At 32.3% G+C, this 72,089-nt stretch overlaps 2 protein-coding genes and 1 long non-coding RNA gene across 3 annotated transcripts; 2 read left to right on the forward strand and 1 right to left on the reverse strand.

The window, feature by feature from the left end:
• Positions 1-1,357: 1,357 nt before the first annotated feature.
• On the forward strand, positions 1,358-8,247 carry LOC127707903 (alpha-(1,3)-fucosyltransferase 10-like). Its single transcript, XM_052212662.1, has 6 exons — positions 1,358-1,485; positions 1,720-1,783; positions 2,536-2,657; positions 4,121-4,524; positions 6,561-6,735; positions 7,672-8,247. Exons 1-6 carry the CDS (start codon positions 1,405-1,407, stop codon positions 8,152-8,154), a joined length of 1,329 nt encoding a protein of 442 aa, XP_052068622.1. The 5' UTR covers positions 1,358-1,404; the 3' UTR covers positions 8,155-8,247.
• Positions 8,248-23,211: 14,964 nt separating this feature from the next.
• LOC127707901 (alpha-(1,3)-fucosyltransferase 11-like) lies at positions 23,212-38,046 on the forward strand. Its single transcript, XM_052212660.1, has 6 exons — positions 23,212-24,041; positions 27,926-28,011; positions 30,087-30,664; positions 32,035-32,447; positions 34,507-34,687; positions 37,230-38,046. Exons 1-6 carry the CDS (start codon positions 24,034-24,036, stop codon positions 37,752-37,754), a joined length of 1,791 nt encoding a protein of 596 aa, XP_052068620.1. The 5' UTR covers positions 23,212-24,033; the 3' UTR covers positions 37,755-38,046.
• A 7,158-nt stretch (positions 38,047-45,204) lies between these two features.
• On the reverse strand, positions 45,205-47,544 carry LOC127707907 (uncharacterized). Its single transcript, XR_007985083.1, has 2 exons — positions 46,762-47,544; positions 45,205-46,191 (listed from the first exon to the last, which is right to left on the reverse strand). It is a non-coding gene; the product is annotated as an uncharacterized LOC127707907 (long non-coding RNA).
• Between the last annotated feature and the right edge of the window lie 24,545 nt (positions 47,545-72,089).

Genomic DNA, 72,089 nt, shown 5'->3' on the forward strand with positions numbered 1-72,089 from the left:
TTAAGCGTTAAAGTCGACGAGAGCGTAGACAACCTTTCCGTTCGTCTTAAGCGTATTGACCTAGTGCTAGTAAATGCTAGAAAGTAACACTTAATAAATTACTTGCGTCAAAAGAGCTATTTTGAATTAAACTTCGCTCAAATTGAAAACCAGTTGGAACCCTAGTTTAAAACAATTTCTTAATTTATCAAAGGATAATTACTAAAGATAATAACATTAACGTTACCGATTTTACTGCACCATATGCGCATTTAGCCAATAAATGTCTCTTCAGTGATGCTCGAGGCCTACATATTGTATTGAAAATCAGAAACCTATTACAATCGACGAAGAGCTGATCAAACCAAAACGGACCTAAAGTACAGCCAAATCTGGAAAAGAAATCAGAGTTTAGCACGAGGGAGATATGTTCCTCTTTAAGTACGTACGTATGTCCCAAAATTGGTTTCCGTTCTCTATCTTAAATTTGCGGTCAACAAGATGTTATGACATGTATACTCAATGCTTGTTACCACTTAACACACATCGAGTTTGAATTTGGGTGGCGTCACTTTCATCGTTCTTGAGCTATGACCCTTTATAAATAGAAATAATGCTGAAATTGCCGTTTCAACACTCTAAATTTACTATGCCTCAACTAAATGTTCTAGAACGTATACAAACTGCTTATTAACATCAAACTCAGATCAAAGTTGAATTTTGGTGGCGTCGCTTTCGCCGTTCTCCGTTCTCTAGTTATGTCCCACTATAAATAAAAAAAAAATGCTGAATTTGCCGTATATTTTATAAGCGGGGCATCAGTGTCCCATGAACACATTCTTCTTTTATTTTAAAATGAAATTATGATAGCAAGTATCACTCAAACAAACTGCTTAACTATTTTCGGAAAAAAATACTTTAGAAAGTCAGTATAATAAAAACTCGGAATTATCAGGTTTCATTTTTGAGAATGAGAAATAGGAAATAACTTAATGTTTTTGGTATGCAATTAGAGGTATACATTTTTTGTCATATTTTCAAATGATCGGGTTGCAAGTCAATTGAAACAAATACCTATAGGAAATTTAATGAATTCAAAGCTCGGTTATATAATATCACAGTGTATGATACATTCATGTATTTGTGCGATTTGAAATTTGAAATGTTGGGTTTTTTTTTTAAACATCTCTTTTTTAACATTATTTCAAATAAAATGTACTTCAAAAGTATTCATAATAATGTGTATATTATGCGCTGTCTTAAACTCTAATGTGTCTGAGGTTATGAATAAAATCTAAACATGGAACATTGAACATGTTATCAGATTATAGCGGTTTGTTTATTTTGGATTTAGATCATTGATTTTCTGAAGTTTTATAATTAACAATACGTATGCGTCAGTTTACTTTTACAAAATTACTATAAATGGGAAGAAAATTTTATATTGTCATATTTATACTATTATTAATTTCAATGTTTATGGGTTATTTATACGTTTCTGTCTTGGTGAGTATTCATAGGCATTTTTTCTCAATTTTAAGATCATTGTTATTTACTGTTTGAATATTTTTTTAGTTTTATTGTTCCTTTTATTCTCTATTTGATAACATTTATGATATAAGTCCTATACAAAATATAAAAAAAAGATCCTTTTTATGAAAATCATGAAATGCAAATATTGTGTGCCACATCTCCGTATTTCTACATGTATCAATAATACGTAAATCAAATGTTTTACAGCCTTCTGAATTGAAACTTAGACTTGGCTTTCACGTTGAAGAACAGTTAAATCCAGAAGGGGAAGGTATGTTTGATCAGACCGAAATTGTGTTTTAATACATATCTTTTTATCTTGAATTATGCAAAATGTCAAGTGAATACATATTCATACATAGCCGTTTACATATTTGCCGGTTATCCTGCCATCTGTCAAGTGTGCCAATATATAAAATGCCATATATTTTAATAGAGAATAGTAAATGAGTCGACCACATCCATCAAACAGAGATACCAATATAATCCAGAGAGTTCTGATCTAGGGGCTATATTGGTTGATGACTGATACGGTGTTTGATATTTTGAAAAACCATATCATACAAACTTTAATATAACATAAAACCGATGTTTTCGTGTGACATGACGTTATTTACAGATTTTGTAGTTTGATCAATATCATTACGGACTGCTGAACGATTGTAATTGATTGAATTACATATTACTACTAAGTATGATATTTAGCTTTATATTACATACTTCCGATGTACAAAAGCACCCAGAGTGATAATCCGTATTAGCTCGATTAATTGGGGTCAGACCTGGCCGATAAGGCCTTGGTACTTCCGAACCGTACTTGAAAACCTTTATTTTCTTTGTTCGTTTGGTCATTTATCATCGGTTTTACAACTTTGAAAGAAATAGACTCTTATACTGTCCATTTTTGTTGTTGCTTAGTATGTATTGTATAGGGAACATACCAATACTTTAACTTAAAAAATGTGCTCTCAATAACAAAATAACACATTATCATGTACATTGATGATTATTATTCTTTTGTAGAACCAATAATTGTATGGTGGAGTTTCTTTTCAAAACACAATACAAGTTTTTATGCAAGCTGTGGAGATGTTAAATGCTTTATAACAAATAAAAAAGAGTACCAAAACAATGATAGAACTAAGGTAGGAAAAGGTTTTTTGTTTTGTTTAAAAAACCTGAGAAAATAGAATTAGTTTAAACAATGTTTTTTTTATTTTTCAAAAGTGCACAAATTACTATTATACAATAGAAATACAGGTTTCGGAAACAATACGAACTTATATAAATCCATCTCCCTTAACAAAATGACAACATTGGGAGCATAGTGTAAAGAGACCACTATAATATAATTTTCTATTTACATTACATGTTTATTCTGTGGTTTGCTCAGAAGTCAGTTTGATCGAAAGATGTGATTAACTTTTTTCTATTTGTGGTCTTACATGTAGCTGTGAATATGATATGTATATGTTTCACAAAATAAAGTTTAATTACAATGTTTCAAAATCTAAAACGGCATAAAAATAAAAAGATTTAAGAACCAAATCTCCCTGTTTCCAAAATAAAACTTTGTACATCTTTAGAAATATTTTCTTCACTGATAGAATTTATACTATTATAATATATTAATACTTTCAGGATATATGAATAATCCACGCATCTCCAACGGCATAATGATCACACATAATTATTAGTTCTCGTTTTTTTCCTTATTTTGTATTCCATGTATCTACATAATGAAACTTCAGTTTGAGGAAAATATTGTGATATGGCTTTCACCTCTACTGCGCCAAATGCTATCGTTAAAGAGATAAAGGTAACAGGGAACAAACAAAGCTGTAAACCGGGACGAAAAACAGTTTGCAAAACACTACACAGACTATAAAGACGCCACAACAAGATCGAGCGGTGAACCGGAAATGTCAACAGTTTCTGGCAAAACCTGTCGCGTAAATCAGATTTAATTACGTCGCTGATTCGAATTCGAACTAAAAAAGCAGAAAAAGATGAAGGGTCAGTGTGCTTGTTTTCGAGATATAAGCCATTGAAAATTTGGCGGGAAATAATTCTCTATAGAAATTTCATACATTTAATATTGGCACCTTTTTTCTTTCAAAAACGATGAAAAAATAACAAGGATTTTATAAGATTTTCAAAGATGACATTTTGAACTATATGTAATCAAATTATGGAGAGAAAAGTAGGGGTACGTGGACAAAATTTTTAATGGCACTACATGGATAAAACCAGAGGATTCCGAATATCTGGCAAAAATTCAAAAACAAGAGGAGAGAACATCCTCAATAAAATATCGGTCAACTGAATTCCCTTACACAACAATTTACTGAATGCGACACCTTGAGAAAAAAAAAAAACACGGCTCAAAAATATTTACCTCCATTACATTTTTTGAAGCCAATTGGTATTTGATCCAATAATTTTAATGAAAAACTGCATATCATTACAAAGCGTGTTTTTTTTTGTTTAAGTGTATACTAAATTGTCTTGGAAAGTTTTTGAGTTTGATTTTGATGCTGTAATAATGATTCATAAAGATAGACGACAACGCGAAGTATTATTATTTGCTTATTTCCACTCATTTCAGGCTTTCATGTTCGATGGCACATTTCTTAAACCGAGCGATTTTCCATTGCCGCGTGAACCAGATCATTTATGGGGTCTATTTCAAGAAGAATCCCCTAAGAATAAGTACTTACTTTCACATTCTGAAGTCATGGAACTATTCAACATTACCAGTACATTTAAGAGAGACTCAACTTTTCCGATATTACTTCGTGATGTACAAAGTATTGAATGGTTAGAAAGTAGTAAATATTTAGTATCAACGCCCAAGAAAAACAAATACTTAACAAAACTGTCACCAGTAGTTTATGTTCACAGTGACTGTAATCCACCATCTGGAAGGGATGATTTTGTCGAAGAGTTGATGAAATATATTAAAGTAGACTCTTATGGAAAATGTCTGCACAACAAGGACTTACCGAAAAGGTAAAGTTCAAACAGAAATGTCTCTATCTAGTTATGTTCTATTTACGTTTGCTTGCCAAATGAACTTAAATTTCTATTATGTCTATTCGCCTCCCCCTTCTTTGTTGATAGTCTACGGTTACCTGTAAGTCTTTGAACCAATGTCTATTGATTTTTTGGTAGATATTTGTCTCATTTGCAATCATGCCACATCTCCTTGAATATATATAAAATTTATACGAAGATGACTTTAAATCGTATGACGTATTGACAGATATTTCGGTACAACAATGGCCCCTTTCAAAGTGATAAAACAATGACTTCTTTTGGTGGTTAAAGAGATCAGTTGACACTTCCTAACACAGGTTAACGTGTGTATTGTTCTATAATCTTGCACCTTATCCAACAATAATAATTTTTGCGCGCAAATATATGGTAATGCGCGCAAATGTAATGCACCGATAAAAAGAAATGTAACAAAATGTGCATTACTAGGCAGGAAAAAGTAGTTTTCTGGTCCATTCTAAAAAGGTAAAACAATAAGAATCTCTGAAGCTATCAAATCAAATAGTTTTTAATATAATTTGGATCTATTATTCTTCAGTAATGCACTACAAGATTAACTTTATTCTCGGATGAATATGTATATTTGGCATCTCACTATTGTTTTTTTCATAGTTCTACATATTGGTTGTTTTCTAAAGACTCTTAAATAATCTTTCTAGCTGACCTGTGTTAGTTTCCATCTTTACCCACATTACAAACTGTTCGTGTTTTAAGTTTTGAGGCTCCAAGCTGCTCTGTGTATTTTTCGTATTGAATGTGCTTTATGAATATTTATGCAAAAGATCGTATGTATTATATACCTATAACTTCTTGCCAAGTAAAATTAATCATGATTCATAAAACTAGCAGCCTGTTGTTCAGTGGTTGTCGTTTGTTGGTGTGGTTCATAAGTGTTTCTCGTCTTTTATATAGATTAGACCGTTGGTTTTCCTGTTTGAATTGTTTTACACTAGTCATTTTGGGGCCTTTTATAGCTTGCTGTTCGGTGTGAGCCAAGGCTCCGTGTTGAAGGCCGTTGTTTGACCTATAATTGTTAACTTTTTACATCGCGATGACCATGAGGTCATTTCGATGTATTGCTATCGCCTAAATTTCCATTATGCAAATTAGTTTTGGGTTTTCAACCGATCTATAAAAATTATAGATCCGCGGTCATTATCTAGTGCAAAATAACATTACTTATCGCTTGTTTCAAATTCATTTTTTCAATGGATACTCCTATAAATATTTTTTATTAAAACACAAATTAATAATATGAAAATGTGTTGTCGTTAGTTATATATATAAAAGTAAAAAATCATTGATGATATTTATGCACACGTACCGAAAAATTGTGTTAAAGCTTACGGAAGGATATCTCAAGAACGTTTTGCGACACTCCCGGCAAGGACCGATAACTCTGTTATTGTTTTGCGGGAAAATATGAATGGCTTCTAATATCCAACCTTTTAGAAAAATCGATTTTTTTACAGAAGAGTGTCCACCATGCACTTGTACTGCACTATAATTAGAATAGTAGAATAAAATGATATACAAATAGATGAAAATTATATATACATGCAACCGTAATATTAATATAATATATAACAACAAACCAGTGTATACTCTGGGACTATTATTATATTAGTATAATGGTCCCAGGTATACTGATTTGTATTACTACAATATAATAGGTATTACAGTGCGGTTGAATTTCCTGTCATTTATTCATCGTCCATGCACGAACTTGTATCAGAAAAAAATATATCTCTGTAAATTAACCTCAGTTTCAGGTATAGAGATGTGATCTATTTCTGTGACATGTGCTTTTGACCATCCACAAGAACCTGCGGTCATCCGATGTTCAGTACTTCAGTACTTTGATTATACATTGTGACTTGGATGGAGAGTTGTCTCATTGGCACTCATACCGTATCTTCTTATTTATATTTAGTTGAAAACAACTGCTGACAATGTATTTGAAAAATAACATTCTTCATGAACATTTTCAGTCTTACAGATCCGCTTTCTGGAATGTTTGATTCAAAGTTCTACAAGTTAATGGCTAAATACAAGTTCACCCTTTCAATGGAGAATTCTATATGTGATGATTACGTTACAGAGAAGTTATGGAGAACTTTACACCTCGGTTCGGTTCCTATTGTTTTAGGTTCTCCTAAAGTACAGGTATGTAAGGAACGTGTGTTTAAAGCCATTAAAGATCTGAGAGTAGTCAAATGCGAAACTTTTTACATTTAGAAATAAGCTGTATGAAATTCATTTGTACGAGGCCTGTTTCTTAGCGAGTCCAAAATCAATTGTGTTAGAATATCTTGCAATTTGATCGTAACGCTTAAACATTTAGTTTTTTATTCCCAAAAGGATTCCTTGTTTTTTTGTAGAAATCGAACACGGACCCACAAAAAACTTTGCTCTTGGTTAACACTGTCCAGGCGCATTGTATTTGCAAAAGGCGGTATTTCATTTGCGCCAAAAAAATTAAATATTTTGCACCATTTTTACAGGTAACATAAATGACGATTGGAATTTCTTTGATTATAGGTTGTATCCTAAATACGAGGCTAGCATAACAATATTTACCTAGGTATTCTAATGAATTTACACTCATTTCTCATACCGTATGAATTATTACGCATATTTTTGAGAAGTGTTATTTCCTAGGTGATTTGCCTCTACCAAGTTAGGAATATGACAGTTGTTTTCCATTCGTTCCCCTTTGGTTTATAAATTCAAACGTTTGATTTTGTCAGTGTTTAAGGACTTCCCCTTTTCGAATTTACCTTGGAGCTCGGTATTTTTTTAGTCCTTTTTTATACTTTTGTATGTGCTCCCTATGTCATTTAGTTATTATTGTTTGTGCTTATGTTTTATAATAAAAATAAAACTGTAGCAGGAATTGTTTTTTTAAAAATAACGGAAAAAGTATTATTTTTATGATGAACTCGGGAACAGTTCATTTGCACTTATAAAGATTCCTTCTGTTTCTAAATTATAACAAAACGAGTCTTCTGATCTGATTAATAAATTTATAATGTAATTGCTTTACAAGTATAAGAATAGTTTTAGAATGTTTTACAAATGGGTTAAAATTCTATTTTCTAGGACTTTCTTCCGTCAAACCATTCAGCTATAATAATAAAGGATATAAGCTCACCTAAGAAAATAGCTGATTTTATACAGCTCTTGAACAGGAATGATGACATGTATAATGATTATACAAAGTGGAAGAAGACGGGAGTCACCAATACATATTTAAAACATGTACTTCAAAAACGAGATTCCATGGAACCCCATTTGCGCTTCCAGTGTAATATTTGTAAAATTCTACATGAAAACAAAAGGAGAAAGGCATCAGGACTACCTATATTTAGTTACAGAGCAAATCAAAGTCATTACGGGTGCCCTGGTCCTGTGAATTTTGATCCAAAAATAAAGCCGAAACCTTTCGAAGGTGTATATAGACATTTATATTACCAGTCCGTCTATGAGGCCAAGGCTGTATCCCATTTTGCAAAGCTGAATAGGAAAGTGACTTCAAATGAATTCAACGAATACTTATCTACAATTCATAACAACGTATTGTAAAAGTAAGCATATAAAGAATAGTACCCTATCTCATATAAAAAATGTTACCATGATATAAACTGTCTAAGTTAGAAAATAAAAGTTTATTTTATATTTTTTATTTTTTCTACTTTTTGCCAGCTTGCAATGAGACAGCAACCAAACATCAAAATTAAGATTAATAGTTCCTGTTTAAAACTGTTGTGAATGCATCACACTTCTCGAGATTAAAAAAAGAACCAAGTTCAGCATCAGTTTCAAGAACAATAATAGTTATCAAACATTTCGTCTTTTTTCGATGGAAAAGTTCATTTCAAGCTTATATTTACCATTTTCAGTATTGTGACTTTTTTCCCCATCAAATTTGTGACTTTTGACTTTCTGTCCGTTTACCTAATTTTTTACCAGGCTTAAGTTATTGTTGAAAACTTTCCAGAAACCTCAAAATATATCTGAACATTCAAAAAGTTTTGAATACCATTTATTTGTATAATGGTCAAAAGTTCTAGTATTTTTTATGTACATAATGCATTGTGAACATAATCATGTACATAAATAATCATTTAACCGAAAACTTAATTTATTACATGATATTTTTTTAATCGGACCAGAAATGATTTCCTTAGATCATTTTAATTTTAGATGGTGCCATTAAAACAAAATACATATATAGATTGGCGATATCTGGCCACAGCTTTTATTCATAATATAGATTCATATAATATATATATCTATATAGAAAGATAGATGTATATGTAGATAGATGAATGGTTGATTACCTGAATATAATATGGCAACCTTGCAGATAGATTCTAGATATATAAAAATGTAAAGATGCACCGTGGGATACACGGGTGGGTGCTTTAAATTTAGAATGGAGGCTTGTTTAGGGGGGGGGGGTATCAATATCCCATATCCTATTAAGTTTTTGTCCCAATATCCCATATCCCTATAATGTTTACCCCTAATATCCCAATAATTTTTTTTACAAATATCCCGTATCCCTAAAACTATTTTGAAATATCCCAAAAAATCATTAATTTATTCCCAAACCCATTTTTGTATACAACATTCGTAAATACATGTTGTGCGATGTAGTATGGATGTCAAGGATGTGGACTTTTTCACAGAGAAAAGTTAATCATTCAGAATTATCCAGAGACCTTTAAATTTTAATCTACATGTCTCTGGAATAACCAATATATAACTAAGCGTTTGTAACAAATAAAAAGTTACTGTGGAGATAAGCGTGAGCCACCAAATGTGACAAGCAAAAAATCCAATTCTACAATAATAAAAAAAGAACGGAATGAATATAATATGCAGCAAAGACATGCAAAAAAGCATGTAGTTAATCTATTAAAACGAAAATTTTCAAATCAGGAATATATCCTGTTGGCGAAAGGCTTGAAATTTATACCAACGCCGTCAAGCAAAAATGCAAAAATGTCTATACTAAAAGACTACAGTGAATTTGCTAGACAACTGCGATGTCGATATATGTTCAGTCATGAAGAAAAAAATTTGTAAGGGTTCCGCGGAACCCAGTGTCTCGCCTACTTTTGCTGTTAATCGCAGGCTCAACAAAAATGAGGAAAACAAATAATAAAAATATTCCTCTCGATACTATCTTTTGATTGTAAGAAGCTTCTGTCCAAGTTTGGTAAAAATCCAGGATAGTTTATGAATCTAATAAATGTTTTAAAAACTTTAACTGCAGACTGTATGTAATGTTAACTGGAAGAAAAAGTAAGTCCATTTATAAGTAAAATACAGAAACACCGGCACAAAATTTTAACAAAATTTCCTTCTAGACACTAGCTTTTGACCATAAACACGCTTCTGTCCAAGTTTGGTACAAATCTAGGATAGTTTAAGAAAGTTATTAAAATTTCAAAAACTTGAACCACAGAGTGAATATTTGTGGACGCCGCCGCCGCCGACGACGCCGACGACGGAATGTAGGATCGCTATGTCTCGCTTTTTCGACAAAAGTCAAAGGCTCGACAAAAATGACCTTCATCCATTTCATAGCAATACAGGATATCAAACTGCTTCTACGTGCCATACGTCGGAAAATTATATCGATTTAACAAAGCTTGAACTATCTTTTCTAATAAATAAAAAAAAACAATCTTACTAAGGGCGAAAGAATAGCAAGTACGCCATTTGAAAAATGATGAAACAATAGTAATAAAAAAAGGCACATAACAATTCAAATTGTGTTATTTCAGACAGGCTAGACTAAGTACTCAACATTACTGCCAATTAGATTCATTTAAAGGGGCATTGGTTGTCAAATTCATGTTCATCGATTTGACTCAAATTCTCATATTTGATGTATAGCATACTAAAACATATATCCAAATTATAAAAAGTATAAAATAAACAATTTACAAGGCATGGGCTCGATAATATGTTTCATGGTTTCTTGTGTATTTTAGTCTAGACGCCATCTAATTAACTATCGAGTTGACCTCCGAAGACTACCAACGGTCATATAAGCGATTTATAAACATAAATATAGATATAAATAGATAGCAAACTTGTGCAATAGGATTTTTCTAGGTCTGTTTAATTTTATATTATAGGTTAAAAATATAGGGACGATGGATTCATAATATATGATGGAACATCAAATGAAATTGCAGATTCTTTTCGTCTAGCAAATAATTATAACCCCTTATTGAAGTCCACCTATGAAATCTCAAACGACAAAATGTCGTTCTTAGATGTTCATGTAATTAAAGGTCAAAAATTTACAACACATGGCATTCTTGACCTTGAAATACATTTTAAAGAAACAAATTCTTATCTCTATCTGCATAGAAATAGCTCTCACTCACAGCATGTATTCCGAGGATTTATGAAAGGTGAAGCAATACGGCAAATTAGAAACACAAATGACCATAACAATTAAATAAACAATCTAACTAATTTCAAAGGGAAATTATTAGATAGGGGTTATGATAACGTCGAAATAGATCGATAGTATTACTGATGCTTTATCAATTGACCGTACTGAATTATTACAGCAAAATAAATCGAAGGAAAAAGAAAATATTCCGTTAGTTTTGATAACTAAATATAACCCATATATGAAATTGATAATGATGCTATATGGCAAAGCATTATAGAAAAGATTAAAAACTGTGTCCACGTGTGGAAAAGCAGGAAACTTTCATTTAGTGGTAAAACCTTAATAGTAAAAAATTTCATATTGTCCATGTGCAGTTATGAAATTGAAATGCGGGGAATTCTTGAAAAATATTCAAAAGAAATAAGCAATATCATTTGGAATTTTATATGGGATGGGAAAGTTAACCAAATAGAAAGACAGGTTTGTTGTCTTGATATAACAAAGGGTGGAATGGGCATGATTAGTATAGAATTATTCATTAGAAGTAAGCAAATAAAGTCTCTTTATCGCATTCTTCATGAACCATTAGAAAGCTGGAATGCGATTGGCAAGTATTGGCTTCGACAATTTGACAATAAGTATAATGATCAATATTTGTTATGTAAATGTTCAAATATTAATGGACTAAATCTTAAAAATATTCCTTTATTTTATCAGAAAATGGTCTATACATGGTCTAATTTTCTAAAAATTGGAGATAATCCCAAAACAAAGCACGAGGTACTTAATATGAGACTATTTGGTAATTCAAAAATTTTATTCCAAAATAAGCCATTGTTTTTTTCTTCCTTTCTAAAAAGTAACATGAAATATATCAAAGACATATGGAATGAAGAAACCAACGAATTTTACAGTTGTTGTTCTATATTTGAAAAACTTGTGGATAAAAGAAACTGTATATCGGAATTTTCAAGAGTTAAAAGTTCAATACCAATCGACTTCTTACAAATTTTAGAAATTGATAATGAAATTAATGTAAAAACAAACATAGAATTGAAACTTTCTGATGAAATGTTCATATTAGATGGAAATGACAAAAAAATCAAACCTAAAGAATTGAAACTCAAATATATTCTAGACACGATTAATCAGAAAATATATCCAAAATGTCAAAACAAATGGCAAGAAATTTTTGGGCACGAAATTAATTGGAAAATAGTATGGGACAATCTGAAAAAAGTTAATATCACCAATAAAATAAAAGAATTTCAATGGAAATGCATTCACAATATCATATAAACGGAAAGTAGACTTAAAAAAATGCAATTGTCAAACGGAAAATGTCATATTTACCAAACGGTCAATAATACTGAAAATTTGCAACATTTATTTTTCGATTGGAATACAACCAAAATAATCATTAGTAAAATCAAAGATATTTTCACATTTTGGAATGTTCAATTAGATGATGAAAATTTAAAACATTTTATGCTTTTGGGAGATAGCAGTGGTCAATCGAACCACACTTTACTTGTAAATCTCTTTTTTATTTTGACAAAATGGTCCTTGTGGAAAATAAGAAACAAAATCAAATATGATGGGATAAAAATGTCATCTACAGATATTTTGAATCTTTGGAAATCATACATGATAACCCATCTGAAATCTGTACCCTGTTATTTATCTAATAATACAATAGACAAAGAAAAAATAAACACATTGATTAATTTTATATGATGTTACAAACCTTGTAGGAGATAACAGTCACGATGTTATGTGGTCTGCCTTTTATGTCTCTTTAATTTGTATTAGGTAATCCATGGTTTAGAGGTGCACTCGATTATGTTATAATGTTATATTATTTATTACTAGTATTACATTCTAGAAAGATGTTCTTTTTCATTCATTGTCATATAATAGAATAATAAGTATTATTATGCATGTACTACTTTTTCTGGTAATACAGTGCACTTTTTTCAGCCTCCTGCTTCCCGGACAGTTGGTTTTAAATGTAAACGGGAATCCCCAGTTTGCATCCTGGGCAACTGAGGAAAATGTAAACAGGAAATTTTTTGGAATAAACAAGTATCTATTTAAAAAAAAAAAAAAAAAAAAAAAAATATAACCCATATATATATATATACGTAAAATAAAGAAACGGGCATTTATTACAGTTTGACGAAGATTGTGTATAAATATTCAATGCTGCACCAATAGTTGTGTATAGCAAACATAAAAGTGTTGGAGATATGCTTAGTAGATCAAAGTTGAAGACTTTAACATAAAATTGACAGTAGGACCCCTGATGATGGCAGATCTGTCATAATAACTAGACCTATTGATGAGGAATTAAAATATAAATATATCAATATATACATGAATAATTTTCATATTTGATTATATTAAAATAATGCATCTAAAATGACCATCCCAAGCCAGAGCCTCTAATCCCAAGCTTTAACTGCCGAAACACTAAAATAGTGATCAATAGTACGTGTTGGGTCCTATCATGCAATTTGGGATGCTGAACTTTAATTTTCACATTTTTTTTTCATTTTTCATTTTCAAAATTCAATATCCCTAAAAATGCACCAATATCCCATATCCCATTTATTTTTAGGACAAATATCCCATATCCCTAAAATTAAAATGGCAAATATCCCGTATCCCAATATACCCTATACAAGCCTCAGAATGCACCGTGGGATACACGGGTGCAAATATCCAAAAACCTAAAATGTTATAGTTAAAATTAAGATTATATGCAGCGAATTCTGCCATTTACTGGGAATCAATTTATGATGCTTAAAGTTCAAATCAAGTCACTAGTCTGAACGGCAAACAAGTCAAGATCATCACAGTCGAATCCGGATTACCACTACCACAGATAGAAACCCGAAAAATAAATCCAAAAGAGCAGTATCTCGCACAAAAAAGGAGTGGGAGCGCGGGTTTTCAATTACCGCTAACGAAATAAACAGCTTGCTCGCTTGGAATTTCTGCAAAGGACCAAATTACGTCACAGAATATGACGTCACTCATGTTGGGTAAAGCTAAAACATGAAACGCTATCCGACAGAGGCCCCAGCGATAACTGAATTTAAGTCTATTAACTTAAATTCCATTATCTCAGATGGTGCCATTAAAACAAAATACATATATGGATTGGCGACATCTGGCCACAGCTTTTATTCATAATATAGATTCATATAATATATAGATCATAGATAGATATATGTACATATATATGTAGATAGATGAATGGTTGGTTACCTGAATATAATATGGCAACCTTGCAGATAGGTTCTAGATATATGAAAATGTAAAGATGCACCGTGGGATATACGGGTGCTTTAAATGTAGAATGCACCGTGGGATACACAGGTGTAAATATCCAAAAACCTAAAATGTCATAGTTAAAATTAAGATTATATGCAGCGAATTCTGCCACATTGACGAAGGAAAACAGAGACTCTGCCAACCGCCATAAAAAGGGCGGTTCGCTGCAAAGCTGTGAACCAGATAATTATGCTATATAATCTCTTTGTTTTTATGCAAACAACTGTTCGAAAAATATTAACATACACAGGTAAAAATAGTAACCAAAACTACAACAAGCCACAATATAGATGATTGTATCTGTATTTGTATATCATATAATATATAATTAACACGGAAAAGTGGAAGCACAGTCTTTCTTTAGAATAAAATGTTCCATTGCCCCTTGCAAAACGTTCAACCACAATTCATTTCCTAAGGGTGACAAGTGAACACCATCCGGTTGAAAAAATTTCTGATCTGCTCGAATATCTGGGTATTTTATGTAGTAACCCCCACAGCTAATTATAAAGGCAGCAATAGAGTTGTCAATTCTATAGCGACACAGGTCCATTGCTTTGCGGTCATCTGAATGACGCCATTTCAACCTGGTCAAAATTTGAGACCATACTAACTTAGAGTTGGGGAACTCCTTCATAATCCATCTGATCACGTTCTTTATCTCATTACGCAAAAAAAAAAACCACTCTAGAACTACCTATGTCATTACCCGCTACGTGTTATATTAAGAAATGTGGTGGATCCTCATATTTTTTCATTGTTCTGAGTTGACTGTTGACTTTTAACATGCTTCACTATCATGCCACCCTTGCCCTGCCACCACAAAGAGGCACTCAAACGACCTAGACCTAAGTTAATCACACCTGGACGATCACGAGTGCCACAAAAGCGTGCTTTACTATAGAGGATCCAACTATCCAAACATTTACAGGATCTCCTACAATACCTATATAGCAATTAGCTACATGAAAGTATAAGTTACATATATAACACAAATACAATCAACAACTTAAGGCATAATAAATGAAACTAAATTCTTATGTAACCCTTGTAAGCATTGGAACTCCAGCGACCAACCTCATTATTTCACAATCGGATACCACTTCCATTGACAAGGTAGTTGCTGCCCCAATACGAAACGAATGAGAACTATATCTGGTTTGATCAATACCAGACAAATTAATAGCCTTTATTAATAAAGACACGAACTGATACCTAGATAAAGGACTACCGTCAAAATGACAAAAGAGAGGACCCAAAATTGTGGGTCTCAACTTAATAAACCCACTGACCAATTTAACAGGACAAATCATCAAATCTGACTGATGATTAATCCAAATGTGTGAACCTTTGCCCAACTGGTCTGTTTTGGACGAAGGAATGCACACCTGAAGCAAACCACTTAAAATCTGTATGTCTGATATCTGTAATGTATGGCTCTGTAAACTATTGGTAACAACCAATTCTCCTACCCTAAATAATCCATGAAAAGCAAGTGAAAAGGCAGCTTTAAACAAACTTAATTCATACTGAGTTTTACAAACACAAGATAAGGAAAAAATGATAGATTTCAGCATGACTCTGGTTATTGGTAAACGTAAATCGTTTTTCTTAGGCCTTGTGCGTTTAATACCTTCTAAAAGCTTCCGAACCACAAACTTTTGTGACACATCCTCATAATTGTTAACCTTACTAAAAAATCCCAGCCCAGTAACGTAACAATTAATTGTTGAATGGGATAATTTTTTCTTGAACAAGTAAGCAATAAAACTTAACAACTCACAGAGAGGAATAGGCCATGTATTCATTAAACCATAGAGAGATCTAAACTCGTAAAAAAAAAGACTGCCCTCTTTTGGTATATCTGTAATATACTGGGTGCTACGGAACTTTCGATCAAACTGGTTACTAAAGGTCTGAAATAACAGTCATAAATTCCAGTGGAATTGGAGCAGGGTAAATATCTGCTGTTGGGGCCAAACATCTGAAACGATCCATCTGAAAACGAGAAATGGCATCAGCTATTTTATTTTCAGAACCCTTAATATGCACAGCAGTAAACTGAACGTTATTAAGCATGGTTAACAACACCAGGGGACGAATAAGTTTCATTATTTGCTTGTCCTTAGAAGTTCTCTTGTTAACTATAGAGAGACAAATCAAAGTCAGCAGGATTTACTATTAAATTCCGAAAAGCCGACTTAACATCAATTCTAGCCAGTTCTGATGAAGAACCGCATTGATAATTTTTTTCTAAAATAGTGTCTAAAGAAGTGTAATTCACCTTGCAATATACATGATCAATATATGAATTAACACTTTCACCTGGTGGGAACAATAAATTTGTTATTAGTCTCCAACTACTGTCTGATTTAGGCACAAGACCTATAGGATTTATACGGAGGGTTGAAATGGGCATAACTTTGAAAGGCCCTAACAGTCTGCCACGATTTACCTCGTCTTGCAACTTGTGTAAAACTTCATCACTATTTTGTTCAGCTGAAATTAAATTTTTTGAAAAAGAATGAATGCGAGGGCCTGTATACTGGAGTCTGAATCCATGTAAAAACTCAAAAAGAATTTCAGCAGCAACCACTTTGTTCGGGTAACTTACCAAACATGACAATTCTTATGGGAGTATGCCCCTTGTCCCATAAATGCATTAGCAGGTCTCTGTCTTGGGTTTGAACCAGGTTGCCTAAATGAGAAATTATATCTGCTTTGAGGTCTAGGTGACCTGAATCTTGGATTAGCATAAGAAGGTCTTTGATTATGCAATGCAAATGTCTGCCCATTAGGGCAGGTTATAATAGGATGACCTGCATTGCAACGAATGCAAACATGCTTATAAAAACAAGCTTGTTTGAAACAACTACCCTCATAATTAAAAGCATAACATTTCAAATTAGACCCAGTGTTCATGTTAACTGAAGTACTACCAGTACTATAATTTTTGTTCTCCGTACTATCATTAATATATATCAACCATAATTCGGAATCAACTGTAGCCCAGGAACCACTAGGGTCAAAAGCTTTACGCAAACGAAATTGTTCGTCATAATGCTTTCAGCCTAAATTATTACAACGCTTGACACCTTAGCGTATAATACTCATGTATTTGAGCAACTCCTGAAATCTTCCAGGATGAAGATTACAATAAATACTTGTAAATATTATAAAAGCTGTTGTCCACACCTCAATACTAAAGATTTTTGACTGGTTTGGAGCAGACTGCAAGACAAGCTGCCCATTTTGTACTACTAATTTTTGAGTGTTTGTATCTGACGGCATGTTTTGTGCTAATAATATATCCATATCTATGTATTCACTTTTATAAATTTTGTCCTTTATATTTTGTGGTACATTTATTGCGATATCTGTATTTATACCGTATATTTGTTGTGGAATATACATATGTTGTATACTAGTATTAGATGTACATGTAGGTGTCAAAATAATGTACTGATTACCTTGCACTGGTACATTATTATCTGGGTGCTGCATGACGCTGGACACTGTGTTTGTTCATGCTGATGTAGAGCTCTGTGGGCTTGCGTAAATGGCGTCTGATGATATGTCAGTTCCTAAGTCGGTTGAGTGAGTGATGGAACCAGTCCAGTTTGGTGACCTAGCTGTAGCAACTGCTGGTGCCATTGATGTCTGTGTCTGGGGTCCAGTTGTGAGGATTGAAGCCCTTGTGGTGGTGTTTCTTGGCAGAGTAAGGTCTTGTCCTTTACGCTGCCTTGCTGTTTTTCTCAACATTGTGCTACAACTCAACAAAAGTAAATTTTAACAAGTGTTTCGATATAACATTGGCATAACAAAATCAAATGAGTGTTAAAACAAAATAAGAATTATAAGAAAAAGTATATTCAAGCTGTGACCTGTTGATGCCATAATAATTTATGGCTTAATTTGTGATTTATCTCAACCATTCATTGTACTTTTACATGTTAACCGACTCGACCCTCGGCTCAGTTTTTAATATCAAGTGACTTGAAGTGTGTAGGAACACGCAAAAACTTGTAGCAGGATACATAAATATATGTTTGCTAAACTCGTGAAACAAGCTATCATTAGATATGACGATTTGGGCTACTGCTTGTTATCTCTCTGTAAGATTTTGAATATATGAATGTGGGTCCGTTCGCCACAAAGTGGGTACGTCCCTTCGCCCCACAGCCGGGTACGTCCCTTCGCACCTTGGTACGTTAATATCGTTGTAGGGAGCTCATCAGATAACGCTTGCCTCATATCACATACACATTGATCCCGTGATCTACAAAGGTTACGTAAACTATAAAAGTTACTTATCTGTTACAGCGTATTACGCCATCCCACAACCGTTCTTAAAAAGCTAAACGTAATATAAAAAAAATTTAAACTCGTCGTCATAAAATGTGTATCACTGTATGTGTACCAACCAGGCTGACTACATTAAAGTAAACTAAAATACAAGGACGAAATCATTATTTTTGATCTGCAAAACTTTGGAGAATATTATATCTCATTAGTTATATTATGTTAAAATAAAATAATAATGGAAAACGAATAATAGATTTCAGCTCTTTCGCCGCATGTGCTCACCACGTGGCGATAATTTCTGCTGGAATATGGTAAAATAATGGCGATAAAATGAATTTCCTTTCTAAGACTACAGCTTATCAACATTGGGTGCATAAAACAAGTCAACACCTTCCCATACCAACACTAATTTAGAATAAAAGATAACTTCTTAAACCTTGATTTTTTCAATTTTACCGCTAACGAAATAAATTGCTTGCTAGCTTAAAATTTCTGCAAAGGACTAAATTACGTCACAGAATATGACGTCACTCATGTTGGGTAAAGCTAAAACATGAAACACTATCCGACAGAGGCCCCAGCGATAACTGAATTTAAGTCTATTTACTTAAATTCCAATATATGATGAATACGGTATTGATGATTATACTATGTTTATTGTGAAATTTTTGTTTCATTGCTATATTAAATACATTTTAGATATCAAATTGTTGTTCAGATTTATAGCCAAGGGAAATAACTTAAAAATAGTTCCCTAATTGATGAAATACAATAGAAAGATACAGAAATAGGTCTAGGTTGGTTAAGACTTGGTCGATTATGGTTCAGTCTAGGTCGAGTATGGTTCAGACTAGGTCGAGTATGGTTCAGACTAGGTCGAGCATGGTTCAGGCTAGGTCGAGAATGGTTAAGTACTGGTCGAGTAAAGGTCGAGAACAAGTTCAGACTGTTAAGTATGGTTCAGACTACAGTCGAGTAATATCAAGCTAATTTCAGAACCAATTCAGAGTGGTCGAGTAAAAATCAGTACAGATATAGGTCATTTCAGACTTTTATTGGTTTGGGGTGTATGTAACATATGTTCATTTTGTTATTAAAAATAATTATTCTCGGTTATCTTTCCTTTCAAGCCAAATTAAGCTTGTTGCTTGCTCTATTTGAAAATAACTAGGTTTTTAAAAGACTTCTAATTGGTAGTATATAAATAAAGGAACAAAAAAAGCAGAAAAAATTAAAATTTTCAAAAAGAACTTTTTAAACTATCTGTAATAAAATTATGAAATGAAAAGTATGGGTTAGTGGTAGCCCGGGATCCTGCCTCACTGCTCGACAGATGCAAAGAGGAGGTTTGGCCAAGATGCCAGGCTAGGGTTAGTGGGCAAAATATTTAATGGCACTGCATGGATAAAACCAGAAGATTCCGAATACTGACAAAAAGTAAATCAGCAAACAGCTTCATGTCCTGTATTTGCACACTCCAACATTTTTCAGCGATTGTATGTATCTTAATTAGGTTCATCACGCTTAAGGCATGAACAAAGCATGATACATCCAAAAGAAAACACTTAACACCCCATATAAATCATTCCATTAAGTATACCCTAAAAAAATGTAGTCCAATATTATTCAATAATAAAGCTGTAATAATTTGCTTTTTGAAAAAAAGTCCATACTGTTAGTATACATAACGTTATGCTATGTCCGAATTCCTTAACAAAATACTAGAAGCCAGAATATGTCTCGAGACAGTAAGAGTATGTTTGATGAACATGGTACACTTTATTTCATTTTTCTTAATAGTGAAAGATAAATATTTCTGCAAAAAAACTTTTTGTTAAGTTCTACAACTTGTCACCTTAAGCATAATTTTATGTTTATTTATAATTGCAGCGATAAAGTGAGAAGCCGTAAACTCTCAGAAGATTCTGTGTTGACCTCCCATATTTTTTTTTACTGTCTCTCTAACAGCAGACAAAAGTTCCCAACTCATCTACTGGTGTTACTACTATTCAAAATTTATCAATTAATATACCAACTTCACCCGCGTATGGAGTATACATTTCTAAACTCATACCAAAAATTACCATATCCAAGAGCTTGCAGCTGCTATTCAGACTTTGTAGAACGACGTCGGTGTCTTAGAAAAAGATTGATGACTCAGGGTTTTGTCAAAGAGCGTCTCATCCTTTTTCTCAAAACGTTCATCGGGGAGTTCCAAGACCTAATAGATAAATATTCAGTGTCTACTTCACAAATTATACAAGATGGTCTCGCGTTATAGATTCTAGGGGCTGTGTGTTTTTCATCTACTTTACAGTTTTCCTTTCATTTGTCTTTGAAGTGGCTGGTATTTATGCATCCAACTGTCGGGTTTTTGCTATTGAGCGATCCTGGTGTAGGTGGGTCCAGAGGTGCGATTCGGACGCAACAGGTTTTTACAGTGTTATTTTCATTTTGTTTACCCTTGTCTTTATATTTTACTTAAATTGTACTTTATCGAGAAAGTATATACTTTATACTGTATGTACTATCAAATTAAAACTTTTTAGTTGTCTGTGTTAGATTTATATGTATGTGTGTTCGAATTTTTTGGTCAGTTGTGTTGTATGTCTGTGATGTATGATTACACAGTTTTGGCAGCCGGGTCGTAATTATTGTCATATAAACCTATTCTGTCTGTTTGGGTTGTTCACCTAACTATGTCGGAACTATAAACAACTGTCATAAAAGTGGGAGGTTTAGCTAGCTATAAAACCAGGTTTAACCCACCATTTTCTCCCCGAAAATGCATGTTCCAAGTCAGTAATATGAGAGTTGTTTTTTCCCATTTGTTCCGTTGGGTGATAAAGTCTAACGTTTGAATTTACCTTGGAGTTCGGTATTTTTGTTATATAAATACTTGTTATACATTTTTGACAATTTGCACGTCTCGACTATGCGTGAACCACTCACTTGCCACTGAATGTCAAATGCACATTTCCAATTCATGATTTAAATAACTTTTTCATCAATAGGCTTAATCATAGTATTCAATATTCATTTATAACCTGATCGATTTTTTATGGCAAACATAAAAATACCTAAATCTTTATATAAGTAACATCTGGACAATATACAATATACAGTGTAAACTTTATCGTATGAAATAAAGTTATTTTAATTAAGGGGGGAATTCAAGTTTTTATAGCAGCACGAGTTTCACATTTAGTGTGCAAATTCCTATTCTTATAGTGTAGATGTCAATCATTGCCAATCACTTTGCGCTTGCGTTCAGTAACTTAATTGATCGAATTTAAAGAGGGCTCAGTGCAGATCTTTGATAATTTCTGTTCATTTTATACATAAATTGTTAGATTCGGGTCGATTTGGAGCTTGACATATTTGATAGACACTTGCCTTTTCTTAAGACCTTATATTAACTTCTGTTGTTATGTTGAATGTTATCGTTAAGCAACCAACAATCAATCAATTGAATATTATCACATTGATATATACACGACATTATTTCTGTTCAGTCTAACATTGAGTATGTTTTCACGCAGACTGAGAATAATATAGTTTTGTTTTAATGATTTAAAATGGCAAAGGTGCGATAACATCTTTGACAGGTTAATAGAAAACATCATGACGGATGGCCACTGTTACGTTTCACTTGTTGCAGCCATAATTCTGTGTTCTTTTCTTCGTTTATGATGCAGTTAACTACTGGAAATGTATATTTACTTGTCATGAGTAACACAACGTGTGCCACTAGTGGAGCAAGATCTGCCTACCACTCCGGAGTCCTGAGGTCACACACGGTTTGGATAGGGTCCATGTTGCTCAGCCTTCAGTTGTTTTGTGTGTGCGTATGATGTGTGTTTTGTTGCTTTCTTATGGCCCAGGTGTAGTCGATGTCATTTAAGGATAACAGTACTGTAGTTGAAAAGTTGACGCCGTCAATTAGCAATTTAACGGTCGCAAATTCATTTTTACTGGCGACGCGTAGCAGATGAAAAAAAATCAGGAAACGACTGTTGATGTAAGAAATATACGACAATGCATCACCCTATTTTGTTACTTAGAGTTTAAAAAAATCCCTCATGTAGCAAACACACCATTGAAGATTATAAACATTAAACTTAAATAGCACCCCCTTTTAAAAGTGATTAATGAGAAAACGCTTCCGTTTAAATTAAAATACATGTATTCATAATCAACAAGCATGATCAAAAATGCAGTTAAAAATGTGACAATGACAAACAACCTTTTTCCTATGATCAAATTAAAGTACCTTTTCTCAGTTCATTTATTTTATTTTAATACTTTCTCTATTGTTTTTGAGTATTAACGGTTTAACTACAGTTATTTACTAATTAGTATGTTGACATTGTTAAGCCTAATGATCCGTTAGTGATTTTCTACATAGTTTAACACTAAGACTTTATCCTTTCATGTGCTTTAAAGTTTGTATTTTGTTTGTTTGTTTCTAGATCATGATGTAATATATATTGTACAATGTATTAGGTATACAATGTATTAGATATATACTGTATAGGTTTAACAATATATTTTAAATAAGATCTAAAGTTAGGTTAGTTTGGATTTGGAGAAGCCACAATACGGATTTCGGATATATAAATTGTTGATTTCATTTATGTTTTTGGATAAAACCTTTATTATGTTTATACTGGGTTTATATTAAATATACGCTGGATACTGTTATTATAACGTCAATTGTTGATACTTCGAACTTTTATTGAGTAATACAAAATTGTAATTCCAATTATGTGTCTTTTTGACCTAAAGCTGTTAGCTATTCACCATACCGTCTGTGATAGCAGGGTCGTCCTATTATAAAATTACCAGAAAATATACCAATCATACCAATGGCAGCATTCCACCTCAAGAGGGGCTTGTTATAAAACAATGAGTACCAATACTTTTCCCGTCAGACACGGAGACTAAATAAATGTTTTAGTACACACATACAGATGCAAATTGATGAAGTCAAATCCAAAACTCGTGTTGTTGTGGAGAAAATGACCCGTAGATGACCCATGCTTGGCATTTACCCTATGCTTTGCTTTTTTCGTCAGGCAGTCTAACGTCAGCTACCCATTCATCCGGTCTACAAGCATCACTTTACAGTGCAGTCAAAATAATCTTTTCCACCAACATCGGACCATAGTGCATGTCAATGTGCATTGATGAAACATTCAACAATAACATAATCGTCCGAATCCGAATACAATCACGTGAAAAGTCCTCAGTGCACATCTTAAATCAATTTGTAGTCTTTACTGTAAGATACTATTGACGAACGTAATCCGTATCGATAAATTGTTGTTTTGTTGATGAACTTGCTATGTACATATTATTACCTATGATAAGGTTTCAACAGCTGATGAAATAAAATGCACAGGTAAAGTGGGATTTTCTTTTATTAATAATGAATATTTCACGATTTTTTTTGTTATCTGAAAAACCGTTTCATTGGTAATTTGATTTTATCAAATGATTGGAATTTGAGGTCTGTTTGCTACATATGTACTACTTTAAAAAAAAAAACCGACATAAACTATATCCAGATTGTAAAAGATATTCAAGCAGTAATCTATTTCACCATTCCTAAAAATGAAAACTACTTCAAATATTATTTTCATATCATAAAGCGAGGAGTAGAAGAGTCTCAACTGACTCATCCCTCAGTTTTTTTGTTTTTTTTTAAATATTAAATATATTTTGATGCACCTGTTTCTGCAATATAATGTACCTTTATTTCATTTCTCATATTTCTCATATACAATCAAACATACTTTCAAGAAATTTACCTTGCTGTTTTCTTGTATGTAAACAAATTCTGATGTGAAAGCATTAAGGCATACGACCTGCATTTGACGTTTTCCATGAGTTACAGACCAAATAAACTATATATTTGTTCTAAAATCATACGAACGAATTTTATTCGACTTAAAATTTCCAAATACTTGACGTTCAAAGTTTCATAGTACAAATAAAGATAATGACGTTAAGAGCTATGCATATTACTTTCATTTCATTATGCATTTTGTATGAAAAAAGAATTCCTTTCCAAGTTTCCTAAATGTGACATCTAAACAGTCAGTATAGAAAACATTAAACCAGTAAGCAACTACATTGAACTAAAATGACCGTAAATTATATTCACACTCTATATAGATATAGGAAGATGTGGTATGAGTGCCAATGAGACAACTCTCCATCCAAGTTACAATTTATAAAAGTAAAACATTATAGGTCAAGGTACGGCCTTCAACACGGAGCATTGGCTCACACCGAACAGCAAGCTATAAAGGGCCCCAAAAAATTACTAGTGTAAAACCATTCAAACGGAAAAACCAACGGTCTAATCTATATAATAGCTACTTGACGATCATTACTGATCAGTAACACATTGCAAATAACATTCATAAATTACTCTCAAATATGTATTTCAACTTTCGGTTTACTTTAAAATCGACATTTTATGAACTCTATTCATTCACACCTAACTACTCCATGACACAAGAAAAAAGTTACTAGCAGTTACAGTACACGTTAAGTTACTAGCAAGTTACAGTACACATTAAGTTACTAGCAAGTTACAGTGCACATACAGTTAGTAGCAAGTTACAGTGCGAATAAAGCAACTTCTAAGTTATAGTGCACACAAAGTTAAAAGCAAGTTGGAGTGGCCATAAAGTTACCAGCAATTGCCATGTACAATAGACCAAAAGTTACTTACACGTTATAGTATACATACAGTAACCAGCAAGTTACAGTATACATAAAATTACTAGCAAGTTACAATAAACAAATATACAGCTATTATAAAAATAAGGAGATGTGGTATGATTGCAAATGACACAACTATCCACCAGAGACAAAAATACATAGAAGTTTAACAACTATAGGTCACCGTACGGCCTTTAACAATGAGCAAAACCCATACCGTATAGTCAGCTATAAAAGGCCCCGAAATGACAAATGTAAAACAATACAAACGAGAAAACTAATGGCCTGATTTATGTACAAAAAATGAACTAAAAACCAATATAATATACAGCAACAAACGACAACTACATATTACTGAATTACAGGCTCCTGACTTGGGACATGCACATACAGAATGTGGCGGGATTAAACATGTTTGTGGCTCCCAACCCTTCCCCTAACCTAGGACAGTGGTTTAACAGCAAACATATGGAAAAAGCTATAAAATTTAGTTGAAAAGGGCTCAACTCATCAGATCGATACAAAGCAGAAAAACAAGTAACAAAAACCGGGTATTTATACATCCCCAAAACAAACAAAAAAAAAGACACTAATTACAGATCTGAGAATACTCGCAGTTACTGACAGCTATAGTTCAAAGCTAATAACAGCTAATAAAAAACATGTATCTAAGACTATAATATCAATCAGTAGACATCCAACATCCAATGGATTTAGTGTAAAGACATCATTAACAGTCAGAGATCAACATTACCTTGTGCAATGCCATAATACAGATATCGACGACATATTGTAGAACCGCGAATTAGCTAGTTGCAGTGTAAATATGATAACTTCCAAATTACAGTACACATAGAGTGACTAGCATTTTACAATATACATAGTTAATAGCAAGTTACAGTGCATATAAAGTATCTAGCAAGTTATAGTACACAGATAATTACTAGCAAGTTATTATACACCAATGCATTGTCTAGGTGTACGGAAAAAGTTTCGCAGATCGTCTTATTTTTAAGTTTTCATATGTAGAGTTGTATTTGTAAATTTACAAAATGAGTATATTTGACCCTCCTACTTAACCATTTAGTATATTTCATATAAGAGAAAGCTTCAATAGTTGTGTCTGAAGAGAAAAAAAATGGCTGTTTTTTTCAAAAAAAAAAGATCTGAAGCGGCAAAATAAAACAGTATGCATCATTGAAGTGTATCTGAAAACTAATTTACTATATCTAAAGTCACAAGATCTTGGTCTAAGCATTGTATGTTTTACTTTTTTCTCAAAAAAATCTTATTAATTGTCATGAGTATTGTAACAACCATTCATTAATCGGTTTAAGCAAACTTATTTATCATCTGAAATACCGAAAAAATTATATTCCACGAAAGTTGTACAATAACAACTTACTGACACAAGTGAAAAATGTAAAAACTGAAAAGAAACTTACTACGAAGTCATAAAGTGTTCACGTGATTCGGAAAAGTAGAATAAGGGAGCTACCATTTGATTTTTTTTTTGGGGGGGGGGGGGGCTGGGGGGGGGGGGGGGTTGCTAGGATGAAATTTGAAAAAAAGGCAGGACAGGAGTTTTTAGTAAAAAAAAAGCAGGCCATGATGAGCAACTTGGCCAAAAAAAAAAAAGGCAGGATGACAATTCATGTCAAAAAAGTCAGGATAAACTAATAAAAAAAGGCAGGACCTAATAGAGTGAAAAATAAAAAGGCAGGACAGAGATTACAACTAAAAAAAATGCAGGACAAAATCTTTCATCCTAGCCCCCCCCCTAAAAATCAAATGGTAGCTCCCTAATAATTGTTTGTGCGAAATGTGAAAATATCGCTGGAAATTAAGTACAGATTAAATAATCTTGAATATACTTCTCGAATGAACAGATCTATGATTTAGAGTTTTCTGAGTCAACACAACAATAAAAGTAAGATAAATGACGTAAATTGGATAACTAATAAGCAAAATAGATTAAACGTGTTTAAGCTGTGACGAGTTAAGGTGGGATCAGTCTCAATTTTAGTCATGTAAACGCAATAGATATATTGAATTTCCAATATTATGTTGATAAAATATGTTGTATGATATTTTAATTTACACGATTTGTTTTAATAATATATATTTATTGATTAAATATATTTATAAAAAGAAAGAGTCATTCCTGTCGCGTGCTTTGTCTGAAACTGGGTATAAAGTATTAATATTATTACCCACGTGTAGAGTGTTTTAATATGCAGCAACGCCTAGTCGGAAATAGAGTGTTTAATCTTAAAGTCCTTAAAATAACTAAGATGTAAAGACTGTTTAATTGTCAAATGTCTTTTCTATCCTATCCAACATAGTATTACCCTCTTTTTCAAGTGGTATGCCAAATTAATCGTCTTTTAATCGGGATAAAGTTACTTTGCCAAACATACTACTAAGGCAAAGGATCTGAAAAATAGCTACACCGCTTGTAGAAATATATGATTTCTATAAAAGGCTTATTCATTAGAAATCACAATAGTTCTTCTAAATGAGCACATAATTGCACTGTACTTGTATTTGTAGGAAGTGGCGAAGAATAATTCTATATTTAGTGATAACAACAATAGTTTTAGTAGTTGGTTCATATTGTTATGAAGTTTATTTAACTGGTAAGTTTAAACTATTTAAAAAAAAAGATGTGGCATGATTGCCAAATGAGACTACTCTCCACCAGAGACCAAACGCCAAAGTTTACAACTATAGGTCACCGTACGGCCTTCAACAATGAGCAAAACCCATACAGCATAGTAAGCTACAAAAAGTCCCGAAATGACAAATGTAAAACAATTCAAACGAGAAAAGAAACCGTCTGATTTATGTACAAAACAATAAAAGTTCTCCTGAAATAACAGTTATTTTGATGTTTAGTGTGTAATACTATGCACCGGTGTCTGACTATCGTATATTCAGCTAAAATACACACTAATCTTTTGCTACACTTGTATTTTAGACATATCGGATTAACAGTATTTCTCAGTTCAGTATAAATACGTATTAAAATATTAAAATAACAAGCAAAGTGTTTGTTAAATTTTTTCATTTTTTTCTTATTTAAATCCGTCTCGCCTGGTATACTTTTACTTTTAAATATATCCGTTAATTATTGCGAAAACACTTATTTATATATATAAAAAAAACACGCTTATTCATTTTCTTAATTCAAAGATATGGTTTAAATATATTTTTTAAATTGTTCCTTAATTGTATTTTGTAAATAAATTTTGTAAATGCGTAAAATAAAATGAAGAATACAGTATAAATATTTCTAGGAGAAAAGATAAGATTAAGATCAAGTAGGACAGGGCTTGATCCCAATATTTTTATGTAGAACCCACAGAAACGGTTATTCCTCATTTACCGACAACTAGGATAAATATATAGCTCATTGACAAGACTAATTGACAAATAGTGAAAAGATGCAAATGGCACAATAAAAACTATAAATAAAAAAAAACACAACGGCCAAAAAAGGAGAACGACGAAAGACAAACAACAGTCCACATAGAACTAAAGATTGAGCGACATTAAAAAGGAGTTATATTACAATGTATAATGATCTTGTCATTAAAGGAATTTGGTATCGATAAGAGATCTTTGATGGATGCGGTTTAATTAATTCACATCTCCTCTAAACTATTTGCAATTTAGAATTTGCCGTATGAAGAAAAATGCTTAGAATAGTTTAGAAAATTATATTCTGTAAGGAAATCAAGTTTGTCCAACTAGAAAATATAAAACAAAAATGTTTGGTTTTGAGGTAGGATAAAAAATGACCCTTACTGTTTCTACTACTTTGTATATTGTCTTTGACCTTTTGTTAACCTTCTGAACTCGTGTTTTGTGTCGTTTGCTTACTGTTTCATTGGGGAACATACAATATTTTCCTTTATTCATGTGTTATTCAGACTTTGATGAAACATAGGTATTAAGTGAGACCAAGCTAAAACTTTGTCAAATTGAAAAATGACAAGCAAACTGTTCGTTGTTGGTTTTTCTGTTCATTACTTTTATGACACTTCTTCATATAAAAAGTAGTATAACAAAAATACCGAACTCCAAAGGAAATTCAAATCGGAATGTCCCTTATTAAATAACAAAATCAAAAGCTCAAACACATCAAACGAATGCAAAACACATGTCATATTCCTGACTTGGTACAGGTATTTCCTTATGTAGAAAATGGTGAATTAACATGATTTTACAGCTAGCTAAACCTCTCACTTGTATGACAGTCGCGTAAAATTCCATTATATTGACAACAATGTGTGGGCAAAACAAACAGACATAATTAGGTAAAAATGTCAAAAATTGGGGCACAGCAGTCAACATTGTAATATAATCTTAATCACTATAAAAACAAATAATTATTTTAACAAAGAAAAACAAAATGGCATATAGACACTCTATAGACAAAGTACATAAGCAAAAATGAAAGACAAGAATACAAAATTGACCATAGCACAATAAAACAATGGCGGGATGTATCATTACCGATTTACGCCAAAGGTAAGTTACAAAAAATGGACTAAACAGTAAAGGTTAAAAATTTACAAGGACAAATAAAAAGAAATGCACATTCATCACATCTCTGTTCAGACTAATAATATGTAATATAATATTATACAAGTACATGCTATATGTAAAAAGAACAAAAGAGAAGTTATTATATTGTCCAAATTTGTAGAGAAAGCATTAAACGACGTCTGCATGAATGAAAATGGCTGTACAGCAAGACGAACTAAAGATAGGGCAAATAGGGAAAATTTAGACATTTTAGCCAAACAAAGTGTTGCTGAAAGTAATACACATTTGAATTACGAGTCTGTACATTATAGTGAGCAAACTTTGGATTGGAATAATGAAAGACAACCATTGATGTCGGTTGATGATCTTGAAGGAAACGAAGAGTTCGAACAACTTGATTCCAAAACTTCTACCACATTAAAACATCAAACTTCTAAAGAAGATTCATACCAATACGAAGATCAAACTGTTTCTACTTATCCTCTACTTAGAATATCAAAACTTTCGTCAGAAACACCAGTTCATGGAATAGAAAAGCTGAATCAAATGGCAACAGATCTTACACGTGATAATGTAAAAATTACGAATATCGGAAAACAAATTCCTGCTATACCAAAGTTACTATGGTGGGACTTTTATTCACATGGCGCAGGAAAAGATGACTTCATAACCTGTAAACAAGGTGTTAAATGTCATGTAGTATCAAATCGAAGTTTGACTGATCACCCAGATACAATGGTGAGATAAATTAAAAAGGATCTGTTAACCCTTCCGGAGCACCTTAGATCGCTCACCACGGGTTTTGGTGGGGATCGTGTTGCTCGGTCTTTACTTTTCTATGTTGTGTTTTGTTTACTATTGTTTGTCTTTTGGTCGTTTTTCGTTTTTTGTCATTGCGTTGTCAGTTTGTTTTCGGCTTATGAGTTTGAATGTCACTTTGGTATTTTAATCATATTTCAATCATACACATGTTTTTAAAGGGAGATATGGCTGGCCAAAATGTTTAGTGTACAACTTGTTTTATTGCTTCTTCATTGTTAGTTATCATTGAGTTAGGTGGGTTTTTTTTGTATTGATTACAGTGTACTTTTAGAGTGTATTTTTTGTTATTCTATTACATGCAATTAGTTTTAAAAGGCTAAGTTTAAGTGCTTCAAAAATAGATTGTTCGTCCCGCAATACATAAATAATGTGGTCATAAGTGTTTACTTCTTCAGGAGCTAATTTGAGTATTGGATCTGGGTGTATTTTTGTGTTCTCCAAAAGTTTAAAAATTTATTGTTTACTGAAGATCTTCATATGTCTTTTAAAATTTTTCAAACTTTAAGTGAAATTTCATATAACTCGATCACTCTGATTTACAATTATGAAGAAACTTCAACATATATCCCAGAGCAACACAAATTACATAATAAATCTAACAATCCTTTTAGATATACGCATTAGTAGAGAATCTTATATAATAAGACACGAGCAACAATCTGAAGCCAATATTTATCTATCAATAAAACGTTTATATTGCAATATTCGTTAAGAATTCCATTGGAATACAGGGGTCAGTATTTCAGTGTTGCGTTACCCCCCCCCCCCCCCCCCCCCCTTAGATGGAAGGTAGGAATTAAACTATAATCGCCATGAACAATAATGAATGCATGTATTGGCTTCAAATTTGGGAGATTTGATATTTACATTTCAAAACAATTTACACTTTTAGTAAAATAAAATTGTTTTTGTTGATTGATGGTTATCTGACAAAGATTAATGATCCGGTGAATCAGATCCTTTTGTTATTCCGAAATTCCATAACCATGATAACGTTGAATCAGTTTGAGTTAAATTTTGGTAGATTTTAACACATTGTTTGAGAGATACACTTTTACCCTTTGCAAATAAAAATTCTTCAAATGTCTAACTCAAATGATACAAAATGAGGGATGTTTGTAGCGATCGATTTCGTGTTCAACTTCGTGGGTCAAATACATGTACATGCTATTCATAACAACGCCTATATAAGTTTTGTATGGGTTGTTAGTTAACTTATAGTAGACATAATTTATTAGTGAATTTTATCAAAAAATATTTCATATTTTTATATTTCTATTTCGTAGGCAATCATTTATTATGGAACACATTTCTATTTCATGGATCTACCAAAACATCGACGACAGGAAATAACGTGGGCTGTTATTCATGAAGAATCTCCGAAAAATGCCGATTTTCTTTTCAATCATGAAGAGATACTATCTCTTTTTAATTACACTGCTACCTTCAAACGTGAATCCGACTATCCAATCACTACTCATTTCTTACCAAGCATTTCCTACCTACAGAGCAAACAATATCTTGTGTCAACACAAGATAAAAATAGATATCAAACTGAAGAAAATTTAGCACCAATATTTTATATTCATAGTGATTGTAATGTACCATCCAACAGAGATGTATACGTGGAGTTACTACAGAAATTTATACGAGTAGACTCGTATGGTAAATGTAACAATAATAAAGCTTTGCCAGAGAGGTATGTATAATTTACTAAAATAAAGTGAATATTTTATAAAGTAGAACTAATGGACAGGTTTGTTTACTCGTTGTTATATGCATTGTGATAGACCACCTCTTATGTACTATATAAATGTATTGTAATACAGTCTTACACTAAGACATCGCTCGTCTAACGAATGCTGTGATTTTATGTAGACTAGTTAGCCGATTGATCTTAGACATTTTAGTAGAAGTTAGTACTTTTTTCTGTCCAGTACTGTACTGCTCTTAAACCGTATTTGATATGGTGTTCCAACATTTTTTGCGATAGTCACCGGTGAGTCTTGTGTAGACAAAACGCGTGACTTGCGTACCAAATAATATGCATGGCATCTTTGATATGTATTTTTTTTTTACATTTTGTAAATGCTCTTGTTAGTACACTGATCGAAGTCAAATACGGGGAAAGGAGACCCATAGAAAGAAATGTTTCAAGTCGGGAACCTCAACTGTGATTTTATATATATCTTTATTACCAAAGTCTATATAAACTATAGGTGCACATTTGAAATACATCCACATCAATAATACATATATAAACATAAAAATATGTGACAGAATAGCAGAAGGTGTTGTAATTATAAATAAACATTATTTTAACATATCGGTTCTAAGCTTAAAAGATCTAAAAATAAATTTACCTAAATTACACAGCTCTTTTACATTGTTTGTACTCATTAGTGTAATAAATTTGTACATCGATGTTTTTTTTTCCAATAATATGGCTTAATACAAAATTTTCGAAAACCTTGAAAAATGGACATTTGAGGATGAAATGAAACTCATCCTCTATATATTTTTTACAAAAAGTACATATTGTATTATTTCTTGCTAAACATAAAATCTTCCATTTTCTATAGCTAAGTTGTGGCTACTTAATATTATTTTCCGTAATACATGTTTTGTAAACATTAGGAATTGGTTTGCATAAATAAAATTGTAGACACAAATTATCTAGCATATATTTATAATTACAACATTTTGGAGAAGTATTTGATTGTATTATGCTATATTAGAATTATATTTGTTACTGCATGATTGCATATCCCTTTGTTTAATTATTCACAGCGACATAGACTCTAACGATTTAGAGCTGGACTTATGTTTTTATAGACATCTGTCTACTGTTAACTAATGTGATTGTATGTTTACTTGATTGATAGCCGTATAAACAACGTAATCTTCACATTTCCTTTTATATACAGAGTCTGCAAGTGAATTTTCAATAAAAATAATTATAATTTTAACAATTAAATAGTTACAAAATAAAAGATTTCATTTACGCCAATAATACGGGTTAATACATATAGTATAAGTATTATATTATAACTAATCAGCTAATATATCAAAAACTGGTATTAATCACTTCCGTTCGCCTGCGTTACATGTTACCCCATATCACCACGGCGAGGGATATGTAGGATATAGAGCAGGGTACGTTAAAAACGCATTACCTGCAGCTTCTGTTTGCATCATAAAGTGAATTAAGGGATGTGCATGCATACCTTTAACAATACGGATTGCAGCTATAAAACTTATTTCTATTCCTTTATACACTGGATAATCTGTATGTTTTGTCATAAAAAATACGGAATAATTTCCTTTGTTTTTCTCCGACTGATTTATGTCTATCTTGTCACCTTGGAAATGTAAATTTATACCTAAGCGACTTTCCGTAATGTCAGAAAAATGAGTTTGAACTCAATTGAATACCTTTTTATTAAAATTTATAATACAAGCCTTGTATTTACGATACAACTTACAATGGAAGAATGTCATTCGTCAATTGTGCTAACAGCTGTAAAATGGCGAAAAATAATTATTGATCTTTAAAAATTTATTTTTTTAATCAAATATAACCTTGTGGCGCAAATGAAATACTGCATTAAAGAACGGTTAACTCAAATACAATGCGCCCGAAGAAACAGGAAAAACAAAATGAAAAATGCCAGTTGTTCTTGAATATCTATCAATTACAGTTATTCTTCTTTGTATTCATTTATCAATATTTGAATTACTAGTACTTAATGTTGCAGTTTATCATTCGGTAAAAGCATGGCCCCAATGACTTCCAAAGAATTTTACGAACTTGGAGCCAAATACAAGTTTACTTTAGCAATGGAGAATGCAGTATGTGATGATTATATAACAGAAAAGTTATGGCGACCATTTCATTTAGGATCGGTTCCTATAGTGTTTGGATCTCCAAAAATTAAAGTGAGTTATTAGAATATTTACGATGTTTTAAAACTTTCACAGGACTGTTTCATATGTGTGCGCGCGTGTGTGTGGGGGAGCGTAGATAACTATACCCTAGTGCAACTTGAAAATGATGCAATAAATGCATTAGTCTTTGAAACTCAAGATCCTTGTCGTTATAGATTCTCAGTGAAATTTCTTTTATCCTTTCTCGAATTCATACATTAAATTTATTTCAAAACAGAGGTCTTATCTAATCATACTAATTAAAACTGTTTCATTACGGGATTTCACAATATTGCATGTATAATTAAATAAATTATTAATAATTTAATCTATTTCTTCTGAAGGTTTGATATGAAAGAAAACATCAAAAGATGCACACTATTTGCTGTCACTGCATTGCTTTTATATAAAAAAATATGAGGGGATCTGCTAGGACTTTAATCAGGACAACAATTCACAAACAGACCTGCTGACTTGGGACAAGCACATAAAGACTAATTATTTTACAGGGTTATGTTAAAGTCAAAAGAGGAAAACATATTATAATGTCGGCTTGGTTAAATATTGTAGCGATGGCGTCATGAAATATCTTAAAATTATATAAAGATGGCCGATCATACTCACTATGAATATAAAAACTGTCACCACGTTAAAAATTTACCTCCAGGTATCTTTATTTTACTGAAAATTTTTCATTGTTTTTTTCCAGGTATTGTTTTCTTATCATGTATACAAATGATTTCATTTATCTATAAATTGCGTAAAATTGATAAGGAAATTTGATGAATTTTGTAACTAAATGACAGTGATTTTACAAAATGACTGGGTACTTTAAAGGGGCATTAACTATAAAAAATATAAAAAAAATAGAATTTGATTTTTTTTTGTTCAATCATTAATGAAAGTGAAATAGTGAAATAATAATGTTCTTTTAGCAGCCAGTTTGTTTCAATTTTGTCAAATTAATCTAAGAAACATCGCTGATGAATTCAAGTCACCTTCTATTTAACCCCTTAGCCAACGATGGGTTTACGCATGAACTAGCTATTAAAAGGAAAGGAATGTCAACATTGAAAGTGAAACAAGGGTAAACCATTTGGTTGACTGATTCGATCCACAAAAACTCATTCTTATACAGGGAAAAACAATGAGTAACATATTTATTTAACCTATAATATGAAATCAAACAGACCTAGACAAATCCAATTGCACGTGTTCGCTACCTATATATATATATATCTATCTATGTTTGTATCGGGTAATATGACCGTCGGCAGTCTTCGGAGGTCACCTCGATGGTTAATTAGATGGCGTCTAGACTAAAAAACACACGAAATGCTGATACATATTATCAAGTTCATGCATCGTAAATTATTTATTTTAGACTTTTTGGAATTTGGATATACGTTTTAGTATGTTATAAATCAAATATTAGAATTTGAGTCAAATCGGTGAACATAAATTTGTCAGCTCATGCCCCTTTAGGTCATTTTATATAATGCCTGTCAAGTTTAAGCATTTTACGAATTGCCTTAAAATTCAGACATTTTACAAGATGCTTGAATTTAGAAAATTTTAATACCTGTAACATGTATATATATATATATATAAACAAGTCTAAATTGAAAACAACGTTCAAACCTATTATTGCGTTGGATAAAAACCGCAATTTTTATACGTGTGCATGCAAAACAAATTTCTTTGTAGAGGGGTCTAAATACAGCACAAACAACATTTTCCAAAAGATCAAAAAAGTGAAAAAGTATATTTTAACAAAACGCATTTGACTAGCAGGTCGAACAACGGATGTTCTTAAACCCTGCTGACTGCCATGGCGATTGCCAAATAAACGGATCACAGATGTAACACAATGGATTTTAATTATATCAATTTAATACCAAACAGAAAACAATAAACTTGCGGAAAAGATGGTATACCGCAAACATGAGGTGCAAAAATTTGTACACCATATCCGGATTTCGACAATTAATGTCTCTTCAGTGATGTTAGGAATCGAAACGGTATTTGGAAGGCCATATAATTTACCTCAATTTGGGATTGACTTCTGAATTTTGAAAGGTCGAAATAGGATGAACGGATCATATAAACCCGAAGGCAAATATAATACAAGCCCAAACGAAAAAATATAAACAAGTCTAAATTGAAAACAACGTTCAAACCTATAATTGCGTTGGATAAAAACCGCAATTTTTATACGTGTGCATGCAAAACAAATTTCTTTGTAGAGGGGTCTAAATACAGCACAAACAACATTTTCCAAAAGACCAAAAAAGTGAAAAAGTATATTTTAACAAAACGCATTTGACTAGCAGGTCGAACAACGGATGTTCTTAAACCCTGCTGACTGCCATGGCGATTGCCAAATAAACGGATCACAGATATATATATATACAAAGGAGTTTACAAAACAATGAAATCATCAACATCGTTAATGTTGCTTAACTAAAATAGATTTATAAATTGGACATTTTGATGTCATTAATAACGGACATTTCATTAACGACATTTAATTTCTTTTCACTTTGATCTACAGGATTATTTACCAAACAAGAAATCTGCAGTTGTCATAAATGATTTTGATGATGTGGAAAAGCTTGCAGCCTTTATTAAATATTTAGATAGAAACGATACTGCATACGAGGAATATTTACAGTATAAAGAACCCAGAGGATTGACGAATACTTTTCTGATTGATTCAATAAACAAAAGAGAATGGTCGAAATACCATGATAAGACAAAACCATTTTATTCGCTTTTTTCTGGGTTTGAATGCTACATATGTGAGGAGATGCACAAAAATATCGATATCATTAAATCAGGAAAAGAGCTTCCGGTAAAAATAGCCAAACTTGACCATTATGGATGTCCACCACCAAAGAGATTTAGTGATACAGGTCAATACACTGTAATTGATCCAAGATTTTCATATTATTGGTATGAAGGAAAGTATAGAGCAAAAGCTTTCCGCTATTTTTATGATAAAAAAATGAATTTTACAGAAAAAGATATTGCAACTCTTGCTAAATCGTTCCGTCAAGAATATATGGACGATGGTTAGACTGAATTTACCATCGCATATTGGAATGTGTGATTCTCTGAATCTGACCAGCTGAAAAAGAAGTCAGTGTGTGCAATGAGCTCAGATCTTAAAATATACAACAAAATGATGAATTATGTTTGAAAGCTAATAAAAAAGAAAAAAGAAAAGAAAATATCTTTAATATCACTAGAAAAATAGTAATTTACTTTGAATAGAAATACATCATTATTTTTTTCCTTGAACTTTTTTCACAATGGTTCATATTCTCTTATAGTTGCAGACTTTCTGAGGGTTTGTTGTGTCATTGTTGCAATTTCAAAGTCAGACGTATTAGGATCGAATGCAAATTATTACATCATGTTTTAAATTTTTTTCATCGATGTAAAGAATTAAGTTGAAAATTTAGCTGTACCTTCAAAGAGCTAGAGAAATTCCTGATAAAAATAGCAAATAAAAGGCGCCGAAACCCTATTTACATTTGAATGACACAAGTTCAATATTATTGTACATTTTTAATTGCCTTTACATTAGTTGGCTTTGTTCCAAAAACATACCATACTTTACCCCAAGGTTTAACCTGTTTACCAAAACATACCATACTTTACCCCAAGGTTTAACCTGTTTACCAAAACATACCATACTTTACTCCAAGGTTTAACTTGTTTACAAAAACATACCATACTTTACCCCAAGGTTTAACCTATTAACGAAAACATACCATGAACACTGGACACTTTTAATTTGCAAAACACTCATTTGCAAATCCGCCGCCGCCTCTCCTTAGACCTACAGTGTCGTGTCTATAACCAAAATGTGCGGAATTACATGGGATTCAATAAATTCATTGCTTTTCTGCTGTTATTATTATATATATTTTGTAATTTGATTTAGAAAAACATGGGATTTTCAATATCCCATGGGATAGGGCAAATCCCATGGGATTTACCATTATCCCATGGGATTTTGGTTAAATCCCATAGGATTTTTTTGGGTCCCATGGGATAATTGTAGTCCCATGGGATATTTGTTGTCCCATGGGACAAAAAAAATCCCATGGGACTATAATTATCCCATGGGATTTTTAATATCCCATGGGACAAAATAAAATCCTATGGGATTCAAATTTTAAATATACAGTAATGTGTATGTTACAATGAATTCTGTTCGGTAGTAAATTGTTTTAAGATGAATCTTTTTAGTTGAATATCTTTTTTTCCTTGGAAATGTTAATGCAATTATATTGTTCTATAACTGTTCAAAACTAAACTTTTAAACAACAAAGCAGATAATGTAAGTATCAATATATGTTTATTTATGAATTCTAGAATACTTTTTTGAAACACAATTTTTTCCCATTTGGAATCAATGAAAACTCTATTATTAGGCTTAACATACTAGTAGCTTTTTACATAAATCTAATTTTTTTCAGGATATCCCTCCACCCAAAAAATTAACAGTTTCTTATCATCCAGCATTGTGTGATCGTAATGTATAGTCCACTTTTTGGCCATTCAGCACAGAACATTGTCATTATTGTGGTTTTAATATCTTTAGATATTAAATAACACTTCGATTCATTGACTGAGTGATGAAAATAGTAACTGATCTGACTTTTTTGTCTTTGAATTTATTCTGGTCTTGTTTCTGTGTTTTCTCCTTTTATTCTAAGTGATGCATTTAAATCCTTCTGAAAAAGAACCAATAAAATCCGGAGTTATGGATTATAAAAAATTGTTTGCATACATGTAGCAATAACATATGATTTTCAATAAAAATAGCTATGCGGTATGGACTTTACTGATTGTTGAAGGTTGTCCAGTGTCATCAGTTGCTAATCTCCTACATCCTTTGGTCTCTGATGGAGAGTTGAAAAATTAGCAATATACCACATCTTCCTATTCTAATATTATATAACAATCAATTTATGTATTCTTCTTTAAAACATTTGGGTATTTTCCCCAGTTATATATATACATATATATAGATTAATGTTAAAACTTTAGGCAATTACAATAACATTCCATTTTTTACAAGAATTTGCAATATATTATACAAAACGCCAACAATAGAAACAGCACTTCTTTAAGCTTCTGAAGTTCTGAAAGAGTTCCACTTGAGTTTTATTTCAATGAGAAAATACCTTGAACTCTTTTGACATGTTGGAAATTATAACATTGATACAAAAAATTATCTGAAGTTCTGAAAGAGTTCCACTTGTGTTTTATTTCAATGAGAAAATACCTTGAACTCTTTTGACATGTTGGAAATTATAACATTGATACAAAAAATTATATTGGGTTTTTTTTCTTATTTTTGTGTTGTTCGGTTGCTGTCTCATTTTTATATATGGTTATACATATATCCTAAATCTTCTTTTTGTTAATACTTAATTATTAATAGTAAAAATGGGATATTTTTTATTTTGATAATCTCAAAACATTATTATTCTATCAAATAACTTATTTCCAAGTTCACAAAACACCAATGTGTCAGATATTAATTTTAAGACATGTATAAACATGATCAACAAGCAGTTGACAGGATGTCACGCAAAAATCTCACTAATTTTAAACTTTCACAAAAACTCCATACTCAGCAAGTACTACATGTATTAAATTTCTTAGTACAGGACAAATTCCTAGTACAGGACACCATGCCTGGCAAACACTAGCATGTGTCAATGTCTAGTCAATCATGTAATCAGGCTCAAAATCTTAGTTTGGCACTGAATTTAAAAGTTCACCACATAATGAACATGTGTATGAAATTCAACTTCATGGTAAGCTATGTACCTTAACCTAAAACTTTAACCTAAGAATGTATTATAATTTCACATTATGACATTTCTATGTTCAGTGATCCATAAAATCAGGGTAAAAACAGTAAATGTGGTGTATAATGTATAAACAAGAGTGCACAAGCTGAAATGTTGCGCCTTCTTTACTAATCATTGATATCATGTTGATAGTCCTAAATATAAAGCTTTACTACAACTATCACATAAACTCAACATGATCTAAGAAAATGAATTCAAGGTCATATAAACCCGACAAGAAATACATGTACACCTTACAAACATTCAATATACTAAATACAGTTGACCTATTGCTTATAGTTTCTAAGAAGCAGACTTAACAAAGAAAACTAAACATTGACCAATGAACCATGGAAATGAGGTGAAGGTCAGATGAACCATGCCAGGCAGACATGTACAGCTTACAATCCTTCCATACAACACATATAGTTGACCTATTGCTTATAGATTAAGAAAAACAGACCAAAACACAAAAACTTAACACTGAGCAATGAACCGTGAAAATGAGGTCAAGGTAAAAAAACCTGCGAGACTGACATGTACATCATAAAATGTTTCCATACACCAAATATAGTTGACCTATTGCATTTAGTATTAGAAAAAAAGACCAAAACTCAAAAATTTAACTTTGACTACTGAACCATGAAAATGAGGTCAAGGTCAGATGACACCTGCCAGCGAGACATGTACACCTTACAATCATTCCATACACCAAATATAGTAGACCGTTTGCATACAGTATAAGAAAAACAGACCAAATCACAAAAACTTAACTATAACCACTGAACCATGAAAATGAGGTCAAGGTCAGATGACACCTCTCAGTTGGTCATGTACACCCTACAGTCCTTCCATACACCGAATATACTAGACCTATTGCTTATAGTATCTGAGATATAGACTTGACCACCAAAACTTAACCTTAAATATAAAAAAGAAGATGTGGTATGATTGCCAATGAGACGACTCTCCACAAGAGACCAAATGACACAGAAATTAACAACTATAGGTCACCGTACGGCCTACCAACAATGAGCAAAGCCCATACCGCACAGTCAGCTATAAAAGGCCCCGAAATTACAATGTAAAACAATTCAAACGAGAAAACTAACGGCCTAATTTATGTACAATCAAAGCACGAAAGCGCTGTAAATGCAGTTAATTACAGGTTGTGTGTATTTTAAGTCCAGTTATATCATTATCTTGCATAGTACAGTGTACTTATCAGAGGTGGCTTTCAGTATTTAAGATTTAGAGTTCTCTAATGATATTGAATAAGTTTTATGAATGTCATATTCTGAGTACTATATGAAGGCGATTGTTCTCACTTGTTTATGAACTAGTGCATTATGTCCAGTTTGTACCTTTTTTATCTATGTTTATAGTCAAATTAGTTATCAAAGGTACCAGGATTATAATTTAATACGCCAGACGTGTGTTTCGTCTACATAAGACTCATCAGTGACGTTCAGATCAAAATAGTAACAAAGCCAAACAAGTACAAAGTTGAAGAGCATTGAGGACCCAAAATTCCAAAAAGTTGTGCCAAATACGGCTAAGGAAATCTATTCCTTGGATAAGAAAATCCTTAGTTTTTTCATTGGCAATCATAACACATCTCCTTATTTATATAATGATCTATATTCAACGACCTCAGGTACAAAAAAAAATCTATGTAACTAAACTATGATGGGAAACCTTTGACTTCTTTCTTTATATAAACTTTTGATTTGGTACCATAGAACTATGTAGAGTAAATGTACATTGCAACATGTCAACTCTTTCAACTCCAAGCAAAATTATATTTCCAAGCATAAAGTAATTTATGAATGAAATAAAATGCTCCGCTGGGGCGCAGCTTGATACGACCGCAGAGGTCAAACCCTGAACAGTTGGGGCAAGTATGAACACAACATTCAAGCTTGATTCAGCACTGAATTTGGATTGTAATTAAATATTTGACACAGCATAGGTTTCTGACACAGAATGAAAGTGGTCTAAGATACTTAAAAAAATTTAATTTACCTATTCAAACCATATCATTATTATTTGCTTTTATAAATTAATCAGAAATAACCAATTTAAAATGGAAAATTTTAAAGAAAAAAAAGGAAAAAGAATCCCCCCCCCCCAAATTTTTTGAACCCCCTTATGATTCATCACCCCAAAACTCAATCCCAGCCTTCCCTTTGTGGTATGGTACCTTGCAGTACAATATCAGAGAGATCCATACACTTGAACACATGTTATTGTCTGGAAACTAGAAAAATGCTTGTTTTTTGGCCCCTTTTTGGTCCCAAATTCCTAAACGTTTAGGGCAATTACCCACAAACTCAAACCCAGCTTTCCCTTTGTGATATGGAACCTTGTAGTACAATTTCATAAAGATCCATACACTTACACACAAGTTATTGCCATGAAACTAGAAAAATGCTTGTTTTTTGCCCCTTTTTGGCCCCTAATTCCTAAAATTTGGAGGCAATTACCCCCAAAATCAATCCCAGCATTCCCTTTGTGGTATGGTACCTTGCAGTACAATTTCAGAGAGATCCATACACTTGAACACAAGTTATTGTCTGGAAACTAGAAAAATGCTTATTTTTGGCCCCTTATTCCTAAACTTTTTGGGCAATTACCCCCAAACTCTATTCCAGCTTTCCCTTTGTGATATGGAACCTTGTAGTACAATTTCATAAAGATCCATACACTTACACACAAGTTATTGCCATGAAACTAGAAAAATGCTTGTTTTTTTGCCCCTTTTTGGCCCCTAATTCCTAAAATTTGGAGGCAATTACCCCCAAATTCAATCCCAGCATTCCCTTTGTGATACAATGTCAGAGAGATCCATAGACTTGCACACAAGTTATTGTCATGAAACTAGGAAAATGCTTGTTTTTTACCCCTTTTTGGCCCCTAATTCCTAAAATTTGGAGGCAATTACCCCCAAAAATCAATCCCAGCATTCCCTTTGTGATATGGAACCTTGTGAGATCCATACACTTACACACAAGTTATGTCTGGAAGTTACAAAAATGCTTATTTTTGGCCCCTAATTCCTTAACTGTTGGTACCATAACCCCCAAAATCAATCCCCACTTTCCTTTTGTGGTATTGAACCTTATTTTAAAATTTCATTGAGATCCATTCACTTAAACTAAAGTTAGAGTGCGAAAACTAATGTGTCTTCGGATCACGACACCGACGACGACGCCAACGTCATACCAATATACGACCACAAAATTTTTTTGCAGTTGTATAAAAAGGAGTTCTTAATTAAGAAATAAACTGATTTGCTGAGCGCAGCTGGATACACCTGCAGAGGTACTACCCTGAACAGCTAGGGCAAAAATGGACACAATATTCAAGCTTGATACAGGTCTGAATTTGGATTGTAATTAAATATTTGACATATTATAGTTTCTGAATAAATGTAGTCAATGAACTTGAAATCGGTTATATGAATTGAATTTATATTCAATTAAAGATTTCTTGCTGTTGTGCAATACACTGTGCTGTTGTGCAATACTTAATAAATCTGTTGCCAGACTATAAACAAATAAAGTTCAATTTCTTCTCAATGTCATATTTGAAATTTATGAAAATCAATAGGGAGATTACATCAATAGCTATAAATAATTCACCAAAGTTTCATGTGAACTGCTTAAAGCATTTTTGAGTTGTTGTCCAAAAACTGGAAAATCCCCCCTTTTTTAATGAATAAAACCCCATAACTCAGAAATGTAAAATCTAAAATTTATAAAATTCTAAAGGGAGCTTACGGATTGATAATTTAGTCTTAGATGCAAGATTTTTTTATCAGTTGTTAGTGGCTTTGAACTAGCTGTCAGTAACTGCGAGTACTCTCAGATTTGTACTTAGTGTCTTTTTGTTGTTTGGATGTACAACTACCCGACCACGTCCACTTGTATTTGTATTTATCCATCTGATGAGTTTAGCCTCTTTCAACTGATTTTTATAGTTCTTTCTTATATTGTACTGTTACACCACTGTCCCAGGTTAGGGGGAGGGTTGGGATCCCGCTAACATGTTTAAGCCCGCCACATTCTGTATGTACATGTATGTGCCTGTCCCAAGTCAGGAGCCTATAAAAGTGTAATTCAGTGGTTGTCGTTTGTTTATGTGTTGCATATTTGTTATATTTGTTCATTTTTTTACATAAAATAGGCCGTTAGTTTTCTTGTTTGAATTGTTTTACGTTGTCATTTCTGGGCCTTTTATAGCTGACTGTGCGGTATGGGCTTTGCTCATTGTTGAAGGCCGTACTGTGACCTATAGCTGTTAATTTCTGTGTCATTTGGTCTCTTGTGCATGTGTGGAGAGTTGTCTCATTGGCAATCATACCACATCTTCTTTTTTATATTTACATCAACAGATATAAAAAATTCACCAAAGTCAAGGTGAGACAACAAAACTTAGTTGTAAGATCTCTGAAATTTTTTACAGGGTATGAGTTTTTCTCATTGTTGGAGATTGTACGGTGACAGTAACACCTGTTACTGCTTAAACCCATTTCTTATGCACTTTAGTTTGATAAACTCACTGAATATCATACCACATCTCCTTATTTTTATATGCATTACAATTTACATGTGCATGTAATTGTAAATATATATATATATCAGAACAAAATTCATTGCGTCACTTTTATTTATGCATCCTTTGGCACAATACAAGTTCTAAAATTACACAACATACAACAACTAAATGTTATTTCAGATGAAAGTTTTGTTTCAGTTTCATTCATAGGATTTATTAGAATTTTGTATGTTTTGCCAAGTCCAATAATTCGCTCTATGTGACATAGAGACATAGTTGACTAAACCACCAGGTGTCGAACATTCAAGAATTTTCAGTGTTTCTGTTTTTATTTGATGAAAAGGTTGCCTGAGCTCTAGGAGCTTTAGGTTTTATCACGGGATATTCTGTGCTGTCAATAATAATCCAAGTCGTAGGAAACTTTAATTTGAAGTTGGATGGTGAAAAATACCTGACTAAACCACTAGATGGCCAAGTGTTAGCCTCACACCACTGTTTAGACATAAAAATAATCCATGTATACACAATATTCTTAACACTAGATTCAATCTAGAATCTAGACAGTTCAAAGTTGGTTGTATGATGCCTCAATTTCATCAAAGTCATAAAAAAACTGATTTTCAACTGACACCCTATCAATTTGAAAATATATGTATCTAAAACAATGTGCTGCTGGACCAAGTGTGGTCAAAACAAATAAAAATTTAGTATACAACTCTTAACCGGTATAAAAATGCATGGCTGTGTCACGTGTCTTCATTTCAAAATTCTCTGCTGAAAACATAGGCATTGATGGTGTTTGCGTAATTCCATCTGTGAAGCTCAACATTAGCTCGGCAGTTGGTGGTGGACAGTCATAAATCCTTTCTGCAGTATGAATGACTTCTTCAGGAAAACCAACTTTACAATCAAAACTTTCCTCTAGATTTCTACTACAATATTCATCAAGTTTAGTTCTTTTGTTTTCACAGGAAACTGCCCTGATTTTTCTTTTTGCGGACGATTCAGTCTCTTGCTTGGTCCAGGAAAATAGGCTGGGAATTGCAGTAGACTTAAGTCTCTGTATGGTGGGTTTGCGCCCTGAAAAAGGTTATAAAACATTAGATTTTTTATAATTAAATGAACTTCCATTAGCAATGTATACTTTGTACTACCTGGCGAAATATTAACTAGATTTATTCATTACAATCTGGATAAAACTATGTTTGCCTGATTCAATGTATGTTATGTAAATCCAAAGGACAAACAATGAGAGACTTATGCAACAAACGTACATTGTTTGTACCTAAATAACTATAATATAGATGAGAGCATGTCATTGTTTTGTTCCTGTTAACATTGTCATTTATATTTTTCAAGAAAGTCTATGAGGCATAGCTTATGCATTCCTGTCATTACTACATTAGCATAATTACTGCTAAAATAATTCTCAGTATGATATACCTCTTGTAAGAAATCATTATAATTGTAGCAATCACCTAAAAATCTCAAACAGATCACATTGAATCGTAATCCAAAAAATTATGACGTCTTGAATTACCCACCCCCTTTTATTCTAAAACGATAATTGCGGTTGTAAACAGACTTTGGTTTATTCGCATGGAGATTACATATATAACTATATATTTCACAAAGAAAATAGAGTTTTACCATGAATAGTTTCCTGCACGTAGTCTTTTTCAGTAAAACGTGCCTTGCAAACAACAGCTGATTGAGATGGACTCCACGATATCAGCGTGTTCTCGTCCAATCTGCGTATGGGCCATGGCGTTGATCCAACTTTTCCTTCTTTTTAAGTCATTTGGAAATGCATGGCCTCCTCTTAAATGACATCCAGGTACACAACAACAAGTACTTGGCATCGTTAATTAAAAATATAACTGAAATAGTTGCACAGTGCAGAAACCGGAAGAAGAGGAACAGGATCCGCTACCACGGCGCCACCTATTCAGGAACGATAATTTGCTACTTTATATAACTGCGAAAACAACGGTAGACGGGTTCACGTGCATAAACAGAAATGCGCTTTAAATTGTATAATATAATTCATGTTCAGTCGACCTTTAATTATTATATCAACGACTGAAATGATTTATAAACATCTAGATTGCAGATAACACTCGAAATTAACCCGAGCTCTTTCCACACGGAATTCAAATAATTCTAGTTTGTCAATCGGTTGACTGCTTATAATGCAAAATACTAATATATCAAAAGTTTTTAAAACTAACAAAACACAATGATCGTTTCTCTATTTCCCAATGTAAATGAAATGAAACAAAAAACATTTTATATCGCAATAAGAAGAGGAGAGAATTCAACATTTCCGGATCTACTTGGAGTCTAATGACCCCCCACGTAGATAAGTTGGATATCGCGGAAGGAAGGATTAACCCGGCAACTAGAAAGGCATTAAAGCACTGCCTTTAAAAAATGAACGAAAAACAAATATGTAACACATAAACAAACGACAACCACTGAATTACAGGCTCCTGACTTGGGACAGGCACATACATACATGTACAGAATGTGGCGGGGTTAAACATGTTAGCGGGATCCCAACCGTCCCCCTAACCTGGGACAGTGGTGTAACAGTACAACATAAGAACGAACTATAAAAATCAGTTGAAAGAGGCTTAACTCATCAGATAGATAAAAATACAAACACTACAAATACAAGTGGACGTGGCCGGGTACTTCTACATCCAAACAACAAAAAGACACTTAGTACAGAATCATGCATCTAAGACTAAGTTCTTGTCCACTGATCCATAAAATGAGGTCTAGGCCAAGCGAAAACTCTCTGACGAGCATGAAGACCTTGCAAGGTACGCACATACCAAATATAGTTATCCTATTACTCATAATAAGAGAGAAATTAACATTACAAAAAATCTGAACTTGTTTTTCAAGTAGTCACTGAACCATGAAAATGAGGTCAAGGACAATAGATATGTGACAGACAGAATTCGTATCATGAGGCATCTATATACAAAGTATGAAGCATCCAGGTCTTCCACCTTCTAAAATATAAAGCTTTTAGGAAGTTAGCTAACGCCACCGCTGCAGCCGCCGCCGGATCACTATCCCTATGTCGAGCTTTCTGCGACAAAAATACATGAACATTTTAAAGTACTAAATTTTGAGTATATACATGTAAAACCACAAGTTACTAACTGAAGTTCATGGTGAACTGTAACCAAAAACTTTAAGTGAATACAATTTAGAGAAAGACAGATGAATGCACAAACACTATCAAAACAGAGCATAAAACTTACCGAACAAGATGTTTTACATTTATTCTTCAGAAGCAGGAAAATTTAAGTGTTTTGTTTTCTTTCTCTGCCCTCCATGATATAAACTTCAAATTCATTCATGCAAAATATGAAAATCTGCAAAAGTAGGACCTTGTATCTCAGCTTATCCACATTTTAACTTTTGAAATGCATTGTTCTTTTCATCTTGCTGGCAACCTAAACATAAAAAAATGATAAACACATAATTCTGGATTAACTTCGTGTATTTATTTTTGTTGGTACAAATAATTTTTTCCAACTTTAAACGAAAACATCATCACAAACAAGGACGTCATACTAACCTCCGAAATATTTAAAAAAACCAAAATTAATACTTGATTAAGATCTTGTCATAAATGTATAGCATGAATATCTCTTATTTTTGAAGACCATGTCTATTGCATACTCATATTCCTTTGTACAAGAGTATGCATATTAATATTAAAAATTGATTCTGAGGACTTTAAAATCAAAGAGGTAGTGCCATTATCCCCTGAATTCATTACACTATACAATGCCATAAGGCTACTCCAAGTTGTATGCCAATCTTTAACATGTTTAATTAGCATGATTAATTTAAGTTTCATAACTCCATGTGTACACTTTGAGAATCTTACAATACTTTTTATTCTGATTTTCAGATCTTATTGTGAGGTTTTTATTAATGCGACTGAGAGCTGTATTGCATTCTTATATCTGATACATATAATATGATATTTATGAGCTGAAGACCACCTCCGGGTGCGTGATTTTCTCGCCGCGTTGAAGACCCGTTAGTGGCCTTCAGCTGTTGTCTGCTCTTTGGTTGGGTTGTTGTCTCTTTGACATACATGTATTCCCCATTTCCATTTTCAATTTTATGTATGCAGATTTTCCTTAAATCACAATAATCAATCTCACATTTTTGTCCATTATTCAAAATTAGCAAAAATAAATGCACAAAAAAATTAACATTGTTAAAGCTTTTTTTTTAAATTCAAAACAGTTGCCCAAAACCATTAAATTCCTTGTTTAATTTATTTTATATTATTCAAAGCCTTTTATAGCTAGCTAGATGGTATGGATTTTGCACATTGTTGCATTCATATCGTTACCTATACCTAACTTGTGCATCATTTGTTCTCTGGTGGGGATAGGCCTACTGAAGAAGGTTCAACTTGGAATTTGCCGGATAATGGGTATTTATCCAAAAATGTAGAAGAAAGATATTCATAACCAAAACCAAAATTATGTTGAAATTAAAGATGTAAATTGTCTGTAACATGTTGGTTCATTTTGATTAGTGAGGTACTGGTGACCTGACGAAATTTATAAACATGAACTTTTGACCTATAGGAGTTACCCTACTGGAGTTTGGATCTAGGTCCGTTCGCCCTGATTCACATTCAACCTTAATTACTTGTTAGCCTGAATAAGTTTGCCCTGGGTCCATTCACCCTGATTTTAAATTTTATTTTGTTATCTTGATGTATAATGTTTATTTTTGAATAGAGTATGGTAAAGTTTGTAGAAATTTTGCTCAATATTTATATTGTATTGCTACTACCAGATAATTTACATTATTTTCCTTTGATTTGCACTATAGTATACAGGTATAAAAATTTTAATATAATACAACTGAAGACAATTTTACAGTGGCAGATCCAGAAATTTTCATAAGTGACTGTCTAAGAGGGGGCTCGCTCCTGTCATGCTTCGGTGATTCCCTATATAATCAACCAAATTTTTTCAATAAAAGGGGACCCCTCCCCACTAAATCCGCCTCTGCTTTAAAAAACAACTGAAAACCATTATTAACTGCATGTATTTATCTTAATTGAAAACAATTTCTTGAGTTTTTCTCATTTGGCGGATCCAGAACTTTTCATAAGGGAGGGCCGGCTCCAGTCATGCTTTAGTGATTCCCTATATAATCAACCAAATTTTTCCAAAGAAGGGGGGCCCGGGCCACCCAATCTCCCCCCCTGGATCAGCCTATGATATATGTTTATATATCTCTCTGATATGCCATTTCAAATCAAATGTGTATTAAATACAACTTTACACTAGAAAAGTAATGGATAGTTACTCATTTGGGAAACTTTCAAATTCACAGCATAAAGGTGCCCGTACGTGTTCAAAGTGGTGGGTTTTCACCCTCGTTGTATTGCGGAATAACGATTTAGGCAAATTGAGAAAAACATCATGTCTGTGGTTGATAATAGTGTGTGTGCATTAATTTTCTATACCTTCTTATTTAATATTTTTTCCAATTTTGAGTACTGACGGCAAGTGTTGTAACGTATAGTGTACCAATGTCTTGAACCAATGTGCTATTTACAAGTGCGATCGAGGAATGCAGGGGAAAGAAACTTATCAATTATGTTTATTCTTAAGACAAAAATGAGCCGCCGTAAAATGAACCGTATCGAGGAGGTTACTGACACGTAATAGGGCAGAGACATATATACACATATGTGTATATATGTCTCTGTAATAGGGTCATCTCTCGAGAACATTAACTAGTACATTGATAATTTACTATGCAGTCAGTATCCCGAAAAAAAACCCGTATGGATGCAAAACGCTTAGTGGTTTCGGCTGACTACTAATACGTGCACTTTGTCTCAAAATATCCCGGCAGTGTTAAAGTTGAAGTCAGGGGGGTTCTTCATTTTCTGTGTTCTTTATTTTTTTTAGCTATATCTCTACAAACTTACACTTTTTGCTCGTTACTCTCTTTCCTCATATTTTAGCATTTCATTATTCTTTATTGTTTGCCCGTTATTCTCTATTCTGTTACCACCATCCATACCCTCTTATGTGGACTTAAGCTTTCGGTAGTTTATGTTATCCTATTTCTGTCTATGTGAATGTAAATACATTATTTATCACAAAACAAAAACTTACTAAATATTTTTTTATGAAGTCCTCACCAGTTGCGGATCCAAAAAATTTCATAAGGAGGCACTAACTGTCATGCATAAAAAGGGGGCCCGCTTCAGTGATTCTCTAAATAATCAACCAATTTTTTTCCAAAGGGACGGGCCCCCATGCCCTCACCTTAATCCACCTCTACCCCCTTCCCACTTAGTATCCTTGAATTCAGATTCAAGATCTCTCTGACTAAAGTAAGTAAGTAAGTCACATTTGCTTATATCAGGTTTTTGAATTGAACTGGCGGATAGTTGTTTCATTACCAATCATACCACATCTCCTTATTTTTATATATACGAAAGCTTTATTCATATTTTTTGGTGTATTGATGAATGTGTAAAGATGCAGCAATTGTGTAGATACATTTTAAAATACAGCACAAGAGATGCAGATTATATAAAACTTATAAGTCGAAGACATACTGACAACGCCATGTTAAAAACTTAAAAACGACCAAATGACGTACAACAGTCTATTAAACTTAACTATGATACTTTACTCCAAGGTTTAACCTGTTTACCAAAACATACCATACTTTACTCCAAAGTTTAACTTGTTTACAAAAACATACCATACTTTATACCATACTTTACTCCAAGGTTTTACTTGTTTACAAAACCATACCATACTTTACCCCAAGGTTTAACCTGTTAACGAAAACATACCATACTTTACTCCAAAGTTTAACCTGTTTACCAAAACATACCATACTTTACTCCAAGGTTTAACTTGTTTACAAAAACATACCATACTTTACCCCAAGGTTTAACCTGTTAACGAAAACATACCATACTTTACTCCAAGGTTTAACCTGTTTACCAAAACATACCATACTTTACTCCAAGGTTTAACCTGTTTACAAAAACATACCATACTTTACTCCAAGGTTTAACCTGTTAACGAAAACATACCATACTTTACCCCAAGGTTTAACCTTGTTAACGAAAACATACCATACTTTACCCCAAGGTATAACCTGTTAACGAAAACATACCATACTTTACCCCAAGGTTTAACCTGTTAACGAAAACATACCATACTTTACTCCAAGGTTTAACCTGTTTACTCCAAGGTTTAACCTGTTTACGTCGTCTTATCAATTAATGATTTAGAACCGTAGAATACCTTTCAGTTCATACATGTATCTATGTAGTTTTATGTCATGGTTTGTTTTGTAAATTCATTTTAAATTGCTTTGGTGGTCCTTTAAATTTGACATACATTTTGAAAGAACCAATTCAAAATCTATTGATAGCATTAACGGCACCAATTTTACTGCACCAGATGCGCATTTCGACAATTAATGCCTCTTCAGTGATGCTTAAGGCCAAAATATTTGAAAATCCAATCCTTTCTTAGAAAAATGTAGAGCTGATAAAACCAAAAAGGACAATAGGTATAGCCAAAGCTTGGCAAGGAATTAGAGCTTTGCATGAGGGAGATATATTCCTTAATTTACAATAGTTTCTAAGATTTTGAAACAACAAATTTCAATAACACAACATCCGTATTTTCATGATATTACCGACGTATTATCTACTGGCCTGTAGATACTTACAGTCCACCAGCAAAGGTATGGACCCAGTTGTAGTAATTACATTAACGGTACTAATTTTACTACACAAGATACGCATTTCGACATGACGTTCGAAGCGCAGTCTCAGCACTTTCGTTAATACAGTATCATTAAACAATCTTTGGACTGGACTTTTATGATTCATCAACAAAAATGTACATAACAGATTATAGTCGACTTTAGACTACAAACCAGTAATAGTCTGAAATGGGTACTTTTTGTACTCGACTGCACTGATTTTTACTCGACCATTCTGAATTGGTCTGAATTTTACTCGATATTACTCGACTGTAGTCTAAACCAAACTAAACAGTCGAGTACAATTACAAAAAAACAAAAACAAAGGAGGTATTTTTCCGAATTAGCATGAAATACGGATATTGTTTTAATGAAATTGCTGTTATAAAACTTATGAAAATCATTTGAAATAAAGAAATGTATCTCCCTCATACCAAACTCTGATTCCTAATTTGGGTTTGGCGTAATTTGTTGTCTTTTGGTTATATCAGCTCTTCAATATTTGTATAAAGTTTAAGATTTTATATTATAATGACCGCCAGAACTACCAAAGATGCATTTAATTGCCAAAATCTGGTGCATATAAATTGTGTTAAAAAGAAATGATCGACCAAAAAGATCTACAAATGAGTTAAATGACCTATGTTAGATCTACAAAAATAAGTAACTTTTATTGAATTATCAACTAATCTCCATACAGAAGTTATTATCCTTTACTATATCAACCCATTTTTTTTTAAATACAATTTACCTTAAGTTCAAAACCCATACAACTGGATAGACATAACCTTGGTCCAGCAAGACTGGTCGTGCATACAGCAAGAACAGATTTTGGCACACACAGTTTCCGTTCATTCAACATATTTTTTTTTACATTGTACCAATTTTATTCAAAAATGCAAGGGTGAGCGTTCCGTAGAAATTCTAATTTAAAGTTAAAAAGGGATACACTTTATGAGGGACGTATTTGTCTTTTATTTAGAAAAGGTACCGAATGTATACGTATGAATCATGTATTTGACTAAAATGGAACAAATATTATACAAAGCAATTATATAAACCGAATAATGTAAGCGGACTGGTACAAGTAGTAATATGTCTCTATAAATTCGCTATTGCGTTCGTTAAGAAGTCGTTCAAACGGAAGGGTTTTAGCCGTTTTAGATTTTCTTTCATACATAGCCTATGACATTCATTAGGTAACATGTGAACCTATATTTAAGGAGGTAATTATAATGGACAGATTTGGGTAAGATTGATGAACAAAGAGAGGTAATTTATAAATGTCGCGACTTCGTGTCACATCACTTTTCTAAAATCTATAACGTCAAGATGACCGTTTAAACATAGATAGAACAAGTATATTCTGACAAAAGGTCGATACACTTAAGCTGTATTAAGAAATGTGAGACAAAGTAAATTTTGTTACATTATGGTGTAATGGAATTTATCTTTGGTAAGAAAACCAGCAGTTTCAGACCTAAAATGGTCGATTCTATGTTATAAAAGTAGCAAGAGCTATAGTTACTAACATTTATTTTGTTTTCAATAAATTTAAACATAACCAAATATGTATACGTATTGCTATACAGTTATTAGCAATTATTGGCTTTTTGTTAAGAGCCAGCTGAAGCCCGCCTCCGGGTGCGGGATTTTCTCACTGTGTTGAAGACCCATTGGTGGCCTTGGGCTGTTTTCTGTTCTTTGGTTGGGTTGTTGTCTCTTTGACATATTCCCCGTTTCCATTCTCAATCTTATTATATCATGTCGACACTTATGTTTTGGCATTGCACAAGGTTATACTTTTCTCATGCTGTTTCTTTACACTTATTTCATTTGACGTGTACTCACTAATATTTAAATCTGGTAAAACATGATCGTCGTTCTGTATTTTGTGTTTTTAGTATTTTTGTTAGTTGCGTTTGTGCTTCATGTTGATCAGATGAGTAGAGTCCTCTCCAGCTGATTTTTGCAGTTTGTAGCTGTTACACCATTGTCCCTGGTCAGGGGAAGATTTTCGTTGAATGATCCATGTTATATTCGATTTTGGTTTATTGATTTAGCCGTTGGGTCCCCGATGAAACGATAGGTTAGTAAACGTTAAAGTATTAGCACTTGGTCTGTTCCATCCTCGGTGACTGATAGTCCCTGATGATACGATATGTATCAAATGTTTAATTAACGACTACTTTGTGGGTACCGCTGCTGAATGACTGATACATGTCATCCCTGAGGATACGCTAAGTATAACACGTTTATCGCTCGGTCGGTCCCGCCGCTGAAAGACTAATAGTTCCTATGGGTACGATATGTTTCATGCGTTAAAACTTTCAGGCGCTGAATGACTGATAGTCCCTGCGCGGGTACGATAGGTTTCATGTGTTTTAAATACTAGTACTACGCTGCTTGACGACTGATATCCCTGAAGGTATGAAAGCTGAAAAACCAATGTGTTGATATTTTTATGATTTATATATACACTTTAACTGCAAAGACATAGGGTCAATTTCCCTTTATTTATTTCACACTAGAGTCATTTTTAAACAGTCTTGCACTCAATACTTAAATGCATAATATCAAAGTTGTCTATGTGTATTTTTATATGAATTAAAGAGATATATATGGTATACTTCAATGAGACAGCAACCCTACAACACAGCATGCAGCAAACACGGTTGTTTATACAACACTGTATATTCAGAATCTTGTGCGTGTGTTTATAAATGCGATTGTTGAACCATAGACAAACATGCTAGATCAAATGTTATCAAAATTTAAAATGCGAGTTTTTATTTTGAGAAGTCTTTCCTATCCCGTCACAATATTCGCAACAATTTGAAAGATCGCAAAAACTGATTTAACAATATTCACAATTTGTTTTCGTACGCGAACTGTGAACGATTTAAAGCTCCCCTAGGATATTGTGTCATTGATAATTGAAGCGTATTCCCTCTTTTCTATAAAATGTTGGCAGCGTTCTTCAGATAACCAATGCTATTTCCTCAAAATCAAAATATCTACAATAGGAAATCAAAGTATCTAAAGAAGAATTGCTTAAAATAAGATTACATTTTCTACGTGTGTATTTTGTCTCGTTGCGTGTAGTAATGAAGACACCTGTCAGTAGTTGACCATGCGGAATCTTTTTCTAATTCATTCTTTAATTGCTATTTTGTCTAGAGATTATGTTGACACTGTGATAGAAGCAACATACATACATATTTCAAATTGCTTACGATTTAAGACACTTGATCGTAATTTAATGTTAAGCATTGGACATTCATGGTAGATATAGTTTTACTGTAGTCTGCAACGCAATGTATCGATCTTTTGTAACAAAACTTTACAGATAAACATAAGTCTACTTTAGATTTTCTCTTTCATAATCAGATTTCAGTCTACCTCTGTCACTACAAATGTTATCTTAAACGACAAAAGTAACGTTAGTGATTGAAGAGGGAAAAATTGCATTTTATGAAGTTTCTTTGAAACATTGCATATTGAATGTTTTATCATATTTAAATGATTCAACTTTAATTTTAATGTGAAATAAGTTTCTGAATTATTTTTTCTCTCTTTCGATTATACTAAAAAGATATGATTTGATTTATTGCACACATATCTTTATTTGAGAAAGATATTTTTTTGTCTAATCTAAGAACTCGTAAAGACAAACAGATTTCTATATAAAATAAGAAAGTACTATGATTACAATGAGACAACTATCCAACAGAGCCCAAATGAAGCAGATTTAAGTAATTATAGGACACCGTACTGCCTTCAGCAATAAACAAATCCCATACCAGATTGTCAAATATAAAATACAAAAAAAACAACGACCTATTTATGACAAACCAATACACTAAAAACAAATATGACAGACAGCAACCAACGACAACCATTGAATTAAAGGCTCCTTACTTGGGACAGGCACATACAATGTATTCTTTTCGCATGAAAGTGTAATTTTGGTCTCAAATGTACCCGAAGAAGCTTAGGTAATTTCATGATTCAAATGATACATTATGCCTGCAAATTATCCTTGTATACACTATAATTTTAGGGATATTTATCTTAGAATAAAACACACTTTTAAAAAGTTTGTCCTTTTTTCATAAAAAGGCTGATATTTTTCTTGTTAACCCCTGGTCGTAATGTTCAGTTTGATAAAATACATGCATAAACATCACAATGTAATACATATAAAGGATATTTTAAAACATAGCATTTTAAGTTAGAAAATTAAGCACAGCAGATGATAGCAACTAAAAGAAGTAAATTAAGTCAACCAGTCTTACAAATTAAATAAAAAAGCAGAAGCTTTAAAGAACCATATACATGCACTGCATGAGCTTTTTTGGACCCAATATGGTTGTACCAGTTATTGCTTAAAAAATGTTTCCAGACGACCGTGGTTAGACAGTTTATTCCAGATTTTTGTAGCATTAAAACGAAGCGATTCCAAACTATACCTGACTCTTGAAACTACTGCTGTTTCCTGTGATCTAAAATTATGTTCTGAACTTTAATCATGTAGATAACTTAAACTCATTTTATAAATTATTTTAAATATGGCAATAGGTTTCGTTCTCCTTCTTTTCAAAGAAGGTAATTTGATTTTTCAAGTAGATTTTATAAGGACTATGACAATCTTCATAGTTGAATATAAAAGCTCTTCCTTGTTTTTTTTTTGCGTTTAAAATATTGCCAATCTACTGGACAGTAGATAAATTGGAGAGAGAATAATTATAAATAACGTGTAGTAAGCTTTTAACCTATCTAGCCTATATAAATATTTGTTCATTAGTTTTAGATTAATTTACTGTCTTTTTGCAAATTTCAGATATGCGATTGTTAGATTTTAAGCCCGAATCTATACTTGCTCCCAGGAGTTTGAAATTGTCTTCTCATGAAATGGCTATTGCTTGAAATTTGTCAGGATTAGCTTTCATTATATTCATCTAAAACCAGTTTATTGGATTCAAACTATCAGTTTCTAAAGTTTAAGCTCTATCAATGTCAAAATCACTATTCTGTACGGTATTATCATCAGCATAATTATAAATTGTGCATTTTTTATACCAAAAAAAATATGTCATTTATGAAGACATTGGAAAGAAATGGGCCAAGTATTGATCCTTGTGGTACAGATACGCATTAAACATCTGCTTTCATTCACTGCGAGAACTAACAATTTATTTATTTTTATTTTTGCGCATGCTCCGAGAAGATTTAGAGGACATATTAATGAACAAAATGTTGAACTGTTACCTCTTTTGGTCACTGACATTTTTTTTTATCTATTTCATATACAATTATGTTGTTGCTTGATTTAATACTTGTGTTAGATACAAATGATCTGATATTGGAATAAAAAATTTGAATTTCTGACTGCTAAGTTGTAGCATTACTTTCATAAAAGTATGTTTTAATAGAAATAGTTTTAATTTTCTATCGATATTTCTTTGTTTTCTGTTCAAATTCCAGTTGGCCGACTATTGTTTTGAGAAAACCCTGTTATGAAGCATTCTTTTCTTGTAAATTGCCAGATCTTTATCATATAGCTCGCAGGTTCTACTCTGGCCCTCCTTTTTTTTTTTTTTTAGAAATATGGTTTATATTATATTTACAAATTCGGCTTGAAAATTTGAATGAGGTTTTTGATATCTTCTACTGACAATAAATTTAAAAAAAATACACAATTAGGTTCTTGAAGGAATTTTGCATGATCAAGTTTTTTAAACTACCGTCTTAAAATTTGGTATATAACCTTTTAACTGAAAGTAGATTACATATGTTGATCTATGTTGTGACAGTCAGTTTTAGACCACAAGTAAAATTTGATTTTTTTTTAGAAAAAATGGTTCGTTTGTCTCTGACATCAATCATGATTATATAATAGAAACCATCTCACATAGTTTCATAGGCATACATTTATTTTCTTCTAAACAGTTGCCATTTGAATTTCTAATAATAATTCTTATGAACCTTATCGTACTTTTCAGAAATGTTGTCAAATGTTTTGTTTAAGTCTTGAATAAATATGTTATCACAGAGGGATAGGGGTTGATAATAATCACATATTAACTTTTTCTATTGTTTTTATTCGAGCGTCACTGACGAGTCTTTTTTAGACGAAAAGCGCGTCTGACGTACACAAGTTTAGCCCTGGTATCTATGATGACTTAATATCAACGACTCTCTGTCTTTAAAGTTTAAATACAGTATCCATTAAACTTGCTTTATAACTAGTTAACATGTATTGTCTATGCAACAAAATAAATCCATTTATGGAAATGAAGAAGATCATGATGAAGTTTATAGTAATTAAGATCGTTATCAAATCCAATATAAGACAGTCAATATATATATATATGTCTGAACATACTTCACGTCTTGTTTCTCTCCTTTTAGTCTTTAACAATGATTGGTCTACATAATTATAAAATCAGTTATTCCTTTAGGGAGTTAAGACTTTTCTAACGAGCCTCGAATAGGTCATTGTTTGACCATTGTAAGCTACATCTTAATTGTCATTAATTGTGTCAAAGCAGCATCGCCTCTGTATAACATGGATCGGTCATTTGGGATTTTTTCCTTATTTCAAAGTTACAATGTATCTACATAAAGATCAATTTACCGACAGCTACTAAATATAGAAATAGAATTAGAATTGATATGTTATGTCATGTTTTCTTATAAACAGTAGATATTCTTTGAACTGATGGTAGAGTAAAATTACGTACGTATTCTGGTACAAAGGAATAAGAAGAAAATGTTGGATACAGTTTAATTAGTTTAAACAGTATTTTATTCAAATAGATTGAATTGGATTGGACAACAGGCAAAGCCTATGTAAGCCCTCTCCATATTTTTCTGTTATGGCTTAATTCTACTAGAATATTCTGTAATTTGTTTTGCACTAAGAGCTGTCTTGTAAGTTCAATAACAAAATTTTTTTAGTTCATATTCATTACTGGTATGATTTAAATATTGACGCATCCGATGGGATGTTGTAATTAGACGAACAAGAAAGCTGACACAGAGAAGTAACTCATCGTTAATTAGCTAAGAATTGTGGTCATATATCAAGTTAATAACTTAGTCTAGTATATAAACTCATCATAGATAACAGGATAAAAGTTGTGTACGCCACGCCGGAAGTAACGTCGTCATATCGAGGAGCGTTTAGTACAGTGATTCTGTCTTAGTTTGGTTCAGTTGGTCATGGTTTGGTTAGGTTACTTCCCAGAACGATTGCCTTAGTTCTTTTCAAATGAGCAAATAAGAAGCAAACAAGGTATTTGAATCTATATTGTAAGTCGAACGATCTACATTTAAATTGTTGTTTTAAAGAAAATAACGCAGGATATGCAGAATATCGAAATTGATATGGTTTGGTTAAGCGATTGACATGGTTCAGTTCAGTGTATAGAAATTCGTCATGGTTTTGATCAAATTTTTCATAGTTTGGATCCAAATTAATACATATTTGTTTCACCTTAATATTGTCAGTTTGTTTGAAGGCGCTTGTTAAAAAACGAAGTTATACAATTTACTAATTGACTAAAAAGAAAATAAGCCTTTTAAATCAAATTTGGTAGACGTAATAGGCAACCCGTACATTAGACATTTTTACTTTTTGGGATAGCCACAGCAGTTTTAAACTGGCAATCGGTAAAATAAATTACAAACACAGAATGCGTTGCCTTTGTTTCACATAAAATCTTTTCTCCGTATGTCAACAATGGACTCTGTCGGGGATTTACAGATATCGAGAGCGGCATCACTTAGTCTAGTCAAATGGTTAAAGACGTCTATTTAAAAACTATTGTTTTTACATTGTGTTCTAGCAAACTATACATCTGTTGTTTTTATTTTGAACCAGATTATGTCTGATGAATTAAAGCAGATGTGGGGTTATACGCCAATGGTACAGTAACCGAACAACAAAACTAATCAAACGATATCAAAAAGGGCAACATGTAGTCTTCAACAAAAGACAGCTGTCTATACAATATGTTAATCTCTTAATCGCCGCAAGTCTATACAGATTTTAATAGATTAAACACGGACAATCAAAATGGTTTTGTTTGTCGTTTTGTACATAAATCAGGCATTTGCTTTTCTTATTTGAAGTGTTTTAATTTTGTCGGGGCCTTTTATAGCTTGCTATGTTGTATACATGTAGGTTTTGCTGATTGTTGAAGTCCATAGTTGCGTCATTTAGTCTAGGGTGGATAGTTGTCTCATTGGCAATCAAACCGCATCTACCTTTTATTCATTACAATGTAATTTCTTAGGTCCTGTTTTTTTAATTCCAAATGAAAAAATATTTAAAGAAAATTACCACTGAAACACGTTAATATATTGTTCTCCTGATTTCTTTATACATGCGTGTTGTGTAATGCTAATATCTTAAATTACTGTAAACAACATTTTTCGTGCGATTTATTTTTCGCGAGTGGCAAATCAACGTAAATTTGAAAACTTAGATTTATTCGTGTAGGAACAAACCAACATTAGAAAATGACTACTTACGCAAAATAGGGTAGAAAAGGTTAACCGCAAAACATGTTTTTTAACACATATAAACGTTTTATTTCTAAATATTTCCTGTATACAATTAATTTAGTCGTCCAGGTACAACAGGCTAAGGGTCCTTGTTTACAAAATGAGCCATCTATCCAGGGGTAATAGAAGGCTAAAAATATAGTCCACTTTGTACGTTGTATCTACAATTAGTTTCAAAAATATATCCGCATGATGTTAAAAGCATCTAACTCTATTCCTGAACTTCAACATAGTAAGTAATTAATAAGACACCCACACAAAAGATGCGCATTGAACGCGACACACATAATAGGCTAACACTTTTATATCATTTATATATATATGTATATATTGATAAAATCTATAGTCTTATATAATAAACCATAAAAGACTTCGTTTAAAGTTTAAATTATATTTCTTGCCTAAATTTTCATTATCACTGACTTCAATTTGTCTTATGGATGATGGCAATGCCTTTTAATTGAAGAACGAATTTTAGATTAATTTTGAAGTTATATTTCCAGATATTATAAATATCTTGTGGTGCTATAGGCATTTTATTTGATTGAATTCCTAATTTTCCATAGAGTCCATTTAGAATATGTAATACATGTAATTGTGTTCAGAAAATTGTCATATTTGAATATTCCTGTGTTTATTCCTAACAGCATGTCCTTTTCAACAATAGGATTATTTATTCCTATGTTTGATTGGATAAGTATTTTTTGAAGCTTGTTTACAATTAACTTTGATGTACTACAACTAAAACATAAGTGTTGCAGGGTTTCTATGTTGTTGTCATTTTGACAAATATGGCAGTTTCCATTTGATAGTTTAATTTTTTGTAATCTACATTGATTATATAAAATATTGTGCATGGATCTCCATTGAAATTCTTTTACTATATTTTCAATGATCATTTGTTTTAATCCTGACCACAAATGTTCCCAAAGTAAATTGTTTCCATATATTTCCTCCCACTGAATTTGACATTTTGGAGATACGTCTTTATTTAAAAATGTACGAATATTTTTGAGTTTTAGCTTTGATGGTTTTATTATTTGGTTGTCTAAGTTCATAATCTCAAGGTCATTTGATATCTTTAATTTCATTTCATTATACAGATTCTGGTTTCCGCAAGATTTCAAAATTTGCACGAAATCGTTAGGAATTGCCTGTTTAATTCTAGAAAATTCGGAAATACAATTCCTCCGATCAATAAGCTTCCTATAAATTTCATTGCAGCTGATAAAATCGGTATTTTCTGAATTCTAAATGTCCTTGATAGTTTTGATACCACTTTTTAAAAATGAAGGGTATAACAATGGTTTATTTTTGAACAAAATAAAAGAGTTCCCAAATAATCTCATATTTAAAATATCTCTTTTATTGAATGGTGTATCAAAATTTTGTATGAAACCTGACCAAGTATTTATAATTTTCTGATAAAGTTGTGGTAATTGGTTCTTATCTAAACCATTCAAATTTGAACATTTACATACAAAAAAGGTATCATTATATTTTTCATCAAATTTCCGTAGCCAATACTTACCAATCGCATTCCAGCTTTCCAATGGTTCCTGCAGTAAGCGATATAAAAGTTTTATTTGTTTACTTTTTATGAACATATCTATACTTACCATACCCATCCCCCTTTTATTTCATTCCAGCAGCAGACATTTCTGTCTACCTGATTTACAATGCAGAGGCATTTTAAAGCTTGTAATGTAAAGGTACAAGACTAAGATACTACATACCTTGTATGCAGAAACCTTATGTTACAAAGTTTCTGTCTGGCATATGTCCATTGTACTTGACCTCATTTTCATGCTTCAGCGACTGCTTGAAAAAAATATTGTTGTCATCTGAATTTCTCACTTATTATGAGTTATATGATAACTATATATAGTATATGAGTTCCTGGCAAGGTCTAAATGTCTATCTGACAGGGTTCACCTGACCTCGACTTTATTTCATGGTAAGTGATCAAGGTTGACGTGGTCAAATCCGTATATCAGATACTATTAGCAATATGTCAACTTTATTGGGTGTAATGAATTATTGTAAGGTGTACATGTTTGACTGGCAGGTTTCATATGACCTTGACCTCATTTTCATGGTTCATTGGTCAATCTCATTTTTTTTCTGATTTGGTCTATTTTTTAGATACTATAATCAATAGGTTAACTATATTTGATTTATAGAATGATTGTAACGGGTATATGTCCGTCTATCATAATTCATATGACCTTGACCTCATTTACATGGTTCATGGTCAATGTTAGGTTTTCATGGTTTTGTCTGTTTAACACATATTATAAGTAATAGGTAAACTATATTTGGTGTATGGAATGCTTGTACGGTGTACATTGTCTGGCAGGGTTCATTTGGCCTTGACCTCATTTTCATGGTTCATTAGTCAATGTAAAGTTTTTATGGTTATATTTTTTTTAGATACTGTAAGCAATAGGTCAACAAAATTTGGTGTATGGAATGGTTGCATGGTGTACATGTTGTCTGGCATTGTTCATCTGACCTGGACTTAACTTTCAGGGTTAGTTGGTCAATGTTCAATTTTCGTAACTATGTCTGTTTCTCTGATACCATAAGCAATAGGTTAACTATATTTGGTGTATGGCATGATTGTAAGGTGTACATAACTGTCTGGCAGGGTTTATCCGACCTTGAACTCGTTCACATTGATCATTGCTAATGTTAATTTGTTTTGGAACTTATAGTAAAACCTTTATATTACACACTTTTAACATGCATTTAATCATGATAAGTAAAGCAGGGGAGACATTTCACTCTTGTTTTATTTTACAAAGCTTTATAATAGCCAGCATAAGATCATCATGTTTCAATGTGTTTCCAATACTACTGAATAGACGGAGACAACATACTTGCATTGTATATTCATGATTTTTCTATGCGAGGATACATTGTCTCTTGTTTTGATATTAAATAACATTATATTGAAAAAGTGGTAAATTTGATCAATACGGTTATATGAGTTTTTTGGATTTTTTGTTTTTTGTTTTGTTTTTTATAAATATGGGTTATTTTCCTTCACTTGTGTCAGGGACTTGTAGTATATTTGCATTAAATAACTCTGATTGAGTACAGTAAAAGCATTTCAGTTCTGTCTTATTTTTCGAGCAAAATCCTGACCAGTTTTGAAAGAACCGTGGTTCAAGAAAAAGCTGAATTTTAAGTGAACTAGATTATGCATTGTTGTGCATTAAACTTGTACATAGTTCTAAAAAAATTAGCAGGACAACCATGAATATACAGATATTATTGTAAAATAATGTTAATCGACATTTTTACCAATTATGTCTGTTTGTTTTGCTCACACATTGTTGTCAATATAATGGTACTAGAAAAAACACGCTCAAGCACTGGTTGAAGACTACTTGAAATGTTTATTCGTGTTTCTCAAACAGTTTTTATGCACTGATGCATTATGTTGATAGTTTTGATTAGTTTGTCAGTTCTTCTTCCATAGGAGTTTGAATGTCCAATAGATAGATTCTGTCTCTGTGTTACGCAGATGCTCCTAGAACGGAGGAAATAACTCAGAGAAAAAGAAGACAACCTAGAACACTGATGATTAAAACATTTCTCAGTGGTGCTAGTTTGTAGTATTTTTTTCTTCTCGAAAGGTGCGAGTCAAGTTCTGTCTCTGTGTGATACGGGTGCTCCAAGAACGGAGGAAATAACTAATAGAAGACAATTTAGAACTCTCTGATGATTTAAAAATTTTTTTTTTCGAGTGGTGCGAGTTTTGTCTCTATGTGACACGGGTGCTCCGAGAAAGGAGGAATTTACTAACAGAAGAAGAAAACAATCTTATGATTAAACACATTTCTTCGAGTTTGTTATATTTCTTTTTTTTAATGGTGCGAGTTTGATAAGTGATGCAAGTTGTAATAATTAGTGAGAGTGTTTTAATTGGTCGAATTGGCCGTGGGCCGAGTTGTCATAAATTCAAGACAAATTGAATACAAAACCACTTCCGCCTGCTTAAAAAACGTAGACGGTAAGGAACCAGCTAGGAAACTTTATTTGGGGTTTAATTAATTTAGCTACGCTAATTAAAGCAATTACTATATGAAGTTATAAAGTACATTACATACACTTACTATTTATTATTATATAATACTTCAGACGATCGTCGGCTCCAAATTTAATAGTTTAATCTACCATTTTCTACATAAGGAAATGCCTGTACCAAGTCAGGAATATGACAGTTGTTTTCCATTTGTTTGATGTGTTTGAGCTTTTGATTAACGTCTCCTCGGAGACGTTATTAAGAAATGAACGATGGACAGTCAGTGCGTGAATGCCTCTTACTACCTGATTGGAAGATATTACGAGACGTGAATAATCAAAGTTTGTTGATTGGTTAGGACAATCCAAACCTAGTAAATGTCTTTCAATCCCGTAGAGTATCGGATTTGTCCTCTCTATTTTAGCAATTAGATTTTGCCTGGTCATTAATTATGCATATTCATGAGATTGGTACACAGGTAACTTATATCTATAAATAGCCGAATCTTCTGGAGTTTTGCAAACACAAACAACGTTAAACGATATACTACTTCATAATGTGTGACCTCACGTGAGTGGTAAAATTTGTTGATTGATATGCAAGACTATTCTGAATGAATTAATCTACAAAGCGAGAACACTTTCCATTTTCATCAGCTAAGAGACGGCTAGCCTTTTTTTGAAAAGCTATTACTTGTTTTGCCATTTGATAACGGACTTTCCTTGGAGTTCGGTATTTTTGTTATTTTTACTTTTTGATCGCAAGTAATTTATCTCGAAAAAAAACCCCGATTCACACGAGAAAAAAATAACCGATCCCAACAGTACATATCAACACCTACTTTGTTCATTCGATCAGACTCAATCAAAATAGTTGTATACACATTTAAAGGTTTATATGCCTATATAGCTTTGAGCAAGTGTTGGCGTACATTCCACTAAAAGGGAGAGGAGGAAAGTCGTGTCAAAGAAAGCTGGATATTCAAAGCAAAGATTACTATTATTATTATTATAATTGCAGTTGTTGTTTTTTTGTTGTTGTTGATAATGTTGTTGTTATTACATCTGCTGAACCTTTTAATCTTTATATATAAGCGATAAATTTTAATAATGATAGAATGATAGATGTTTGATAAATTTACGGTTGTTGTATCCTTGTAAAAGCTTTTATAAATAAAACATTACGTTTGTTGAATTCTACCACGTCAATGCAAACGTGCATATCGAAACCACCTGTGAACTTTGAACTAAAACAGAACTAATACAATATCACAACAGCCTCGCCTATGAAGGTTCAGTAAGATATTCTTAATTCAAGGTATAAAAGAAGTGGACGATTAATTTCAACGTTTGATTTAGTGAATTCATGTGGATAATTATTGGTAAATTGAGAAAATCTTTATTATTTCAAGCGGATTTTTTAATCTATCTGTACATATTGTTCAATATACACGCAGATCTCAATCACTCCACAGTTAGCTTACCTCACAGACGAACAAAATATATGCGTAAGCTAACAAACAAGCATATTATTTTTGTCACTTTTGAATTGATCAACATGTAGGAACCTTTCAAAGCTTATTTTGCGGTACAAGTTTTGCTCATTATGATGATCTATAGTTGTTTCATCTTTTGGTATTTTGTGGACTGAAGGTGTCTCACCACATCTCTTTATTTTTCTTATTAGCAAATAAACAATAATAACAATAATGATTATAATAATAATAATAAAAATAATGATAATAATAATAATGATAATAATAATAATTGACTTTTATTAATAAGTTTTATTAAAAAGAAATCGTAAGCCAGGATAGCAATAGATAAAGTTCGTCTTTTGCAGTCTGTTTTTTTATTTTAAATTTTCTTAAGGCACAAAATATATCATGGTTCATTCTAGTTAGTTTTTCAAAAACTTTCTAATTAACCCTATCCACTCAGTATATAGTTGAATAGGATATAAAACGGATAAGGCACGTAATCTCTAGATACAAGATAAAGATATCTCTAGATACAAGATACTAGATATCTTTTGACTTTGTGTCTTGTTGAGGTGCTGTATACCTATACCTATACCTATACCTATACCTATACCTATACCAATACCAATACCTATATCTATATCTATACCCATACCTATATCTATACCTATACCCATACCTATATCTATACCTATACCCATACCTATATCTATACCTATACCTATATCTATACCTATACCAATACCTATACCAATATCTGTATTTATACCTATACCTATACCTATACCTATACCTATACCAATACCTATACCAATACCTATACCAATACCTATACCCATACCTATATCTATATCTATACCCATACCTATATCTATACCTATACCTATATCTATACCTATACCAATACCTATACCAATATCTGTATTTATACCTATACCTATACCTATACATATACCAATACCTATACCCATACCTATATCTATATCTATACCAATACCTATACCAATACCTATACCCATACCTATATCTATATCTATACCCATACCTATATCTATACCTATACCTATATCTATACCTATACCAATATCTATTTCTTTACCTATACCTATACCTATATTTATACCTATACCAATACCTTAACCTTTACCTATACCAAGACCTTAACCTATACCTATATCAATACTTACACCTATATCTATTCCTATACATATTCCGATGCCCATATCTATTTCTATACCTATAACTATACCTATACCTATACATATACCTTTACATATACTAATACCAATACCTATACCTATACATATGCCTATGCCTATACCTATACCAACACATATGCCTATACTTATGACTATACCAATACCTATACCTATACCAATACTTATACCTATACCTATGCATATACCTATACATATGCCTATGTCTATGCCTATGCCTATGCCTATGCCTATACCTATAACTATACATATACCTATACATATGCCTATGCCTATGCATATGCCTATACCTATACCTATACATATGCCTACGATTATGCCTATACCAATACCTATACCTATACCAATACTTATATACCTATGCATATACCTATACCTATACCTATACCTATGCCTATGCCTTTGCCTATACATATGCCTTTGCATATACCTAAACCTATGTCTATACAAATACCTATATCTATACCAATGCCTATACCAATACCTATACCTATACCTATACCTATGCCTTTGCCTATTCCTAAACCTATGCCTATATCTATATCTATACCTTTACCTTATTATGAGAACCTTCAATCTTATTTACAATTCCTCTTTAAAATTAATATCTCCTCCCTATTCTTAATGAAAAACAGTTGTGAAAATGGGTGTTTGTTTTTCTTATTCAGAGAAAAATACTTGGAGTAACTAAACAAATGTTCATAAAAGCTTTGAAGTTGTAAACTATGAAAAACAATACTGAATATGAACTAGGCAGATTTTGTGGCTAATGGATTTATCTTTTTGATAAGCACTCAAGGTGAAAAACTAAACATTTTTCTCCAGAATACCACCTTACCATAATACATCAATCTTTCTCGTCTGAACTCTTTCCTCTTAGCTTTACATTTTTTTTTGCAAGTTAATTGTATTTACATTTAAAAGAAAGTCAATTTAGCAGTCAGCTCGGATAGTGTGATTCTTATAAACACCCTAAGAACTATCATCGTGTAAAGATAAACTGACGAATCAATGAATTTAACGAATGAAGAAAATGATAGCTTTGAAGCTTCAATATTTGTCATTTGTACGAATCTTTTCATACTTGTGATAAGATAAATATGTGATCCGTCTCATCAGCTGTGATTTATTTATTTTCTTCCTCTGTATAATGTAAAGGATATGTTGACAAATTCCAATAGTTGCTGACAGTTACTACAAACAAGAGTCTTGAATTAAGTGGACAATGTACTAACTACTATATACAAATATAGATATCGGTTATCTATCTGGTCCAGATAATATTACTATTGTTGTTCAAATACGACTGTACAGAAAGGAAATAATTCAATTTAAGGTAAGATACATATTTTTATTGTTATTGGCTGCATTTTTTATTATTATTATTACACCAAATGAGGGCGATAGTGGTTTACCTCTGTCCATCTACCCGTTTGTCTGTCCATAACTCATTTCTGTAGTAGGTTGTTCATCGGATACAAGGAATAGCTTCCTGCTATATATATAGGCTGCACGGTGACTTATAATTTGTTTACATCCTCGTCCTTTGGTCTCAGGTGCACAGTTGTCTAATTGCATGCCGAATCTCTATATGTTTAAAAATTATATTATCCCCTTTTTATAGAAGTTGATAAATTTTCTCAAGGGAAGAATAAGTTATCTATCTTATTAAGATTATAACAATTATCAGAAACAGTTTTTTTATTTAATTTCTCAATACATTTATTTCTCAAACAGGAAGATTTAGTATTACCATTATAATATTTGATACTGAAAATTATTGGACAATTTTAAAGGAATTTTTTTTACAAGTTCTGGATTTTCAAATATTTAGGCCCCAAGCATCATTTAAAAGACATTAATTGTCGAAATTCGCAGCTGGTGCAGTGAAATTGGTACCGTTAATGTTATTATATACTGCCATGGAAGGAAGGATGTTACTGGACATAAATTGATATAACGATGTTTCAGTTTAATTGTTTTTCTCGTGCATTTGGGTTTATAACGATGTTAGGCTGTTTCAGCTCTTTCACCATTATTTTAGGCTATTTTAGCTTCGAGAATTACGTAATAGTGCGTTTTTGTCATAATGTGTTTATGGTACATCAATGTTGAAATATAATCATGATATCGTATAGAAAACTATTAACACATCAGTTTAAAAAAATCTTATAGCAAAAATAGATTAGTTCTTCATTGTCAAGTTTCTAAGTAATATTTATTTGGGACTGTAAATTCGAAGTACTTTTCAGTGTACGATGTGACCTGTTGTAATACAAAATGTTTTCCCTTACCAATACATATTTCTTCCAGTGGCAAACAAGGTGATCTGATTTTGGTCTATTCAAACTGATTTACAATCTGGACCCGAATATGAATAAGATAGTTATAACTGAATCTTAAACAACGAATTATCTACCAATCAATACCCCCACCCCCGAGAAAAAAAGTGGCCATCGACTAACTGAATTTTGGTATGACAATCTTATTGATTCCCTTCCAATGTGGGGGCAGGTGCGTGCATACAATGTTGGTTCCCAAATAATGTTCACATGTGTTTGGTTTATTATGTGATGGTTTATCAGTTATAATGTTACTAAAATTTACCTAGTGAAATAACCCATATACGCATAAGTCATGATACTAAATTGTGTAATGTATATTTCAATAACTTTTAAAACTAACTTCCGAATATCTGTAATTTTGATGAACTAATTAAATAATGGTTATAATAAAGTAGCTCAACTTAACTATCAGAAATGTTGCCGGTAACACAGAAAATAGACTGACATCTGATTCAGAAAAAACAATATATATAAACATATTAAAAATGAAACAACAATATTGTTCAAGGAATTTTTTATTGCAACCTATCCAGTCCAATTATTTCCCGTTTCCATACGTTTGTTACTGGTGTATCGTGTACATTATATCAGTTATTGTGTCAAATTTGTCAATCTTTATTGCACGATTTGCTTCCCTATCAATATAAGAATACGATAAATTTCTTGGAAACAAACATTATTCTTTCGCAATGTTTTGATTGTTAGTCACAATACAGTTAGATATTTCGATTATCTCTTGATTTGGTTGCATATTTATCACTTAATTGGAATCAAGGAAATCCAGTTACATAACAAAATCTTTCTCTGACAAGTGTAATTACAAAAAGTGTAATTATCAGCATTTCTTTTGCATTGAACGAGATGGATATTTCACTTTGTCAATCTGTTTTACGCCTAACTTAATCATAGTTATTTTTGTAACAGTTTCAATGGGAAGTCTGTTCATCGTATTTAAGAAATAATTTTGTTACATCTCTGACACCAAACAATTTAAGAGGAAAGTGAAAATAGTTAAGAATAATGCTGTCATTGGTGAGTTCATTTTTTTAAATGCTTACAACGATACAAACACATTTTTTGGCAGACGGCTTGGCCCGCGAGCAACGCAGACAACCTCAAATATTTAAACATTCATATCATTATAAAAAAGGAGATGTGATACAATTACCAAAGCGAAAATACACAGAACGGACGAGAATAAAAAGCAACTATAAGTCATAGTACGACCCTCAACAATAAGCTAAACCAATACCATACCGTACAGTAAGATATAAAAAAGACCTCAGGATAACAGAATTTAAAACAATTTGAAAGAAAAAACCAGTAACAGGCTTTATATTACAACAATAAACGAAAAACAATAATGACAGACATCAACCAACGACAAACACTGGATAAAAGTTCATGTCTTGGGACAGGCACATGAGATCTCGATCCTCTCCCTCATCGGTTACAGTAATGCAACAACAAAATAAACTGTACTTGGATGGAGAGTGGAGAGTTGTCTAATTGGCACTCGTACC

The sequence above is a fragment of the Mytilus californianus genome, unplaced genomic scaffold, assembly GCF_021869535.1.
Source record: "Mytilus californianus isolate M0D057914Y unplaced genomic scaffold, xbMytCali1.0.p SCAF_7, whole genome shotgun sequence".
Taxonomy (NCBI): Eukaryota; Metazoa; Mollusca; class Bivalvia; order Mytilida; family Mytilidae; genus Mytilus; species Mytilus californianus.

Excerpts from the sequence above, each read along its gene's own strand:
- LOC127707903 (XM_052212662.1), top strand. The coding sequence starts at position 1,405 with ATGGGAAGAAAATTTTATATTGTCATATTTATACTATTATTAATTTCA. Across the intron at positions 1,486-1,719 it reads ATTTATACGTTTCTGTCTTG|CCTTCTGAATTGAAACTTAG; the intron begins GTGAGTATTCAT and ends AATGTTTTACAG. Across the intron at positions 4,525-6,560 it reads AACAAGGACTTACCGAAAAG|TCTTACAGATCCGCTTTCTG; the intron begins GTAAAGTTCAAA and ends GAACATTTTCAG.
- LOC127707901 (XM_052212660.1), top strand. Across the intron at positions 30,665-32,034 it reads CTGATCACCCAGATACAATG|GCAATCATTTATTATGGAAC; the intron begins GTGAGATAAATT and ends TCTATTTCGTAG. Across the intron at positions 32,448-34,506 it reads AATAAAGCTTTGCCAGAGAG|TTTATCATTCGGTAAAAGCA; the intron begins GTATGTATAATT and ends TTAATGTTGCAG.